The sequence below is a fragment of the Nelumbo nucifera genome, chromosome 5 (genome assembly GCF_055504915.1).
Source record: "Nelumbo nucifera cultivar China Antique chromosome 5, China Antique-T2T, whole genome shotgun sequence".
In the NCBI taxonomy this organism is placed as follows: Eukaryota; Viridiplantae; Streptophyta; class Magnoliopsida; order Proteales; family Nelumbonaceae; genus Nelumbo; species Nelumbo nucifera.
The window spans coordinates 71,676,681-71,733,626 of NC_142653.1; the positions used below are offsets into that span (position 1 = coordinate 71,676,681).

Sequence of the window (56,946 nt, forward strand, 5' to 3'; positions counted from 1 at the left end):
AGTAGAGGGAAATGGGGTTACATTATCGGGAGAAAGAAAAAACTAGCGGAGGATGACCCTACCTATGAAAAGTGGATGCAAGAAAACTACACAATAGTGGGTTGGTTAGTGAATTCTATGCAACCACACATTAGTCAACATTACTTGTGAATGGAAACTGCAAAAGAAGTGTGGGATAGTGTCACGAAGACTTGTTCCCAAAAACTTAATGTTGACAGGGCCTACAAATTGAAGAATGATGTGAATAATCTAAGACAGGGGGAGGGAAATTGAGTTTGTTGTTTGGGGTTGTACAAAAAATGAAGAAAGACATAGGAAATTTGTGGAGAGAAATTGAGTCTTTGAGTTCCTTACTGGACTCAAACCAGTGTATGATATTATGAGAGAGAATGTTTTGGCAGAGGATGAGGTGACCTTGTCTGAGGCTTATAATAAGGTGAGTAGTGAGGAGAGCAGAAGACAAGTTTAGTCTGTAGGGCCACAGGTTGATCATTATGCCAATGTTGGGATGAAGTTGAAGGTCAACATCGGGAAGAAAGATATTTGTGAATATTGCAATAAGCCTAAACACACTAAAGACATTTGTTAGAAACTGCATCCATAACTCATTCCTACCAGACTCAAGAAAGAAAATAGTGGAAAAGGTTTGAGAATGGAAAAGGTGGAAATGCAAATGTAGCCACCTCTTTACAAGGTGAATAGGGACAAAGTGGTGAGAAATCAATGGGAGAGTAGCTTGCATCTGTCAGGCCCAAGTATGAGAAGCATGACCGAATAATCAATCACTTGGAGTCCACTACTACAGCTTCATCAAAGACCATTCCTTTGCATATGCACACTCAAGTATTTGTGCCACTGCAAATCATGCTTTTGTCTCAGGTACTCATAAAATCCTTTAGATAAATGATTCTAATGCCTTTGACCATATGACTAGTGTTTCACATTTATTCATCTCTTACCAACTCCTTTTTGGCTGAAACAAGATATCCCTAGACGATGGCTCATTTTCCCCTATCATGGGAAAGGCAGACATTAAGACCTCACATGCCCAACCTTATCATCTGTTCTTTACCTAAGCTTAGTACTAATTTGCTTTCAATTAATAATTTAACTAAATCCCTGAATTGCAGTGTGACATTTTCTCCTTTATATTGTGTTTTTCAAGACATGAAATCTTAGAAGGTGATTGGAAGTGCCCATGAGGCGAATGGGATCTATTTGTTAGACATGCATGAGTTGAGCCAAGTACAATCTCAGAGAACTGCATTTTTTTTAGAGTCCACTAATCGTATTATGTTATGTCATAATCGTTTGGGTCATTTGTCTTTTTTGTCATTGAGTCAATTGTTTCCAAAGTTATTTAAAGGAATAAGTCTGTCAAGTCTACATTGTGAGTCTTGTGAGTTCTTAAAGCATTGTAAAAAAATGTATCTTTCAAGTAATAAAAGATCGATTATTCCTTTTAATATTGTTCACTCTGATGTGTGGGGGCCTTACCATTTACCTTGTATAGGTGGCTGTAGATATTTCATCCTATTTATTGATGACTTTTCACGATATACTTGGATTTACCTTATGTGCTCAAATGTGAAGTGACTAAGCTTGTGTAACAATTCCATGAATATATACTCACTTAATTTGATACCCGCATCAAAATATTCCAATAAGACAATGCCATGGAGTATATTGCGGACCTCATCTCCTATCTTGAAAAATTTGGGATTGTCTATCAAAGTTCTTATGCTCATACTCCACAACAAAATGGAGTAGCGAAGAGGAAAAATATAGACATTGTGGAAGTCACAAGGAGTACTCTTTTTGCTACCCATGTCCCTGTGAATTTTTAGGGTGATGTGATTTTAGTAGCTACCTATCTTATTAACTGTATGCCTTCTCGAGCCTTAGGGTTAAAGTCTCCTTTTGGAATCTTCTTCCCTTATGTTGGGATTTTCTCCATTCCTCTATGAGTCTTTGGTTGTAGTTGCTATGTCTACATTCCTGGTTCTAAGAGACATAAATTTGAACCAAAGGCTCAAAAATGTATCTTCTTTGGTTATGCCTCCACACAGCCTCCACACAAAAATGGTATTGTTGTTTTGATTTCATTAGTGGCACCTGGTTTGTTTCCATGGATGTCACCTTTGCAGAGTCTGTCCCTTTTTATAGTCGTCCTTCTGAAGGGGAGAGATCTCTTGAATTGTTTTCTTCATCCCTTCCTTTGCCAACTCCGATTGAGTCTTGTGTCAAGCCCTCCATAGATGCCCCCGTTCTTGTGGAGGGATTCTCTCATTTGTGGTCTTCCATTCTTGCTCCTCCCCCTCCTACTAGTCCTCTAGTTTTTACCACTCATCCTATTCTCTAGAGGTGGTACCAACAACAAAGGCTAAGATAAACATAGGTTGATTCCACACTTCCAATTGAGTCTCAGGTGCTTCCAATTACTGAAGAGGGGACATGTTTAACATCTCCACCACTAGCACTTTCGTCTCTCGACCTCGACCTACCCAAGTATATGGAATAGATTACATTGAGACTTTCTCTCAAGTTGCTAAAATGACTTCTGTGAGAGTTCTTTTATCCGTAGTAGTGAGTTGTGATTGGTCTCTTTATCATTTTGATGTTAAGAATGCATTCCTGAATGGTTATCTCACTGAAGAGGTATATATGTCCCTTCCTCCTGGTATATAAGTTAAGGAGATGCAAGGTAAGGTGTGCAGATTGAAGAAACCACTTTATGGCCTGAAACAATCCCCACATGCTTGGTTTGACAAATTCAGGGCTGCTCTTGTTCAGTTCGATTATACTTAAACTCAATCAGACCAGACCATCTTTGTTAAGAGGAGAAATACTCTGGTTACATTTTTTATTGTTTATGTGGATGATGTTGTGGTTACTGGTAGTGATATAGAAGAAATTGATGCTTTCAAGAAGTTCATCAATTCTAAATTTGAGATTGAAGACTTAAGAGAGTTGTGGTATTTTCTTGGCATTGAGGTTGCTAGGTCCAAAGAAGGTATCTTTATTTCTTAGTGGAAGCATGTGTTGGATCTTTTTATTGAGACTAGAAAACTTGGTGCTAAACCTGCCTCCACCCCTATTGATGTGAATCATAAATTTTCAGCTAATGATGGAGAGCTTTTAGCTAATAAGGGAGTATTTCAGAGACTATTGGGAAAACTTCTTTATCTATGTATGACTCATCCAAACATTTCATACGATGTGAATGTCATCAACCAGTTCATGCATGCTCCTAGAGGCACACATATGGTTACTACAGAAAGGGTGCTATGCTATCTTAAGGGAACCCCCGAAAAGGGTTATTATTTTTTAAACATGGCCACATGAAGGTAGAAGCATATATAGATTCTGATTGGACAAGTAATTTGGATGATAGAAGACCCACATTAGGTTATTGTGCTATGGTAAATAGAAATATTATTTCTTGGTGAAGTAAAAAGCAATCAATGGTTGCTAGATCTTTAGGTAGAGTATAAGAGTATGACCCATGAGGTTTTTGATTGTTATGGCTTAGAACTTTCCTTGATGAGATGGGTGTTTCATGTGACAAGCCACTAATGTTGTATTATGATAACCAAATTGCTACTAACATTGCTCACAACCCGATTCAGCATGATAGAACTAAACACATTGATGTAGACAGACACTTTATACAAGAGATAGTGGTTTCAGGAGAGGTGTGCCTTGTTTCATTGCCCCAAAAGAACAATTAGCAAATTTTATGACTAAGGGAGTTACAAAAGCAAAACTTCAGCATTATGTAAGCAAATTGGGCATGATTGGCATCTATGCTCAGCTTAAGGGGGAGTGTATTGAGAATATGATGAATGGGTCTTAATGATTTATTTCTTTTAAGTTATGTTTTAAAGTTATGCACTTTTAATTATGGGACTTAGTTATGAGCCTCTTTTTTCTTTTAATTATTTCTTTAGTGTTGGCCACCCCATTAAAGGCATCCGAGGGGTTGTACTTAATTTAGAATTAAGAGAATAAAAGACATCTTAGGGGGCTAGAGAGAAAGGATCAAACTCTTCTCTTCTTCTTCCACCATATATTACTTAAACCTCTCTTTCTTTATATTTTCTAAATTATTCTTTTCTTTGCTCATCTTTTGAAAGGCTACACAACTAGGGGTAGCCCATCTCCCAACCCATACCCCCCCCCCCCCCACTCCAATCCAAGTGCAGGTGGGATTCGATCCCAAGTTTCTGCTACGACCAGCAGGAGACTTTACCAACCAGCTGGTTGGCACCTTGCATATATATATATATATATATATTTGAATTACTGCATGTGTATTTCACAATTGTACCTTCTAATCAATCTTTCTAACGTGGAAAACCATAAATTTGTGTGTTACTAGTGAAGAGGCTGTATTAACAAATTGAAAAAAAATATATCAATTGCGTTTTATACATCTTACAAAAGATATTGGTGATCATATTGACATGAGGCCAATTGCAAATTTTGGCATTATATAGTGAAGATATCATATAAGCATGCATCTGCAAATTAGTAACCATGAGATGCCACTGTCATCTGCAATTGTAAGATAAGCTTGGCAGCTGCCTCTTTAGTAACTATAGAGAAGAAGAATTGTATAAGAAAAGATAATTTGTCTTCACAAGAAAGGGTATCTCACAACCTATAGTCATGATTTGCATTGAATGGAAACCTCAGCCTATCACTAAACCTGCATTAGTTGTACATGTATGGATACAACTTTAGAGATGTTGATCATTTGCTGTCATCAAACTGAGAGAGAAGCCCCATTATCTGCCATTGTAAGGTTGAGTATCATTGTAGCTGCCTTTGGAGCCCTGACCAGAGGATAGAAGCCAAATTTCTCAAAATTGTTAGATAAATAGTACTTAATGTGCTTAGGGGCAGAACCAATAACTGCAGAATTAGAAAATCTTGAAAGAAAATTGAGGTGAAACAAGGTCAAGCAATGGTACAAGCCCACCCAACAGTAGATCCCAAAAGTAGGTGGCTTAGTCTAAAAAAATCCAAATATACAGAGATGGTCTAATGCTAACCAAACAGATTATCATATGCATTATTTTCTAAACCTTCTGCATACTGTCTATGAAAATTTTTCTCGAATAAAATTTATCAAAAAAAAAATTCTTGAATAAATCATAAAACATAGTAAATACTTGGTTATCCACCCAAGCTACTTTTTTGGGGAAATTGGACAGAAGATTGATGATATTAGAAGCCTCAAGTTTTGGACAGTGCAATTGAGACACTGAATCTTTTGCCAATAATGTCTTTATGATCTTTTTTTTTAGTTTTTTTTTGAGAGAAGGTAAAGTATTGAATTAAAATAACGCAAAAAGATCAACTCCTACACAGCAAGAAACTGTGAATAGTCTATGTCTTTTCTGTACATTTCTATCTTGTATTCATGGTTACAAAAAGAGAGCTTGAATCAAAAGAAGAACTATACGGTTTGCCCCTATAACGTGTGATCCTACCCAAGAAAACAATATACCCCAAAAGACTTTCAACAGATTTTCAACTATACGGTCTGCTGATAAGCACTTTCCCAACGTTGCAATCCACATAAAAAAACCACTTTGAGAGGAGCAACAGTATTCCATACACTCTGGAAAATTTTCCACATCAGCCTTGTCTAATTTGTTGTAGAATGATCCAACTGTGAACATTTCTGACTTGTCCTGGCCTCCAAACTCTCTTGTCTCCTCTTGTCAGATCTGGAGTGATGGTACTAATTTGTTGCATCAGCTCCATCCACTGCCTTACCTCCCAGTCAATCAAATTCCTTCTAAAAACAGGGCACCACTCACTTGAGTTTCCTTCCTGAAAGAGTATTTCAGCTATCAGGGGAAGATCTCTTTAAGGGGTTGGTCTCCACACAAGTCATGTAAAACTTTATTCTTGTGTCATCCCCTCCAAACTGCACACCCACATGCCAAGTTTGTCTCAGCTGGTACCCAATTCAAGTTAGTAGCACCGTACTTTTCAATAGGGGTTAACCAAACCGTGGGCTCTTTTTTGAAACTGAACCAGTGCCACCGGTTTTTGAAAAACTATGAACTGAAATCAATCGGTTAACCAGTTGATTGGTTCAGTTCTTCGGTTTCTTGGTTTTTTATATTTACAATATATATTATATATAAATGTATCATATAAATACTATAGATATATGTAATATAATATATTATAAATAGATAATTATAAATATAATATATATTTATATTTATATATATAATGCTTATAAATTTACATATTGTATATAGATAATAAAACATATATATTGAAAATATATAAATATATACCGGTTGGTACGGTTAACTACTGGTTTTTCTTTTGGGTTAACCGAAACTGAACCGGTACCACCGGTTTTTGAAAATATCATTAACCAGATTTTCCAGTTTGGTTTCCTTGGTTTGGTTCAGTTTTTTGGTTTTTTTTGGGCAGGCCCTACTTATCAAAAATAGTTTTTCTCCACAGCATATTATGCTATTCATTCCGTTTCCATAACCATTTTCCTATGCATGGGAACTTAAATTTCCTTACATTCATCACCCCCAAACCACCAGCCTGCCTTGCTTTGCACACTTGACTTCACTCAACCAGATGCAGTTTGAACTCTTTCTTCCAACCTTTCCATATAAAATCTCTCATTTCTTTTCCATTATTTGGCTGTGTATTCTAGTATCGGGAACATGGAAAGTAGTATGTTGGAAGGGAGGACAGAATGCTCTTGATTAATGTCAAGTTTCCTTCCTTGGATAAATATCATACCTTCCATGAAGCTAGTCTCCTGTCTATCCTCTCCACCATTAGTTCCCAAATTTTCTTTGAGGTGCAGTTTTCTCCTAGAGGCATTCCCAAATGTCTTGTAGGCAGTTTACCTCTGGCAACCCACACAATCAGCCAGGTGGTCTAAGCCTGTGTCTCCCCCTACCACCGATAATTCACTCTTGTGCAAATTAATTTTCAGACTTCCAACTGCTTCAAACCAAGTCAGAATCATACGATTGGTTTCCATATTCATCTGTGTTGTCTCTGAAAATAGAGTATCATCTGCATATTGAAGAAGAGCAACACCATCCCCCTCTCCCGCCTTAAAACTGATAAAACCTGATCTGAACCAACAATCAATTAAAAACTGGAGATGCTTCGAGGGAGCCCAAACATATTGAAATGAAATTTACAGACAAACAGAGAGAGAGAACTTTTGACATCTCTTCTGTTATTCAGATCTCAAACTGGCTACTTATAGCCTTCTAATACATCAGGTGGAGTCATGCTCATTGCATGCTTCAGTTATAGTGTGAACTACGCCTGGCTGATGTGGCTTCCTCGCATAGACATACCTGATAGGCGGTTTTCTATACTGAACATGGTTTGATTTTTCCGAACCTTGAACTGGCTGAGCATGGGCATGGACTGGAGCTGGGGTTCTTCATGCTGGACTTTATCAAGTCTGGCCCCCTTGAGAAAACCTTGTCCTCAAGGTTAATGTGTTGCAACTGGCTATAATCCTCCCACGTGGCATCTTCCACAGATAAATTCTTCCAAGAAACCAAGGCTTGCTTAACAAATTTACCTCCAACCTTGACCCACCTCAAGTCTTGGATGTAATGTGGTTCAACTACCAGCTCCCCATCATTTGTAAACTGGGGAAGAAGTGGTGTACCTCTGCTGGGTTGGCTACACATGGTTTCAGTAGAGACATGAAATATGGGATGCAATTTAGAAGGGGGTAAAGCCAACCTGTAAGCTACCTGTCCCAACCTTTCTATAATCTAGAATAGGCCAAAAAATCATGGGGTGAGTTTCTTCCATACTCATTGAGCCAAGGATGTCTGATGGTAGGGCCTTAGCTTCAAATAGACAAACTGTCCCACACTAAACTCTAGCTCTCGGTGTTTCTTGTTGTAACCAGACTTCATTCATTGCTGTGCCCTGTGTAAGTGCATCTTCAGTGCATCAACTTTTGCCACTGATGATGATCCTTTCCATAAGGTACGAGTGCTGGGAGAGCCCTACCATAAACTGCTACAAATGGTGTAATACAAGTGGACTCAAAAAGGTGGTAGTGTACCAATACTCAGCCCATGATATCCAAGAAGTCCATTGATTCGACCTATTCCCAATGAAGCATCTTAAATATGTTTCCAAACACCAATTAATGACCACCAATTTCCCATCCATTTGAGGGTTGTAGCTCGTAGAATGCAAAAGTGTGACTTCCTGTGCCTTAAAGTATTCTGCCCAGAACTGACTCATAAACAATGGGTCATGGTTAGTTAGCATAGAAGTGGGTGTCATGGAGCTTAGAAACATTTTGCACATAAACTTGGACCACTAGTGCTACTGTATAAGGGTGAGGTAAGGTAATATATGGGCATATTTGCTCAGGCGGTTCACTACCACCAGTATAACAGACTTTTCCACTGATTTAGCTACTTAGTAATGAAATCCATGGTAACATCATCCCATATTTTCTCAAAAATGGAGAGGGGCTGAAGTAAACCCGCTGATGACTGAGTGCTATATTTTGTTGTTGATGTAGGTGTTCAAGACTGCTATCAGTCTTGATCACTAAGAAGTTTCAGATTCAATGAGAAGAGAAAGTGAAGAAGAAGTAGAAGAAAGAGTGATGAGAGAGCAGTAGAACACAGATTTTGAGGAGAAGAACAGAATGTCAATATTCTGCCGCCGCCACTTTAATTTAATATATATATATGTTATGCTAGTTACATGAAAGGACATATCTGCCCTTGGTGTTTACATCATAACTGCTAACACATAACAAACAATATAAAACTGAAAAATAAATAGCAACTAGGAATAACAGAATAACAAATTGACCACAGCTGTGACTAGATACATTCTACCCTACGAACAGAGTGGGACCACAGCTGTGGGGCCCACATCAATGTTCTCTACACTCCCCCTCAAGTTGGGAGTATATGTTCATCATTCCCAACTTGGATAGATCTGCTTCTATCTTCTTTCTTGATACGGCTTTAGTGAGAATGTCTGCTAGTTGCATACTGGATGTGATGTAAGGGAGGCATACTTCTTGAGATGAGACCCTCTCTCGTACAAAGTGGCGGTCAACTTCAATGTGTTTGGTTCTGTCATGCTGTACTGGATTATGTGCTATATTAATGGCGGCTTGATTATCACAATACAGCATCAGGGGCTTCTCATACTCAATACCCAACTCCTCAAGTAGAGATCTTAGCCATAGGATTTCAGCCACTCCGTTGGCCATGGACCTGTATTCTGCTTCAGCACTTGACCGGGAAACAACACTTTGTTTCTTACTTCTCCAAGAGACAAGATTTCCTCCCACAAGGGCACAATATCCTGAGGTAGATCTTCTGTCATCAATACTCCCAGCCCAATCAACATCCGTATAGACCTCCACCTTCATGTGATTGTTGTTCTTGAATAGTATACCCCTACCTGGGCATCTCTTCAAGTAGGCTAAGATTCTTTCTGCCGCAAGAAGATGTGTGGTTTTAGGAGAATGCATGTACTGACTGACAACACTAACAGCATAAGTAATATCTGGCCGAGTGAGGCAGAGATATAGGAGCTTTCCTACCAATTGCTGGAACATAACTTTGTCTTCAAGAAGCTCCCCACTCTCGGCACTAATCCTGTGGTTCTGTTCAATTGGTGTATCTGCAGGCTTGAGACCTAATTTTCTAGTTTTTGCCAACAGGTCTAGGACATATTTCCTCTGAGAAATAAAGATCCCCTGTTTGGATCTAGCAACCTCAATACCCAAAAAATACCGGAGTACACTAAGGTCCTTCACCTCAAATTCTTGATGAAGAAGCTGTTTAAGAGACTCAATCTTATGGCTATCATTCCCTGTGACCACAATATCATCAACATATACTGCCAGTAGTGTCAAAGAGGACTCCACCCTCTTGATGAATAGGATATGATCTGACTAGGCTTGTACATAACCAAATTTCACAAGAGCTAGTTTGAATCTATCGAACCAAGCCCTAGGTGACTGTTTCAAACCATACAAAGCCTTGTTGAGCCGGCAGACCTTCTTACCTATTTCTGCATCATAGAATCCAAGAGGCAAACGCATGTAAACTTCTTCCTGCAGATCTTCATTTAGAAAGGCATTTTTCATGTCCATTTGGTATAAAGGCCAAGTGTGACTTGCTGCAAGGGACAATAGGACTCGAATAGTAGTCATCTTGGCTACCGGTGCAAAGGTCTCCAAGTAATCTATGCCATAAGTCTGTGTAAACCCTTTTGCAACTAACCGAGCTTTATACCTCTCAATAGATCCATCTGGATTATGCTTCACCGTAAATACCCATCTGCATCCAACTGGTTTCTTTCCTTTGGGCAAATCAACTACCTCCCAGGTGTTGTTTTTCAACAAGGCATCCATCTCAACTTGCATTGCATCTTTCTATTCAGGGACGGATAGGGCTTCTTGCACTGTTCTTGGAATAGGGACATTGGAAATGGAGCTAAGGTAGGACCTGTAGGTAGGAGATAGGCGATCATAGGATAAAAAATGGGAAATACAGTGGGCTGTGGATGTGGTACAATGTCGTTTCCCTTTACGGACTACAATCGGAAGGTCAAGATCATCTGTAGGGGAAGTCTCTGTGGGCTCTGGGACTGTAGTATCTGGACCTGGAGCTGCAGATGAGATTGGAGCTGGCCTAGACTGCTGATGATCATGATCAACCTGCCTGCACCGCCTGTGATAAACCCGCAACTCCTGATCACTCTGACCACCCTCACCATTGCAGCTCTCCCTCAACTCCTGATCTCTCTGACTACCCTCACCATTGCAGCTCTCATCACCCAATGGAATAGGTAAAGGAACTGCCCCACTCTCACTGCTCTCCCCCTGAAGACAAGAACTCAAACCCCCACTCTCATTGCTCTCCCCCTGAGGGGAAACCCAAGGATAATAGGGTGTCCCCTCAAAGAAAGTGACATCCATGGAGACAAACTTCCTCCCGGAGACAGGATCATAGCAGCAATAACCCTTTTGAGTTTGTGCATAACCAAGGAAGATGCATTTGGAGGCTTTGGGTTCGAACTTGGAGTGATGGGATCCGAGAAGCTGAACAAAGCAAGTACAACCGAATGTCTTAAGAGGAATAGAAAACAAGTCCTCACGTGGGTGTAGGAGGGAAAAAGGAGATCGCATATCAAGGACCCTGGAAGGAACTTGATTAATAAGGTATACCGCCGTGAGGATAGCATCATCCCAGAAGCGAATAGGAACATAGGAAGTAAACATGAGGCTTCTAGCCACTTCCAAAATGTGCCTATTCTTCCTTTCGGCAACTCCATTATGCTAAAGTGTATAAGGGCAAGAGCTCTGGTGGATAACCCCATGATGAAGAAGATAAGATGTCAATGATTTAGCAAAGTATTCCTTTGCGTTATCAGATCTGAGAACTTTGATCTTGGCATCAAACTGGGTTATGATCATTTGGTGAAAATTTTGGGTCAGGGAAGGTACCTCATCTCGTGAACGCATGAGATAAACCCAAGAAAAACGGGTATGGTCATCAACAAATAACAAAAAATATCTGTACCCACCCATGGAAGGGATATGATAAGGCCCCCAAACGTCAGTATGCACAATATCAAAAGAATTATCACTCCTTTTATTACTCAATAAATAAGGCTTTCTACAATGCTTAGCAAACTCACAACTTTCACACTGTAACTGAGACAACTCAATAGACTCAAATAAAGCAGGAAACAGACTCTGTAAAGATCGAAAAGACAAATGACCTAATCGGTTATGCCAAAGCATAACCAGACTCGCACTCTGAGAAACAAAAGACATCTTCTCAACTGACTCTCCCTGACAAAACCGCTCCCCGAGCAGTTCATATGCTTGGTAATACTACTGACACCTTCTGCGTCTCCAAGTCCTGAAAAACACATCGGTCAGGGAAGAAGGTTACTGAGTAGTTCATATGCTTGGTAATACTACTGACTGAAAGAAGGTTAGTATCAAGCTTAGGAACATGCAAGACAGATGACAGGGAGATAGTATCTGAAAGCTTGATGTCACCCTTCCCAGAAATAGGAACCAGGGAACCATCAACAATAGATACCTTATCCCTACCAGAAGACAAATGGTAAGTAGTAAACAATGAAGGCAAGCTAGTCATGTGATCAGATGCACCTGAGTCTATTACCCAACAAGGTTTAGTAGTACCTGGAGTTGAGGCATGATAGGCTGAAGCTCGAGTACCTGAATGGGCGAAGGCAGATGTGGCAGGGGCTGATGGAGGCTGCGGTGGCTGAGCTGAATTTCCAACTTCCTTTTCTAGCTGTATTAGGGCAGCCCGAACTGCAGCTAAGGTCTCCAAAGATGTTCCTTTTGTGCCAGATGAGGATGTTGAATCAATGTTCACGAGCAGTGCCCTTCTTGTTTCTCAACTTCGCAGGAACCAAGTGAGGATGCAGTTTCCAACATGTCTCTTTTGTATGTTTGGGCTTCTTACAATGTTCACATACCACATCCTTCTTGTCTTCCTTCCTCCTGTCCTTCTCTGAATCACCCCCTGATTTGGGTGTAACCGCTACAAAGGCTGGTGTGGGTGGCTGAGGTTGCATCATAACCTTCATTCTGGTCCCTTCACTGTGTACAAATGAGTATGCCTGAGAGAGAGTCACACTGTCTCTAGTCAAAATCTGTTGCCGGACAATATCATAATCTGAATTTAAGCCTGCCAGAAACTCAAATACCCGGTTTGTCTCAATTTGCTTTCTATATATCTGTGCATCTCTGGGACTCTCCCACTCAAGAGTCTCTAAGTGATCAATCTCACGCCACAGGGACTGCAAGGTAGAGAAATATACTGAAACCGGTCTCTCTCCTTGTCTAAGATTTTTCACTTCACATTTCAATTCATATGCTCTAGCAACATTAAGGGGTTGGGAATAAGTTTCTTTCATAACATCCCATATCTCCTTAGCTGTCTTTGCCCACAAATAATTCCGGCTAATATGAGGCTGCATAGAATTACACAGCCATGTCATAACCAAGTAGTTTTCTTGCATCCACTTGGTATATGTTGGGTCTCCCTTGGGAGGTTCTTTCATGTCTCCCAAGAGGTACCCTAATTTACCTCTTCCACCAATAGCCATCATGGCTGATTGGGCCCATTCCAAATAGTTTGATCCATCAAACTTTACGGTCGTAATTTGACCACCCATCTCAGAAACACTACCATAACTGATGTTCCCAAGACTGCCTTCTGCTTGATTTTTAAACTCCATTTCTGTCAAGTCTCAAAACAGCACTTGAACTACCAATCTCAATCAAAACAGTATAGGCTTGATCTGTATTCTCAGTGTATGTGCACAAAACTGAGATAATTCTGATCTGAAACCAACTAGCCAACACAGCAGTAGCTGTCCGTAGAGCTCTAACCCCTAAAGACTCTGAGAACAGCTTAAAAAAATGTGATATGCTTGCAGTAGGGCTTAATCAGTCCTTAAGTAAGCAATTCAGTTGCACAACCCAAACAGAACTGTAAAGATAGGCTTGCAGTAGGGTTAATAAGAGACCCTAGAATCTGATCAGACCTACTAATAAACTTAAGGGTAGCTCTAGGTAGATCACAGAGTTCAGTCAAACACTAGGGCTTGCCACAAGATCACTTTCAAACCCTAGAGTAGAGAGAAACACAGTTGAGACAGTTCAGTCCAGGGTTTGCTGTAAAACCCTAGTGAATCGAAGAGAGAAAAAACCTAGAATGGTTCGGCCTTCCCCTCCAGATAGGTCCAACCTATCTTCTCTGATAGAACTTCTCTTAGAAAGTAAACAACTTACAAGAAAAAATTGTTCGATGCCTTCTAGGGTTACCCGAACCCTAGTCTTCTTTGATCCTTCCTGACCACCACCACTCTGCAACCCTAGCAAGTTTCCAATAGCTGCTAGCACCTCTGGCGATCTCTAAGAATCAGTCTGCGAACTCCTCCTTTTCAGCTTCCAGTCCTAGGAGATTCTCATGTGGTCGACTGGTATTAGGTTCACATAAGAAACCCTAACTTGGCTCTGATACCATGTAGGTGTTCAAGACTACTATCAGTCTTGATCACTAAGAAATTTCAGATTCGATGAGAAGAGAAAGTGAAGAAGAAGTAGAAGAAAGAGTGATGAGAGCAGTAGAACACAGATTTTGAGAAGAACAGAATGTCAATATTCTACCGCCGCCACTTTAATTTAATATATATATGTTATGCTAGTTACATGAAAGGACATATTTGCCCTTGGTGTTTACATCATAACTGCTAACACATAACAAACAATATAAAACTGAAAAATAAATAGCAACTAAGAATAACAGAATAACAAATTGACCACAACTGTGACTAGATACATTCTACCCTACGGACAGAGTGGGACCACAGCTGTGGGGCCCACATCAATGTTCTCTACAGTTGACATATCCCACATTGGTTCACATAGTCTTGTACCATGCGACACTAATAATAATGGGCTGTCAGCCTCTTATAGGTGTGAAGCACCCCTGAATGACCCCCCAGGAGCTGCGGCACCACTAAATGCCCCTTAAAGAAAGTTGCAGAAACTAGGGTTTCAAGAGACAGAAAGAAAGAAGAGAAGAGAAGAAGAAGAAGAAGAAGAAGAAGAAGAAGAAGAGGAAGAGGAAAAAGAAAGCAATGTGTCGAGAGTTGTGTTGTTCACTGTTCACACCCTCAAAACTTCACTTAATAATTGAAAAAAATAGTAATTTAAGGCCCCTATCTGGGTGCCCAAATACTGAAAGAGTATAAGAAAGGAGAAAAAGACCAAAAACACCCCTATCTAATCATTCTCAACACTCCCCCTCAAACTGAGCATATATGCCAATCATGCCAGTTTGGCAAGGTTCTTAGCAAACTTTGGATGGTGAACACATTTAGTGAGGCAATCAGCTAGTTGGTCTTCTGACCTTACAAAATGAAGGCAAATCTCTTTGCTAGCAATTCTTTCTCTAATAAAGTGTCTATCCACCTCAATAAACATTGTACGATCATGTTGGACAGAATTGTGATCAATATTTATAGCTGCTTGATTGTCACAATATAATTTCATTGGAACATCTGCTTGGATGCCCATCTCAATCAATAAGGTCTTCAACTAGAGTAGTTTAGACACTCTATGAGCCATTGCCCTGTACTCTGCCTCAGCACTAGAACGAGTAACCATAGATTGCTTCTTATTTTTCAAAGAAACCACATTGCCTCCAACTGAGGCACAATAACCGGATTTAGATCTTCTATCATCGATGGACCCTACCCGATCAACATCTGTGTAAGCCTCAATCTTTAGATGGCTGTGATTGGAATACAACATCCCTTTGCCAAGGCATCCTTTTAGGTAGGCTAAAATTTTGTTAACGGCCTGCATATGAGATGTCCTGGGTTCATGCATATATTGGCTAACCACTCCAATAGCATAAGAAATGTTAGGTCTAGTCAAACAAAGATACAGAAGGCGTCCCACCAATCTTTGATATATACCCCCCTGTCTAGAAGAACTTCTCCTTCAGTAGAGTTCAACTTGTGGTTGGGATCAATTGGAGTTTCTATAGGCTTACACCCTAATTTCCCAACCTCATGAAGCAAATCAAGTACATATTTCCTTTGTGACAGAAAAATCCCCTTCTTGGACCTTGCAACTTCAATGCCAAGAAAGTATAGGAGATCACCAAGGTCCTTAATCTCAAATTCAGAAGCAAGGAATGACTTTAACTGAGAGATACCTGTGATATTATCACTTGTCACAACAATGTCATCAACATATATTATCAAAATTGTTACTCTACCATCAACTCTTCTAATAAATAAGGTGTAGTCAACCTAAGATTGAAAAAAGCCAATCTTTAAGATGGCATTCCTAAAACTGCCAAACCATGCTCTTGGAAACTGTTTTAGCCCATACAAAAACTTCTTCAAGCGGCACACTTTTCCATCACTGTTAAGGAAACTTACCCCATGTGGTAAGTCCATATACACTTCCTCTTGTAAGTCCTCATTAAGGAAGGCATTCTTTACATCCATTTGATATAAAGGCCACGAGTAATGAGCGGCAAGAGACATGATCACACAAATAGAGTTCATTTTAGCAACTAGAGCAAAGGTTTTTAGATAATCAATGCCATAAGTCTGAGTGTATCCTTTGGCTATAAGCCAAGCATTGTATCTTTTAATTGAGCGATTTGCCTTGTGGTTAACAGTATAAACCCACTTACACCCAATAGGAATCATATCTTTAGGGCAAGGAACAACCTCCAAAGTCTGGTTCTTTATTAGGGCCTCCATTTCTTGGTTCATAGCTTCCTTCCAATGGGGGCAATGCATTGCCTCTGTAACACTACAGGGGGTGGAAACATAAGAGACAGCAGAAATATAGGCATAACAGGAAAGTGAGAGAGCACCATAAGACACAAAGTTAGTGATAGGATACTTGCTACATGTCCTCTTCCCTTTTCGAATGGCAATAAGAAGATCAATGTCAGAATCAATAATAGGATTTTAGGAGGTTCAAGATTACTTGAGTCTAGGGAATCAGATTGTGATGGGCATTCTGCTTCAGAAGCCAACCTCTTACTGTGCTTGATGAAAAACTACTACCAGGACCGAGGTCGATACACAGGAGGTGGAGAAGGAATAAAGGTAGGAAGAGAGGGAGGAATAAAGGTAGGAACAGGAAGGCAGAAGGGAGTCCAATTTTCACTTGCATTCTCCTCCTGAAGCAAAGGGCGGGATGACTGAAAAAAGAAAGAGGATTCCAAAAAGGTAACATCCTTAGAGACATATTCCTTTCCAAAGAGAGCATCAAAGCATCTATAGCCTTTTTGGACTAGAGAGAAACCAATGATTACACACTTAACTGATTTAGGATCAAACTTGCACCGGGAATGACTCATATCATGAACAAAACAAACACAACCAAAGAACTTAATGTTAGATAGTGTATGCCCTTAGCTCCAATCAGATTGATGTACATTATGACATTTACTGTAAATGAATAAAGTACATATTTGATTCATGTTATTATGGTGTGTTTCTGTGTAATACCCTTAAACTGGACACATATGAGACTCGTGTTAGTTTAGAATGTTCACAGCCGTTGGATAAGTCTGGGGAGATTTATCCTGCCAAGGCTGACACTGATGTGCCGCCAAGTGTTGGGGTAGCCTGTCTCAGTTGCTAGGGTGAGACCCGAGGTACATGCAGTGTAGGTTTACTTGAAACCCTGAACCGGACCAGATTTCCAGTATTGCCCTGGACCTTGGAGATTGATGGGCAAAACTGGAAAGTTACACCTGACCCCTAGACTAGATTATGATACTGCACTAGGTGTCGTATTGGGCTATCTTTGATATGCCAATCAGTGAGATCCTTAGACGGGGTCAAAACCTGGGTATGTTGGGACAATCTGAGAATTCATCTGAGTGGGTGATCATAGTGACAGGATCAACCCCTTTGTCGGACAAAGGTAATGATCGGGGATGCACTCTCTCTGATGGAAACCAAGACTACCGATAGCCAATTTCAATCGTTGAAATTTGTTTTGCAAAATATATTTATATACGAATATACATATATATATTATGGTTTCAAAATGTTTGCAAAATGTTTTAATTCTCGGGATCCATCTAAGTAGAGAGTGCAGCACTGTTCCTTGCAACCGAGGGAGAGGTCCTCTTTTGTCGGGCAGTGTTTGATCATTATGGGCTGAGAGGTTAAGTGTAAAACCATTGAGGGTAATACCTAATAGGCTAATCTTGCATCTGTCCACAGTCCCTAGGTTTTTATAAGGTGGCTTGGCCCAAGGACTACTTAGTGTAAGTGTTGGGCCCGTTAAGAGCCCATGGTGATGGGCTCAGGGGTTCACTGCCCATAACAATGAATTCGGCCAGGCCTTATAACAGAGGCTAGGCTAAATCCATGTGGCTGATGTGTAGATCAATGTTTGGGTCCCACACCATACAAAGAACCCCAACTGGGCAGCAGTTTGGAAGGCCACTGAGCACATAAGACTTATTGGGCCTAAAGCCCATTTCGAACTGGTTTAGTTAGACTAATTAAAGAGGGGCGGATATGGGATTGGATCAGTAGATAGGATAGGGAGTTATCCCTATCCACTCAGAGAGTCTAGATCTAAATACAGATTTGGATCTAGAAACCTCCTAATGAGATTAGGAGAGAACTGATCTAATCTACAGACAAGATAAGGATTTATCCTTATCACTTGAAGAGAGTCCAGATTCAAATAAGGATTTGAATCAGGAAAATCCTAATGGGATTAGGAGCTTATCTCTTTAAGTCTATAAAAAGGAGGGGGTGAACCATTAAGTTCATCCTAAAATCCCAGAGATCAAATCTCAGATCACACAGAGAGAAGACAGCAACAGTGTGACTGCGCCATCTTCTCCCTACGTTCTCCTCCAGTTGCCGCCTACTGCCAATTCGATCTCCAGTTTTGTAGGAGCGATCAAGAATAGTTCTTGATATTAGTCTTTGGAGAAAGGTTGATCTAAAGTCGTGCTCACAGCCTCCATCGAATTATTGTTGAAGGATTCGGTTCTTGGGAATAACACTGTTGATTCTACTCCACCCTGCACTGTGTCATCTTCAATGGGAGCAGTCTTTGGAGACTTCTTTGGGCGTGAACACCTTCATTGGAGGATACTGTTTCTTCGTATCAGGTATATCCCTCTCCTACATCTTGGTTTCAGATCTGGTTCGATTCTTGGTTCAAGATTGATCCTTGAAAATGCAGATTTTCTAAAACAGGGAATGTGATTCCCAGGTGGAAGAGAGAAATTTTTGAAATTTCGCCCTACCTTCCTGCAAGGTTCGGCCATCCATATGATGGATCTCTCATCCCTTCAGTGGTATTAGAGCCACGTCCAAATCTTGAACCGAAATAGACTAGATCTGAACCTGCACAAATGGGCAGAAGGTGTTCTACCCGATTTGCGCAGATTAGGGTTTTTTCTGGGAAATTGGTTCCCAGTTACAAAGCGAATGATCTGAAATTAATTTTTATAAATATGGAATATATTTAGAATTGTTCTTTATTATTTTCTTGATTTATGGGTTGTTCGTACAAAGGAGATCGAATTCTTTAATGGCGCAGGAAATCTGCGATTTCGCAGTTCTATTCATTTTGGTCTGAATTAATTTTTTTTAATTTTTAGACTGAATGTATAGGTATTCGATCTAATGTAATATTAATAGAAAATTAGGGCTTTTCTATTTTATTTTATTCAAGACCGAAGTTGCATGCGCTCGAGAAGAAGATTTCGTAGATGGGAAAATCGTTATCTGCGACTTGCAATTTATGAAACTGCAAACTGTGATCTAACATTTGTTTTGTAGGTTTGAGATGTGCGAACAACCCTGTTACTGGTTCTTGTTTATTCTTTAATCAGTAAATTTAATTTCAGATCGTTTCTTGAATTAATTCTTTAATTAAAAATCAAACCCTAGACCCATTCGAACCAGATTGGTCCAAACTGGTTGGACCGAATCTGTGGTTCGGTGAAGGCTGATGTCAGCCCTAATTTCCCACTTTTGGGTCAAGGGATTGATGGTTAATTATGAGATTTAATTCGGCCCACACCTGTAAGGCCCAGTTTTAAAGAGTTAAAACTGCAAAAGCCCACTAATTGCAGAAAAGCTGGGTCGAACTATTAACTGCTATTCAGCCCATATACCTAGATAATAATAATCAGTAATATTATGGTTTAAATTGGGCTTTAATAATGGGCTTTACAGATATTAATTGATTGGATCAATTCTATCCTTGCATGTGATGTATGTGTGATGTGCAACGTACATGGGCCATAAGTACTTAGCCCATGCAGATACGATAGTGGCTCTTGCGCACACCATGGCTGAATGCACATCATTGCCATGGTGTCCCTATGGGTCATTGGATGACATCCCTCAGTGGTGGGCCCCACACCCTGAACAAGATACGTGCGGAACCCTAGCCGTTTAGGGCCCACCAAAAATCTAACTTTATGAAAGTCAGTGGGAGCCACTTTGGTTTGACCTAAATTAAACTAGGGCGTAACTTTTGTTCCCTTCTGAAATATGGGTGCATGTGATAGGGAGATTCATATGATGAACTCTCTAAAGGCCTTCCATCATTAGTATGAAGATGGGTCCTTCAGTAATAAGGAAACACACCATAAAATTGGGCTATCCATTTGTTGTTGGATCTGTCGGAGTGTTTCATAAGATGATAGGGGCGTCGTAGACCGATGTGGGAGGGGCTTACCAGAAAATGGAACTCTCTCACGGTACTTTGGTGTTCACGAATATGATGGGTGAGCACTCACTGGACAGAAAAGTTTAACCTAAAATGGCAATGAACCTTGTCTGACAGAGACCAAAGGGAAAGCTCATACGATGAGTGGATATGATCATTCACAGAAAGGTGGTGGGGTTATGCAGCTGAAACAGTTGGCTCCATGCACCCTATGTGATTTCCCACATTTCCAGAAACATAATTCGTAGTCTCTGTTACTGAGATAGGAGGGAAATCTCAGAAATGAATAAATGGAAATGGAACATAGATTAAAAGCCATATCTATGTAGATAACATGAATCAAATTAGGTTGTGGACTAATGTTTGCTTTTTATCAGAAATGGCAAACGGATAATTTGCTAAACTGTTGAACGACAACAAACTAAAGGGCCCAAACTATGTTGACTGGTATCGTAATCTTATGTTGGTCCTAACGTCTGAAAAATTGGACAATGTAGCAAAGAATCCTACCCCGGAGCGTCCGGGAGATAGGGCTTCTGAGGCCCGTAGGAGGGAATACCTTGAGTGGGAAGAAAAAATTTCCCTGGCCCGGTGCTATATCATTGCCTCCCTGGACATCCAATACAGAGGCAGTTCGATCAAATCGATCTTGCCAATGACATATTGGACAGTCTAAAGACAATGTACGAAGAGCATAATCGTTCTACTCGGCAAAAGGTCTTGAAACGGTTCATGATCACAAAGATGTCCAAGGGCCAGCAGGTTCATGACCATTGTCTTCAGATGATGGGCTACATCAATGAACTTGGGGCTCTTGGATCCGGGCTGGACAATGTCACTAAGGTAGACGCCATCCTGAATTCTTTGCCTCCTTCCTTCAATCCGTTCATCATTAATTACAACATAAACAAGCTGAATGTCAGCATTTAGGAAGTCAGCAATATGTTGCAGAGGGCTGAAGAACTGATTAAGAAGGATGAGCCTCTTGGTATGCTTGTTGAAACTAGCAAGTCAGGCAAAAAAAAGATGAAAGCAAAGAAGAAGCCCCAGAAGAAAGCCACCAAGTCCAAGAAGCAAAAGAAGGACAGAGCATCGGATGCTTGTCACTTCTGCAAACAGACCGGCAACTGGAAGAGGAACTGTCCTTAGTACCTGGAATCCAAGAAAGGTAATTTCGAATCCTGTGTCATAGAAACCAATTTGTTGGTAAATTCTGCTTCCTGGTGTATTGACTCCGGGGCATCGACTCATGCGTGTAACTCACTGCAGGGGTTCAGGATAAGCAGAAGACTGAGTGACGGAGAAGTAAATCTTTACTTGGGGAGTTCTGCAAGTGTTGCAACTACGGCTATAGGAATCGTAGAGTTAATTTTCAGAGAATGATCAATTGTATTGAAAGATTGTCTTTATGTACAAAATTTGAGAAGAATTTTGATTTCTGTTTCAAAATTGTGTGTGGATGGATATTTTATTCTTTTTGGTAATGCAATTACTATTAAAAGAAATAACAAATTCATCGCATACGGAGAACTTGAGAATGGTCTCTATGTTCTCCATCCTTCTCTGGAAACTAACATAGCCGAAACTACGTCGGTTGATATCCCCAAAAAAAGAATCCATGATACAGTTAATCCCACGTACCTGTGGCATTACCGACTTGGCCATATTAATATAGATCGTATCACAAGATTGGTAAAGGATGGTCCTTTGGATTTTCTAACTGTAGAAGATCTTCCCACTTGTGAACCTTGCCTTCAGGGTAAGATGACGAAACGACCATTTAACGGTAAGCCAGAAAGATGTACAGGCACGGTTGACCTTATACATACTGATGTATGTGGTCCCCTGAGTGTTAGGACTCGTAACCAGTACGTGTATTTCATTACATTCACCGATGATTATTCTCGGTATTGTTACGTGTACCTAATGAGACACAAGTCCAAATCCTTTGAAAATTTCAAGGAGTTCAGACAAGAGGTCAAGAAACAGTTAGGGAGAGAAATTAAGACCCTTCGATCAAATCGAGGTGGCGAGTATCTCTCTGACGAATTCAGGGACTACTTGAAGGTCAACGGGATAGTATCACAGTTGACTCCTCCTGCTACACCACAGTTAAACGGTGTTTCAGAGAGGAGGAATAGGACCTTATTGGATATGGTCCGGTCACTTTTTGTACACTCGGAGTTGCCCACATCCTTTTGGGGTTTTGCATTAGAGACTGCGATATACATAGTGAATCGGGTTCCAACCAAATCGGTTCCGAATACTCCATACGAACTTTAGACCGGTAAGAAACCAAATGTCAGACACTTGAAGATTTGGGGTTGTCCAACACACGTTAAAAGAACGAATGCGGACAAATTGGAATCCAATACCAATCGTTGCCTTTTCGTAGGTTACCCCAAAGGCTCTGTGGGTTACCTATTCTATGACCCAAGAGAACAGAAGGTGTTCTGTAGTCGAAATTCCCATTTCTTGGAGAAAGATTATATCCTGAACAATCATCGTCAAGAAGTTGTTCTTGATGAGGAGAGCTCAGGGCCAGTGGGAGATGTCCCACAAGTTCCAAGTAATGACCAACCTAGAAGATCTACCCGGGTATCCAGGCCTCTAGTCCGTTTTGGCTATGACCAGGATAGTTACCTGGTGGAAGCTGACTTGTGAGGAGGATCCCGTGACTTATACAGAAGCTATGTTGGACATAGATTCCTTGAAGTGGGTAGATGCCATGAGAGTTGAGATGGACTCAATGGAGGCCAATGGAGTCTGGACTCTAGTACATCCGCCCCCCGGGGTAAAAGCAATTGGTTGCAAATGGATTTATAAGAGGAAGAAGGGTCCCGATGGCAAGGTTGAGACCTACAAAGCTTGTCTGGTGGCAAAAGGGTATACTCAGAAAGAGGGCATCGATTATTAGGAAACCTTTTCGCCTGTGGCCATGCTTAAATCCATTAGGATCCTGCTAACTATAGTAGCATACCATGACTACGAGATTTGGCAAATGGATGTCAAAACTACATTCCTGAATGGAGATCTTAGTGAAGATATCTATATGTAGCAACCGCAAGGTTTCATAGCTGCGGGTCAAGAACACATGGTATGTAAATTAAATAGATCCATATATGGACTTAAGCAATCTTCTAGAAGTTGGAACATCCGGTTTGACTCTACAAGGAAGTCCAGTGGTAATTATTGGCTCAAACACCTTGTATTCAAGTTGAGAGGATAAGCTAAAAATACCTAGAAATGATTCAGCAATTAGCTCTCTAAATCATTCGAATAGAATTTGATTCAGCCTTAGTTTGGTGAAACCCCAAGGCAATGAACAGCCTCTTTCAAGCGCATGTTCATCTTATGCATGAATGATGATTCTTATATCTCTATCAAGAATCTAATCATTCATGCATGCATTAGATCAAACATTTCAAGGGCATCAATTCAGATTGAATGATCACTAACTGAATTGTGCAAGTTATCTCTAATCTTGCATTCAATTCAGTTCTTGAGTAGTAGATCTGAAATTCTAGAGTCTTTCTCAAACACTCTAGAATTTTCAAGAGTCTAGAACAGATCGGCCAATACTGGATGATGAATGTCTGAATTCTCTCTCAATCAATTCAAACATTACAAATTATAGATCTGAAATTTCAGATCTGAATTTGTAAGATGGCAATTCGACTGATCAATTCTACAATTAATATTCTAATCAAGAAACTCAAAGTTGAATATGATCTATTCGAATGATTTAAGAAAACTAATTACAGAATTGAATTTACAACAATCAAACTTCCATTACAGCAAGAAAGAAAGATAGATGGAGAAATTACATAATCTTTAGCTGAATTCGTACACAAAGTATGCAAAAATTAAGTAAGAGTGTGACCTAGATCTCTCAAAAGCTTCTCCTCCATCGAATTCACCTTCTTCTCTTCTTGGAATGCTTGGATCTCCTCATCTCCTCTCTTGCGCCTAGCTATCTCTCTTCTCTTCTCCTTGAATTTCGAACCCAAGAGACCAAGAAGACTTGAACTTCGGCCATTGAACACCATTCCCCTCCAAGAGACCTCCTTAAATAGGCTTTCAAGGAGTCTAGAAGCTGCCACCTCTAGCCTCTCTTGAAACTTCTAGAATTTGCTGCCCCTTTCTCTTGAACTCTCTAGAAGTTGCTGCCCCTAACTCTTCTTGGGCTGCACTTTGGGTTGCACCTTGGTTAAAATTTGGGCTGCAATTTAGGCTGCTCTTGAGCTGAAACGGGCCTCCTCTTTGCTGGGCCGAATTGGCTTTCTTGCTAGGCTCTCTCTTTGGGTTCTCCCAAAGAGTGTAGCATGGGCTGCATGGGCCGAGTGAACCTCTCTTGTTCTCTCGGCTGGGCCATGGTTCTAGCTGGGCTAAATTACCTCAAATTTGGCTCTTTTCTTTTTGTTTTATGCCTTCTTTCTCCTGAGTTGGTTTCCCCTGAAATTAAACTGAAATGGGGTGAAACTCAAACAAAGCGTCATAAAAATCATGCATAAATCCTTATAAATTGTATGTAAATTATGTACTCATCAAATACCCCCACACTTAAGCTTTTGCTTGTCCTCAAGCAAAGACATTAGCCATAAACTGATCATCCCCCCTTTTATTCTCATCATTTACCGGATGAATTTTTAGGAGGGGAATGCATTGAGTGGGCTTGACCCCGATCAATTATTAAAATACCTGCCACAACCGGGGTGGGGCGGGATGGAGCCCCATGGGGATGGGTCAAATTGCCATCTCTAGTGGACATTAGTAGGTGCTGCCCCAGGCTGAAGTTCTATTCTGTGGACATGGGCTCTCTTGGGTGGGAGAGTTGCTGGTTCTAGGAAGACATCACTATACTGCTGTAACAACTAACAACTACTGGAGTTGGGCCAAATCTTCCTGTGTGATAGTACTGTTGGGCAGTGAGGACAGCATAGGCTTGAGTGTGAGCAAACCCAAATGCACCATGGTGTGGATACTCATGAATTGGCAGTACTTAAGGAAGGCCTTGGTAGACGCCCCCTAGGCCTGTTGGGGCTCAAGTCCTTGGCCCAATCACACAACACCAAGCCCATTTGAAGGAGCCACTGAACCCCCAAAATGATATCTTCCCCTGAAAAGTTAAATGGGTGCAAGTCTACACAAAAACACAAAAAGAGGTTCCCTGGATCTTCAGTCCAATAGTTTTACAAAGCCCACTACAGCTGAGTTGATTACAGTTGGCTGCATGGACTGAAAATGTGCTGATGGGATGCACTGCAAGGCCTAATTGTTTGGCTAGAGAATGGGTGGCAAAATTAAGTGAAATCCCATTGTCAATCAAAACAGAAACCTCTTGTCTTTTAAGTTCTTAGGTCTTTTGAAATATTTGTTGAGGATATAAGTGGAACAAGCCAAGGATGGGTTGTTTGCATCTAAACACAAGTATTTACTTGATTTGTGGAAACTGTGAAACTTGCCTCCAGACCTTCCAATACACCTAGATCCAACATAAAGTTGGATAATAGGAGTGGTGAAGTGATTTTAGACATGAGTAGATTCCAAAGGTTGGTTGGCAAGTTAATTTATTTCTCACTTACTAGGATATTGCAGAAGCAGTAGAAGAAAGCCAATTTGTATAATCCAGTATGATCTATTTAGTTAGATGCAGAAGTTGAATAACACAGAGGCTGAGAACTGATCAAAGAGAAGGACATAAGGTTACTTGCAAGGAGATCTGTGCACCATTTGTGAAGACAAAACATGCTAATATTCCCACAGAAATGTACGGAAATCTCAGTTAAATACTCTGAACAAATCATGTATCATGTCTATGCCCCAGCCTGAGGGTGAGTGTTGGAGATGACCAGATGTAATGACATTGTTATGAACATGTTGCTGTATGCTAATTGTACTGACCTTACAATGAATATAAGAAGGGACAGGTAGTAGGTTAATTCATTTCAATCACCCCAAAACCTTCTTCCTTCATCTCATACTACAAAATCTTTCACTGCTAGAACTTAGTTTTCTACTGGCCATTCCAATTCAAATAACACCGGTAGATTATGTACAAGTGAAGCACAGTCACGACCAAGGCAAGACTAACAGCATAAGTTGAAGCACTAGAAACAGCAATTCTAGTATAAGAAAATATCATTTAGTTAGAGAAGCTAAACAAACAATGAAAAGAACTTCCTCATATAGAAAGACCAAATAGTTACACCAACCAAGAAATATAAATGATTTTAAGGCCCTGCAAAGCAGGATTGCTATTCTTAGTAGAACATAACTAGAGATACATAAAAAAGACCTTGTGTGTATGCATCCTTTTGGAATACTATAGCAGATAAATCTGGGGTCTTGGGAGGGCTAGACTGGGCCTTTGGCATTTTTTTCCCATACAAAGTGGCTGCCCTCAGACTCGAACATGCTTTCTCATGGATGTCAGTCCGAGATTTTTTCATTACACAAAGTAATGGCCCCTAGATACACCTATGTACTTATCTCTCTTAAACTCACAAACAAGATGCAGAAAATGATATAAATTGTAAGAAGAAAGAAAAACAACTACCATGCTTCAGGTGTCTGGTACAAGGAAGCTGAACTGCCAAAGCAAGAAACAAGCATGTCAGTGTTCACCACACCAGGGCTAAGGGCAACAATTGCCATTCCATCAGGCAATTCTTTTGCAACAGATTTAGTCAAACCTTCAACTGCCCATTTTGAAGCACAATAAGGTGCAACCTGTTGAAATGTAATTAGGTTCCATTATCTAAATATTTTTCCTGCCAATAAAGTACATTTTGAAGACCAAGAAACCATTATCTGATAATAAACCCTCAGTACCTGTGCAGCTGCAGATCTTCCCCAACCTGATGACAAGTTGACTATAATTCCTTGTTTTCTTTCAAGCATAAGAGGCAGGAAGTGACGTAGCATGTTTGCTGTCCCCTTTATGTTAGTATCTACGACAGTATCGAACTCTTCTTCTGGAACTTCCCAGATCTTGTTGTTTTTATTAATGGTCCCTGCATTGTTTACTGACAACTAAATTTGCTTCAGTTCCACATACAAGTGGCACCTGGTTTTGAAATAAACAACAATTAATCTAAAGAGAACGAAATGGACTTATTAGCTCTGTATATAATTAAGTGATTATGGGATAAAATGCACACAAAGTTTTAATGTGACAACACAAGTTTTTTACTTGGGATTTAAGATATAAACATTCCGACTTTCTAACTTCCAGTGGGTTAATACTGGAAACAAAAAATATGGAAAACTTTATGTTTGGAGTAAGTTTCACACCAATTTGAGAGAAATTTACAACATGATCCACCAGTCATATCACTGGATTGTGTTTGTGTATGTATGTGATTAATGACAGACAACTTAGTTAGGATAAAGAAGAAAGATAGGTAGAATAACAAATCCCACTAAAACATTGGAAAGACAAGACCCCATACAAACAGGGACTTCCGGGATTTTGTGCTGATTAATTCAGTGGACTTTTCATCCATACAGTTTTTAAAGGGGCTGTAAATTCTATGAATTTGGGTGTGGTGGTCAAGGACAAGGTGGAAGTGGACCTTCAAGATGGGCTTATGTGGGGTTCACATGTCCATAGCATCCTGGAGGATAAGCAGATAGTGTTTTGTGGAGATAGAGAGGATGAGGGAGAAATGCTGTTCACTGTTTTTTTTTTTTTTTTTGGTGGTAGTGGGGCAGGGTAATTCACAAGTAGAAAGGGTTCTAGAAGGGGATTAAAACATACAGAGAGGGGAGAACTTCAGCAGCAATGAAGAATTTCCAAATATTATTCATCAAAAAACGAATTTACAAATATTTCTAATAGATATTGGACTTATTTGATTTGAAAGAATACATGATTTTATGAAGTTAAAGAATGCCTGCCACTAGGTCTGTTCTTAAACAAATGCAGGGCATACATTTGATGGGAGAAAACTTTACTGTTTGACAAAGATAAACCTAATAGATAAAGCTCAACCACAAAGATCCAAAATCATTTGTTTTCTGAACAAAAGTAGTAATAGATTAGCCTTTGTGACAATGATAAACATCAGATACAAGATAACCAAAAGAAAATTTGGACCTAAGCCAGCAACTAATGGTCGGGGTATCAAGACAAGAGGGAACCAAGGTCAAGAGGATGGCATGATTGAAAAAAGTAAATAGTGAATCCTGTCTGCTATGCATAAGAAACATAAAAGGAAAACTTTCATGTCCTTTCATGTCATTGGAGCCAGAGTATTTGATAAGTTTTTACTTTCATGTACACAGTGTACAACCAAACACCTTCCGTATTGAGCTTGTCTTACACTGATGAGAGGGTTGTCTCGGGTTGGCAGCCAACATTAAAATGTTTGTGAAATTCTCACAATCATAGATCCTGAGTTGACATTTCTGGCACTAGAAAATCAGTGGAACAGGATTCATTTAGCTCATTCCATATAGGGGTGGGGGGAAGAAGTTATTTACATCAAGAAACTACGGGGAAAGAAAGAGGATTATAATGGACGGACCAGGGTCAGGGGGACCAAACACGAGTTTCAGTCACAAAAGGATGTTACAAGACATCCTCTAGCAATTAATTCCGAGAGGCAGTTTCAGCATTCTTATGGTCTGGCAGCTTCCTTTGAAGACCAAGGTTCCAAGAAATGGCATGACACGAGAAACGGAAGAAGGATTTTGAAGTGAGAAGTGAGAAAAATCCAGACTAAAGCATATACCGAACCCAGCTACCCAAGGTTTCGGAATTGCATCAAAACAAAAGCAGAGACAAGCTTATGAAAATTAGAATACCTATGATGTCTGGTACTCCCTTCCTTTCCATCACAATCCGCGCCAACTCTTCCACGCTGTTATCTGATTTCTGCAGGATTTGACCATTACACCAGAACACACTCATTACAAAATTTCAGAGAGAGAGAGAGAGAGAGAGAGCTAAGCATGTCCATTGCATGAGTAAAAACAGAAAAAAGGAACTAAATAACTGAAAAGGGGTAAGGAAAATGCACAAACCACATCAACTTTCATAAGAAGGTGCTCGAAGGAGGAAGAAGATGAACTGTTATCTGACGATGAGAGCTCAGCTTGAAGTGAGTTGAGTTTGTCTTGTGTCCGTGCGCATCCTATTATTATGTGACCCCTCTTCGCCATCTCCAAGGCCAATGCTCTTCCCAAGCCTCTACTCACTCCCGTTATCAGTATCTTTCGAGGCCCCGCCTTTACCACTGAAACTGCCGCCATTCCTCTCTTTCGTTTCCGTTTTTTCCCCTTCCCTTATCAGTATCGTCGTGGTCGCTCTCGCCTTATATAGGGACACGCGTATGGCGAATGCTACGCGAGGCCGAGTAATCTGAGGCGGTGAGACTCCGAGCCTGAGCGGCTTCTTTCTGGGCTGACTCGGTTCACTTAACCGGGCTTATAGCAACCATCCTTGTGAGCTTTCTTTAAAGCCCCTCTTGGGCTTGTCCGCATTTCTCCGCTGAAAGGTCCCCGGATGTCAGCATTGACAAGATGGAGACGTCGATTGCGATTGACCCGGATCACCTCTCGCGGCCTCTGTATCTTCAAGTTGACCGTCGAGAACCCAGGCATGTCGGAAGCCGAAATGGCCCGGAAACTGCGTACCCTATGTACCCAGGGTCATTTTCGAGACGCTCTATCGCTATTCTACTCCCTGAACACACCGCATTCTCAAGTCTACGCTATCCTTTTCCATGCCTGCTCGCGACTCGGCTATCTTGACGAGGGCCGACGCCTCCATCAGCACATGCTTGATCATAACCATGAAGCCGGTCTTTACGTTTCCAATCATCTCATTAACATGTACGCGAAGTGTGGTTGTCTAGACTTGGCCCGTAAATTGTTTGACAAAATGCCTGAGAGAAATATTGTTTCTTGGACTGCTCTTATTACTGGGTATGACCAACATGGCCGACCTGACGATTGCTTCTGTCTCTTCTCGTCCCTGATCGCCCATCATCGCCCCACTGAATTCGCCTATGCAAGTGTCCTTAGCTCCTGCAATCGCATTCGAGGCCAACAGGTACATGCTCTCGCATTGAAAACATCTTTTGATGCTTATGTTTATGTAGCAAATGCTCTCATTACAATGTACTCCAGGAGCGGCTGCTGCGATCAGAATTATGATGGTAATGATGCTTGGTTCATCTTCCAAGCCATGTCCTTTCGTAATCTCATTAGTTGGAATTCGATGATCGCAGGGTTCCACCTCTGTGGTCGTGGGACTAAATCTCTCGAACTCTTCTCTCGGATGCACTTTGAGGGCATCGGATTTGATCGTGCAACGCTTGTCACTGTCCTGGCATCCATGTGTTCCTGTTATGATGCTGACTTTGATCTTCTTATGCATTGTTATCGACTCCATTGTCTTGCTACCAAGACGGGGTTTGCCTTGAAGGTTGAGGTTGCTACTGCACTAGTTAAGGCCTATTCCATGCTTGGAGGGGATGCCACTGATTGTCGCAAGCTTTTCTTGGAGATACGTGGCCATCGAGACGTCGTATCTTGGACTGGGATTATAACAACATGTGCAGAGAAGGACCCAGAAGAAGCATTCCTCCTTTTCTGCCAGATGCGCTGGGAAGGTGTGGATCCAGACCGTTATACCTTTTCAATTGTCATCAAAACATGTGCAAGCCTCGCAACTGGGCGCCATGGCTCATCTATCCACGCACAGATCATTAAAGCCGGGTTTCAGGATGACACAGTGCTTGCCAATGCCTTAATCCATGCCTATGCAAGGTGTGGCTCTATAAGCCATTCAGAGAAAGTTTTCAATTCCATCATGGATCGTGACACGGTGTCATGGAACTCAATGTTCAAGGCTTATGCCCTGCATGGACAAGCCAGTGAAGCATTAGATCTCTTTGCAAAAATGAACGTCCAACCGGATGCAACCACTTTTGTTGCCCTCCTATCAGCCTGTAGCCATGCTGGACTTGTAGACCAGGGAACTAAAATTTTTAAAACAATGTCTGAATGTTATGGAATAGCCCCTCAATGTGATCATTACGCCTGTATGGTTGACATTCTTGGGAGAGCTGGCCGCCTTATTGAGGCTGAAGATTTAATTAACAGAATGCCTATGGAGCCTGATTCTGTGGTGTGGAGTGCACTGCTTGGTGCATGTAGGAAACACAATGAACCAAAGTTGGCTGAGCTGGCAGCAGCGAAGTTGATGAATTTGGAACCTAAAAATTCATTAGGTTATGTATTGATGTCAAACATATATTCTTCAGAGGGTAGTTTTGATGATGCAGCACTTATTAGGAAACAAATGAGAGGATTTAGGGTGAGGAAAAATCCTGGCTTGAGCTGGATAGAGATTGGTAATCAAGTGCATGAATTTGCAGCTGGAGGTCAATTCCACCCACAAAGAGATGCCATATATGCTGAGCTTGAAGTACTGATTGGCCAGTTAAAGGAGATTGGTTATGTGCCTGAGATAAACCTAGCATTGCATGATACAGAAGAGGAGCACAAAGAGGAGCAGTTGTATTATCACAGTGAGAAGCTAGCTTTGGCATTTGCATTGATGAATGCAGGTAATCCTTGTTTTGGTGGGGGAATTATAAGGATTATGAAGAATATACGGATTTGTGTTGATTGCCATAACTTTATGAAATTGGCATCAAAATATGTTCAAAAAGAGATACTGGTGAGAGATGCAAACCGTTTCCACCATTTTAGAGATGGTTTGTGTTCTTGTATCGACTATTGGTGACCAATTGATATCAACAAAAAGACTCATAAAAAAACAATTGATATCAAGAGAAAATAGCAGGAACCAAGAGTACATTGGCCTAGTTCTTCACGGCATATCTAGAGGTTTTGCCAGATTTGTCAGGTTCACTAGAGGAGGTTATGTTTGTAAGGATATAACTTTCAAGTTTTATGAGACTCATGTTCCATGGCAGAAGTGAGGTGGAACAGACTACCAAGTGGTTGAAGATTTCATGATATGTTGTCTAGACATTCAACATGCAATACAATCTCCTTCAACAAGGTTGGATCACCGTGGGCTGTTATGATGATTCTGAGTGAAAATTTGAGGCATGTAATTGTGGTTAGTTCCTCCAGTCTTCAAATGGACTATTCTGTTGGGCACCAATACCCAATGTTCTGTTGCACTTAACACCATTACCCTGGTCAGTCTGTAATACCATAATGGTGCAAGCAACCTTATGTGGACAAAGGATAAGGAGCATTTAGAGCAGATCTCTATTTGTGGTTGGGATTTATTTGTGTTATAAACCATTTATGCATGCTCCTTTTCATAGTTGTCAAGGCAACAAGGCGCCCTTGGAGGCTCGCCTCATCCAATCGCCAAGCAGTTTTGTGTACTGTGTTATAAAATACTTTTATGCTTTTAATTTTTTGACATTATAATTATAAAATAGATATTATTAAACTAGAATATTCATTTTATGTGTTTATATTCTAATTTCTTTTTATTATTTTCTTATTTGATAGGGTTTAGTCAACACAAACATTGCTAACTGCTGTATTGAACCCATGGTTCAAAGTATCGATACACCTTCGTGTATTGGCAGAAGTGTATTAGTACTTATAATGATACTCCCCCTATTTTTTAATTTTTTGGTTTTCAATTTCATTTTTAAATATAATTATATATATATATATTATTTAAAAAAATGGGTTCCCAAAAACACCTATAAACAAGTATATTGGGACCCCAAAGATACAATACAATACGCCTGATATGGAGTATATCATATCGAAATTTTGATCCTTGATTGAACCCTCAAAAGATTTCAAAACCTGGACTAAGCAAGGGAATAACTTAAAATTTGGTCTAATCAACACATTTTCTTCTTTCACCTTTTCTTTTCTTTTTTTCCTATAACAAAAGTAGGGGTTCAGCCCATATATTTTTTGAATTTTCTTTCCTGTCTTCTTTTTCTTCTCATAAAATGTTGATTTTTCTAGACTTAAACATGAAAGTTATATTTCTCTTATGAAACCATGGATAATTATTAAGGAAAAATGGTTATGGAACCTAAGGAACTACCCTAGGATATATGACTTTACTTAAAAAAAATCCATCGCTTAGGTGACTAGGCGACAAGGCACCCCCCTATTGCCTAGCCTCACCTTAGGGTATATCATGTGTTTTGAGAAAGTAATATGGAAGGGCCCACCTTGGGAACATAGCTACAGGGGGATGAGGGTACAAAGTGTATGCTTTTTCTCCCACATCCACTTCTATTTCATGAAAGGTGGGTGACAGTTGATCATATGCATCTTCACGGCCTTGAGGAGTTGTCAATGTTTTATGTCCACCAAGACCAAGAAACCAATATCATGTATGACTTTGAAACTGTAACGCAAGGCTGGTCTTTTCATGGCACTGAGCAGTCTTAAAGGCTTAAAGCGAATTATAAAAGGGAAAAATTAGGGGCGTGGTCTATTGAGCAATGCTTGCAGAAGTATGGAGTGAGATTGCGGGCTATACAGGAAAATGCAGTTAAACAAAAATGCCAACTGAAGCACAATGGAGCTAGTGAATTTGGACCCACGATGTTGGTTATTATTTAAAAGTTAGCTTCGGTGCAAATGGATTCTACTAGGAAGGCAATGGAAGAGTTTAGGCAGAGGAGTCACTGGCCAAACGCTGGTTGAAAGTGGTGCCTGTGCTGGAAACATGTTTGGAATTTGCATGTTACAGCATGATGAGCATGTCAATGAAAAGCAGGGTGTCTCCTCACTTGCAATGATAAATGACAAGTGATCATTGTTTTTCAATTGTGTTTTCTCTTTTTTCATTTCTCATTTAGTAGTTAGTTGATATTCAGATGGTCTGCATCTGAGTAGCTTCCATTAAAACATCCTAACCCAGTGCAGCAGCATTATCTAGTTGCAGTTTACTGATCTGTTTAAATTCTGGTTTAATGAATCCAAAACCATTTTATAATTTTATGGTCAATCCAATTATTTCAGATAAGAGATTATTTCCTTTTCTACAGATTCCAAGGGCCTCATGGAAACTAATAAAAGATGATTTTTCACTTTTACAAGCAAAAAGGTTAAAGACAAAAATTTTTGAAGGCTATGTACTGAACATTGAGAATAGTTTTCAACTAGCACTTAATGTTGTGAGAAGGGCTAATTTCATGACTTTGGGAGTATCCTTCTATTTTTTATCCTATGTGCCATATCACTGTATAGTTCTTTTTTTCTTTCTTAAACTAGAGAAGGGCACAATGGTCCTTTCTCACCTATTGTATTTCATTAGTATATAACATATTTTGTTTAGGCGTGTGAGACATTAGACAGACCCGTCATCTCTACTCTCTTTTCTCCTTATGAACCCAGTTATCATGACATCAGAGCAGGTCACTTGCAAAGGTTTTTGATTAAAGTTTAAAAGGATTATGATGTAGGGTGGCCCAACCTAGCCCATTCTAGGCCCAGCCCACGAACGTCAGAACCAGGGATGCGACTAGCCATAGCAGGGGCTACCCTGCACCCCTCGTACGGAGTCAATCGCGGAGTGCCCACGTGTCCCCGTAGAGCTCGCTGACTACCCTCGTACTACTCCCATCTCTAGGTGGCTCAAGTATAAATAGGGGATACCCCCCTCTAGGTGAGGGATCCTGATCCTAAAATTTGATCCTACTACAGAACTTAAGCATCCTCACTTTGGGAATTCAGTATCTATGAGTAGCCTCCTTGGAGCCATCGTCTGTACTGAATTCCCCTCTTTGTACCTTCATACTGACTTGACCATCGGAGCCTCTACCTCGGGTTCTTATTCGAGGCCTCTAACATCCTCTTCCTTGCAGCACCTTAGCTATTAGCCATCGGCTTCTACGGAACTCGGTACACCATTAGCCTCGGCCTCTAGTCTCTGACCTCAGCACCTCGTCCCCGAATCCTTCCAAGCCCTCGTCCCACCTTCAGAGCTCAGGGGCGAAATTACTTTGTTGTCCTCGGCCAATCCGAGTATCAACAACTGGCGCCGTCTGTGGGAAGCATTGCTAGACGATCCCCTAAAAAACTGTAACAAACTAAAAAATCCCTAAGCTTTAATCACCATGGTGTGAAGAGCCAGGAACACCTAGAACCTTGTCACTAGTGAATAATTCCAAGCCGTGCTCGACCACCTAGAGTATTTAACCCAACGATTTGAGCAGAGCTACCCCCTAGCAGGAGGTCCTCCCGAGGAGGACCGCTCCATCGGGGAGTCAGCACAACTAGGACAACATGGGTCCACCAGCCAGCCAGCCCTTGGCCCTGGTCATGCACCATAGGTTGACCCCTCCGAGTCCGATAGTAGCCGCCCAGCCAACTTGCCCAGGGACTCCCGCCCTCCCAACCGAAGGGAGGACGAACCAACACGATCTGAGGATAGCCGCCAGCCCTCTAAGCAACATCATTGGCGTTAAACGGCAAACTCGAGGGACGAAGGCAAGCGTCACAGTAGCCCCATTGCCCATTCTAGGGTCGAGGGCCGACGTCGAGCCTCTTCCCCTCACATCTTGGATCTCCGGGATGTCCCGAATGACCGCCGCGCCAAGCGCGAAGCACGCTGTCTTGCCTCATAACACTTCGAAGTCCATGCCGACCCCCACCCGTCCGCGAAGACTGGGAGGCCGTACAGGCCATGCCCGACTCTCAGTTAGCCAAACTACGAGTAGAGCTCGGTGCCGTCAAAGCCGAGCTCCAACAAGTCAAGGAAGGTTGAACTGACACCTCGGCCAGACAAAGTAACTCTATGGGGAGAATGGATGCCTTCTCCCCCGACATCATCACCGAGCCATTACCCCCAAACTTCAAAGCTCCCACCTTGGAGATGTACAACGGGAACACAGACCCGGACGATCACCTGGAGAGCTTCAGGGCACTCATGATCCTATATTGATACTCCGACACCTTGACATACCGAACTTTCCTAGAAACCTTCAAGGTAGCCACTCGACGATGGTTCTCAAGCCTCCCACCTCGGTTCATTAACTCATGGGAGCAGTTCTCCAGCCTGTTCCTCGCTCGCTTCATTAGCAATCGATGACCCCATAATAGTGTTGTCTTGCTAATGACAGTCAAGCAGAAGCGAGGAGAAAGTTTATAGTCATACATTGACCACTTCAAGAAGGAAGAGCTCGAGGTTCGCGACCTCGACCCCATGGTCTCCATGCATGCCGCCATCAACGGACTCCTCCCTAGCTCAGCCTTCAAATGCTCAATCACCAAAAGCCAGCCGAAGACAAAACTAGAGTTCCTTGAGAGGGCCCAAAAGTGCATTGCAGTTGAAGAGGCTTCGGCTGGTGATGCTCAAGAAAGGGGCACCGAGCACTGGGACGGAGCCCCATGAAAGAAGAGAAAGAATGGGGACCATGGTCGCAACAACGACAACGACAACGACAACAACAGCAAGAAGCCACCGGCCTCAGCCCTGGCTTACGACCAGTACACGCCACTCAACTCTACCCGCATGCAAATCCTAATGCAGATCGAGGAGGAGAAACTCATGAAGTGGCCCGAGAAGTTGAAGAAGAATCCCTGAAGGGAGAACTCAAAAAAGTACTGGAAATTCCATCGAGGCACTGGCCACGACACTGAGGACAGATATGATCTCAAGAATGAAATAAAGTCCCTCATACATCGAAGCCACCTCAAGCAATACGTTGGAGGCGAGGCTGGCGCCTCGTCTTCCCAGCAATGGCAACATCAGCAAGTAGTCGACGTCATTGACATCATAACCGGAGGCACAGCCTCGGGCGGAGCCTCGGCCTTGGCTCGCAAGGCCTATGCTAGGCAGTTAAACATCCAGGGGCTGGCCTCCAAGAAGCAAAAGTAGGAAGAGTCTTTCTCCTTTATGGATGAGGATTTGAAGGGGGTAGCAGTCCCCCACGACGACGCTTTGGTGGTTTCGGCCATCATAGCAAACTTCGTAGTCAAGAGGATTCTCGTTGATAGCAGCTCCTTGGACAACATCCTTTTCTACGAAGCATTCGAGAAGATGAAGATAGCACTGGAGTGCCTTCAGCCAGTAGATGTCCCACTAGTTGGCTTCTCCGGCAACATTGTTAAACCAGAGGGCAAGATCACCCTACAGGTCACAGTAGGAACAAAGCCCGAGCAGGTGACGAGGATGACAAAGTTCCTAGTCGTAAGGGTTGGCTCACCCTACAACGCAATCATGGGAAGACCAACCGTTCATGCACTATGGGCAGCCATCTCCTCCTATCACCTCACTCTCAAGTTCCCCACCGAGCATGGCGTCGGAGTTGTTCGGGGAGACTAGCACGCCGCCTGCCAGTGTTATGTGGCAACGTTGAAGGGCAAGAACAAAGAAACCTTGCCACTAGAGGGCTTTGACCTTAGGGAGGAACCAGCGAGCCGAGGCCAGCCGACCGAGTACCTCATCTCGGTCCCCCTAGATGAGGACGAACTTGAGAAAGTAGTCCGCATCGGGTCCAACCTTCCCTCAGAGAGCCTATCTGAACTGGTAAGTTTCCTCAGACTTAATGTTGACGTCTTTGCTTAGTTTGCCGCTGACATACCCGGAATTAACCCTTCGGTCATTACACATAGGCTGAGCATGGACATGAGCTCTAGGCCAGACCGACAGAAGAAGAAGAACTTTGCACCTGAACGATGGAAGGCCATAGAAGAGGAAGTTGGGAAGCTACTCGACGTCGGCTTCATCCGAGAGGTACACTACCATAACTGGTTGTCAAATGTGGTTATGGTAAAGAAAGATAATGGGAAATGGCAGATCTGTATTGATTTCACAGACCTTAATCAAGCCTGCCCCAATGGCAGTTTTCCTTTGCCAAGGATAGACCACCTCGTTGACGCCACTGTAGGGTACGAACTACTCAGCTTCATGGATGCCTTCTCCGGATATAACCAAATAAAGATGCACCTGGGTGATGAGGAGAAGACTTCGTTCATCACTGAGCATGGCACATACTGCTACCAAGTGATGCCCTTCGGCCTCAAAAATGCTGGGGCCACCTACCAACGCCTTGTTAACAAGGTGTTCAAAGAGCATATGGGAAGGAACGTCGAAGCCTATGTAGATGACATGGTAGTAAAAAGCCTGAAAGATGAGACCCATATCTCGGACTTAGCCGAGACCTTTGACACTTTACGGAAGTACAACATGAAGCTCAATCCCGACAAGTGCACTTTTGGCATCACATCCGGAAAATTTATGGGCTTTGTCGTCACTCAGAGAGGCATTGAGGCTAACTCTAGGAAGGTACAAGCCATACTGAATATGGCACCTCCTCGGACAGTGAAGAAAACCTAGAGACTCACAGGACGAATAGCAGCCCTCAACCGCTTCATGTCAAAGTCAGTCGATGTTGCCTACCCTTCTTCCACGCCATCAAGAAGCTGAAAGATTTCTGGTGGATGGAGGAATGCCAGCACACCTTCAACGAGCTCAAGGCGTACCTTATCTCACCTCTCCTCCTCGCCCGATCGGCCAAAGGAGAAACCTTGTACCTATACCACTCGGCCGGGGACGAAGCAGTCAGCTCAGTCCTTATTAAAGAAGACGGCGTGCAGAAGCCAGTCTTTTATACCAGCAAGGTACTCTACGACACTGAAACCAGGTATCTCGAGATAGTGAAATTGGATTTCCCCCTTTGTTTTGAGCTAGAAAGCTCAGACTATACTTCCAAGCTCACTCAATAGTGGTCCTGACGAACCAGCCCCTCAAAGCTGTCCTTGCCAAGCCCGAGACCTCGGGACGCCAGATGAAGTGGGCCATTGAGCTTTTCGAGTTTGATGTTCGGTACCAGCCGAGCCCCGTAATCAAGGTACAAGCCCTGGCAGATGTGGACGATGAGGCTCACCCTTGATGGAAACTCTTTGTCGAAGGCTCCTCCAATACTAAAGGAAGTGGAGCGGGCCTCATCCTTCTCACCCCCGACGATGTTGCTATAGAATATGCGTTGATATTTGACTTTCCAACATCAAATAACGAAGCTAAGTACGAGGCCCTCCTCGCTGGCCTACAGCTTGCTAGGGACCTTAGCTCCTCACACATTGGTGTTAGACAGTGTATGCCCTTAGCTCCAATCAGATTGATATACATTATGTCATTTATTGTAAATGAATAAAGTGCATAATTGATTCATGCGATTTGGTGTGTTTCTGTGTAATACTCTTAAACTGGACACTTATGAGACTCGTACTAATTTAGAATCTTCACAGCCATTAGATAAATCTGGGGAGATTTATCCTGCCAAGGCTGACATTGATGTGCCGCCAAGTTGGTTGGGGTGGCTTATCTCAACTGCCAAGGTGAGACCTGAGGTACATGCAGTGTGGATTTTCTTGAAACCCTGAACCAGACCAATTCCAGTATTGCTCTGGACCTTGGAGATAGATGAACAAAACTGGAATGTTATACCTGACCCCTAGACTCGATTATAGTACTACACTAGGTGTCAAATTGGGCTGTCTTTGGTATGCCAATCAGTGAGGTCCTTAGAGGGGGTTAAAACCTAGGTATGTTGGGACAATCTGAGAATTCATCTAAGTGGGTGATCATAGTGATAGGATCAGCCCCTTTGTTGAACAAAGTGAATGATCGGGGAATGCACTCTCTCTGATGGAAACCTAAACTACCAACAGTTGATTTCAACCGTTGAAATTTGTTTTTGCAAAATATATTTATATAGAGATATACATACATATATATATGTATGTATGTATGTATATACATATAAATACATATATATATATATTATGGTTTCAAAATATTTGCAAAAGGTTTTAATTCCCGGGATCCATGTGAGTAGAGAGTGCAGCATTGTACCTTACAGTCGAGGGAGAGGTCCTCTCTTGTCGGGTAGTGTTTGATCATTATGGGCTGAGAGGTTAAGTGTAAGACCATTGAGGGTAATACCTGATGGGCTAATCTTGCATCTGCCACAGTCCTTGGGTTTTCATAAGGTGGATGTACCCAAGGACCATTTAGTGTAAATGTTGGGCCCATTAAGAGCCCATGGTGGTGGACTCAGGGGTTCACTGTCTCCTACAGTGAATTCGGCCAGGCTTTGTAACAAAGGCTGAGCTGAACCCATGTGACTGATGTGTAGATCAATGTTTGGGTTTCACACCATATAAGGATAACCAACTGGGTAGCAGGTTAAGAGGGCTAGTGAGCACATAGACTTAATGGGCCTAAGCCCATTCGAACTGGCTTAATAAGATTAGTTAAATATGGGGCGGTTTTGGGATTTGGATCAACTGATAGGATAAGGGATTATCCCCATCCACTCAAAGAGTCTAGATCCAAATAAATATTTGGATAAGGAAACTCCTAATTTGATTAGTAAGGTAGGTTTTTATCTGTAGATAAGATAAGGGATTATCCTTATCTCTTAAAGAGAGTCCAAATCCAAATATAAGATTTGGATTAGGAAACTCCTAATAGGATTAGGAGAACCTCTCTTTAAGGGTATAAATAGGAGAGCAGGGCGGACCTCCAAACACACTCACAGTCTGTTGAATTAAGAGAGAAGACAACACACAGTTTGACTGCTCCTGTCTTTTGCTCTTTTCTTCCTGTTCTTGCCGCTCCTACCCAGTTCGATCTCCACCAGTGGGAGTGATCAAGAACCGTTCTTTATATTGCTTCTTGCTAGAAGAGGCAATCTGAAGTTGCGCTCACCAGCCCTTTACTACATTCTTGTTGAAGAATTCGGTTTTTGCTGAAGAGTCGTCCTGCTGATTCTGCTTCACCTCACACTATGTCATCTTCAGTGGGAGCAAATTTTGGTTTTCTCCTTGGACGTGAACACCTGCATTGGGAGTTACTGTTACTTCGTATCAGGTATATCCCTCTCCTCCCTTTTGGTTTCAGATCTGGTCCAATTTATTTCAAGATTGATCCTTGAAAATGCAGTTTTCTAAAATAGGGAATGTGATTCCCAAATGGGAGAGAGAAATTTTTGAAATTTCGCCCAACCTTCCTGCAGGGTTCAGCCATCTATATGATGGATCTCTCATCCCTTCAACCTTTGCCTAAATTCCCGTAGGAGGAAGAGAGCCAATCAAGCTCCTGCTTCGCCTCGGCCTCCTCCCCCATCATAGGCCACCTCGACCTCGCCTAAGTGAACACTTAAAGAGAAGTTAAGCTAGGCGAGCCACAATTCGATTGTATGTCTCTGCCTCGGCTGCCCTCCGTCACACACCTAGGGCATGCATGTAACAAGCCGAAGTGAACTATTTTACGTTGTGATCTTTCCACTTATGGGGGGGGGGGGCAAGGGCCCCTCAGCGAAAAATAAGACAGCAAAGCAAGCAAAAGGAAACGAACACAATAGAAAGCAGAAATCAAGTACTCAAGAGGAGATTCAAAAAATGCCACCGATTTCCATTATATTCCCCAAAAAAATGGGCTTTACAAAAATTCATTCACGGCCTCCAAGGCCGGACACATGTATAGTATTAAGAAAGAAAAACAAAAACAAAAGAAAACATAAACCTAGCCTAGGCCTTGCTGCTTGTCGGAGGGGGAATAGCGGATTAGAAGCCTCCTTGGAAGAGTCGGGGATCACCTTCAAGGATTCGACGTCAAAGTCAGGTAGAGCCACCGTGAGCGCCTTCTTGATGTCCTCGATCCTGTTCAAGTAAGCCTCTGAAGCAAGATTGGCCAGCTCCTCAGCTTCCTGGGCCCTCTTCTCGGCGTTGGCAGCCTTCTGCTCGACCTCCGCAACACACTTCACTGCCTTCTCGGCCTTCTTCTCTGCCTCGGCAACTCGTTTCTTCGCCTCGGCAACGTCCCCCTCGGCCTGGTTGAGGTGCTGTTCAGCCTCGAAGAGAAGGCTTCCGATGTGGGCCCTCTCCATCTGCTCCTTGGAGAGGCTCTCCTGCGCCTCCTTCAGTTGCGCCTGAGCTTCCATCCAGAATTTCTACTTGTCGATGAGGCTCTGCCAGAACTTGTGGTACTTCTCTTTAGCAGCGGTAGCAGCTTGCTAGAGCTTCCCCTTCTCCTCCTCCAGCTTGTCCATTTGGGCCAAGGTCAGCTTCAACCGATCCCCAAGGCCAATGAACTGAAGGTAGACCTGTAGTGAAGGAACAATCATTATTCCCCAAAAAAGCAAGTAACCATGAAGGAAAAGGGACAAGTGTTACCTCGGCCAAGCTTCCCAAACCTTGGGTGTAGACCTTCTTGGGAGCGTTCCCAGCTTCTGAAAGCGATACCTCAAGAGAAGGGCTCCACTCACCAGGGCCTGACCTACCCCCTCCTCACGGATGGAGTCCTCCTCACGGACGTTCCACCTGGGACAAAAGATCTGGTTGGACTGCTCGGCGAGCTCCTCCAGGGGTGTCGGGGCAGAAAATGGCCCCATCCGTTCTTTATGGGACCCCCTCGGGGCATCCCCCGTTGAGTTCCTGACGCGGGCCATATTCTACAGTGGCTGATCCCCCATGGCCTCCTCGGTCGGCCTCTTCTCTCCGCCTTGGTCTCCTGGGTGGGCTTCTTCGACCTGTTCGTCGGCTTCGGAGGAACCTACAGCTCCCACCTCGGCTAGACCTCCTCGACGTGCCTCTTCCCCTTAGCAGGGACCTATGAAGTTGCTCCCTTTGTGGGAGCTGCTGGAGTGGTCCCTTTGGCAGGGACCTGTGGAACTGTCCCCTTAGTAGGGACCTGGCAAGAGGACCCCCCTTCACAGGGTAGGGACCTTCTTCTACGTCAACGCCCCATCAGAAGGTCTCTGAAGTGTTTTCGCCCGTTCCTTCTACATTACGCGAGCACGTTCTAGCATGGCCTTTCGGACATCCATCGGCACCTTTGCAAACAAAACAAAACCGTTAGTAATGCAGTGCAAAAAAGAGGACGAGCGAACGTGTTAAGGGACTGCAGGGCCTCTTCTACCAAGGGGAGAAGGGCTGAGCCCCGCAAAGACTAGCGGGATCTCCTCCTCCGCCGAAGGCTAGCCTCGGACTCTCCCCAGGTCGAGCAACCGCGCAAGATCATCGTTCTCCTCACTCATGAGTAGGGGGACACTCTTCTCCGCAGCCTGGCTAACCTCTCCCCATCCCGACCTGAAGGACCAGCCCTTGGGATAGGACAAAAAGAAAAATTTACCCTTTCGGTTATGCATGGAAGAGGGGTTGTCCACTGGCTTGGTCCTATGGGGTTGAAGTTAGTACATGTCGTATTCGGAAGAGTGCTTCCTCGGCACAAACAACGCTCGAAAGAGATTCAGCGTTAATTCCACCCCTGGAATTGAGCCACCACCAGCATTGCCACTATGGTTCTAAAGGCGTTGGGCACCAACTGGCTAAGGGTGATCCTATACGCCCTCAACAGTTCAGAGATCCGTGGATAAAGGGGGAACTGAAGACCGAATTGAAGAAAATGTTGGTAAACGCAAATCTCCCCCTCCTTAGGAGTCCATGGCCGATCACCCACCTCGGGTACCCTCATACCGTAGGACGAGGAGATGAAGTATTGCCTCACCAGAGCTTTGACCTGATCCCCATCGAGAATAGGGTCTGGGGTCTCCTCCCCCTCAACTTGGGAGGACCCCTTGGCCTCCCTCGGCATCATGGAGGTGACACTCTCACAGGGAGGGTCATCGCCTCGACGGCTGCCTTCGGAACCCTTGGAGGCTACCCTCTTCGGAAGCACCTCAACCTCTTGTTGAAGGGGAGCAAGGGCAGAAGGACTCAAAGGAGAAAGGGGAGAAGGGGTTCGGGTGGGGCTCCCCTTCGACTCATTTGGAAGATCATAGCACTCAGGTTCAAAACTTGAGAAAGACATTGTTTGAGATTACCTAAAGGGATGTGGAGGAAGAAGAAGTGAAAACGAAGTGCTGAAGGTTGGAGAATCTAGGAGTTGAGTTCACTTGAAAGCAAAGGCACTTAGAGGCAAATAACATGAATGCTGCCATCAAGGCCCCTATTTAAAGGAGAATGAACGACCTAGATATCTTGAGATCCAACGACTGAGAAGCCAATGCCTCCACAACCCAACCGATGCGCTAGCGACGACTCGAATCGTCTCAGATCTAACGAATGCAAAACACCTCCGCACCTGCGATCCAGCCACGCCGCACCCCTGAGTGCTCGTCCTAGGAAGGTGAAACGATGCTCGAGGCGAACCAGCGCATCCGCCCGCTGCGACCCACCGGTTTATGTGACTCGGTCGCGTGAACGCACACACTGGTTTGACCAGAAAGTCGTTCCGTACACGGGGTGTTCTCCCAACACATAGATTCGTGCAGAATATGTCCCCCGATCGCCTATTCAAAGTAGTAGTGCCGCAGATCGCTCGCAGCTTTGGCCCAACTTATGAAGACAATCTAGGCGGAGACGCAAAAGAGAATGCCATTGTAGGGTACACCTCGACTGCCGAACCCACTGGCACTCACCATTACTACTCCCATCAGCTGAAGCCAAATTCTTCACCTCGGCCTCAGGAGTGGGGGGCAAGTGATGTAGGGTGGCCCAACCCAACCCATTTTGGACTGGGAGGCCTAGCCCATGAACACCAGAACCAAGGACGCGACTAGCCATAGCAGGGGCTACCCTACACTCCTTGTACGGAGCCAATCGCGAAGTGCCCACATGTCCCCACAGAGTTCGCTGACTACCCTTGTACAGCTCCCATCTCAGGCGTTCATCTCCACCAACCTCCAGGCGGCTCAAGTATAAATAGGGGGTACCCCCTCCAGGTGAGGGATCCTGATCCTAAAATCTGGTCCTACTACAAAACTTAAGCATCCTCACTTTGGGAATTTAGTATCTACGAGTAGCCTCATCGGATCCCTCGTCTGTACTTAATTCCCCTCTTCGTACCTTCGTACTGACTTTGACCGTCGGAGCCTCTGCCTCGTGTTCTTACCCGAGGCCTCTGACATCCTCTGCTTTGCAGCACCTTAGCTATAAGCCCTCGGCTTCTACGGAACTCGGTACACCATTAGCCTTGGCCTCCAGTCTCCGGCCTCAGCACCTCATCCCCGAATCCTTCGAAGCCCTCGGCCCACCTTCAGAACTCAGGGGCAAAATTACTTTATTGTCCTTGGCCATTCCGAATACCAACAGATTACATTGAAGCTATCCACTCCAGTTATTGAAGACAAATTTGAAGATTGCTTGGAGGTTATTCTGATCGTTACAAACTAAGTATTGCTTTCTTGGAATCTTGCCATTCAGGTTGGACTTTTCTACTTTTCTCTCTATTTCTCGGTCCAATCACTTTGTGCTCCTGGTTTCTGGGTCACCCTAGGCTCTTTTATTTATCCATTCCTTTGGATAGAAAGAAGTACAAATTGTTTTTGGAGGATTATGACCCGTTTCTTCTCTACAGTAGTCCTGCAACTTACCTTATTGCTACATATTGCAACTGATGTTATGAAGGTTTTCTTGAAGGTTTGGATCCTTCTTTATTGCCCTAGCATCTATTTTCTCCATATATGTTTGGATTGGTGATTGAATCAATTGTTTTAGAGGGTATTGATCCCATATTTCTGGGTTTTTGAACCTGCTCTTCATTTCTGGACTGCTGAGTTCTTCAGGCATTTTCTTCTTAGTGAAGACAATTATCTTTGGTTTGGACCTCGCTTACTATTTGTTATTCATATTTTTTTATTTGTTTTGATTAGTTTCCGGTAAGTTTTCTTCCTATTACTTGGTGCAGTACTTACTTCCTTTCTTGGGAGTTTGGCCTACTTGGTGTTTTCTTTGCTGAAATGTGGCCTTGGGCAAGAGAGATATTTTTGCCATAAGATTTGATAGAAGTAACTATTCACAATGGAAGTTTCACTTTTAGTTTTAGAGTAGGGTCTTTGAGGTCATATTGATGGTTCGCTTTCCTTTTTTTTTGTTTTTGCACACAAAAAAAAAATAGCTTACATGATTTTGGATATTAGAATGATATGCTAGAGTGAATTTACCCTTACAAGCAAAGTAAGCAAAAAGATGGGCCATTGGATTTAACTGTCTATTTACATGAATAAGCGAGAAGGATTGGAAACTAAGCAATTGACGATGCCAAGATTGTTTCCTAGATCCTTGGATCCATTAAGACTGATATAGCTATTCCAATGAGGGGGTTGAAGACAACAAAAGGAGATGTTTGAATACATGGAGAAAGTTTATCAACGATCTAATCTCTCCAAACAGTATCAGATATAGATTAAAATCTTTCTTATAGACAAGGTGAGAAGAAAATTCAAGAGTAGTATGCAAGCTTTGTGAATCTATGGATAAAGTATGAACTAATTCATGTGTGAATCCTTGATGGCATGTTGTGTCAAGGTTATGAAAAAACATTTTGATAAAATAAAGATCATGCATTTTTTTATACACTCTTGCAACTTGAATATGAGGTGATCAAATCAAATATTTTGAGTCAAGATACCACTCCATGCCTAGATGTGATTTGGGAGAACTTTTAAAGAAGGAGACAAGACTTATAACTTAAGTGGTATTTGATAAATCTAAAATATGAAATATCAAAAGTTAAAAAGATATTATTTGTGTTTGAAATTTGAAAAGTAGTATAGATGCTTTTATACTTTTTGAGGTTTTGAATAGATAAGGTTGTTTGTGTTGGATCAACTCTTCAATATCTAAAATTGCTTGATTTTACTATTATACCTCTAGAATAGAACAAATTATTTGGTAATTTTGAGTTCATTTTGCACTATTTCATAAAATACTTAATAAGTAATACGGATAAAAAATAAAAAATAATAGAATATTTAATAATTAATATGAATAAAAATATAAAAAATTAAAATTAATTTATTAAAATCAAAATAGTATTGAAAACTATGAATAAATTTCATGAAGCCATGAAAAAGTAATAATTAATAAAATAATATCTTAAAAAGTAATAAAATAGTTAATAATTAATAAAAATAAAAATATGTAATAATTAATAACAACTAAAATATTTAATAATTAATACAAATAAAAATATAAAAATACAAAAATTAAAATGAATTATAAAAATTAAAATAATATTCAAAATTACAAATAAATTCCATAAAGTAATGCAAAATATTTAATAATTAGCAATGGAGTGGAGATGGAAAAGTTACTTTGATGCTGGCGGTGCTATGTTTTACATCAATTGCAGTGACAAAGAATGGGGCGAAGATGATGACGATGGTGGAGAGTGGAGAATAGTTAAAGAGATGGAGTGAGAGGGAAGAATGGGATTTGACAAAACTGTTGCTTCAACAATACTTCACTAGCAAATTCATCAACATGAATTGTCATCCATTATGAACGAAATTTGACCTGTTTTATAGGAACTCCAACATGAAACAGTAACAATCAAATTCCTTCAGAAACTTCACTTTTTGTAGAAATAGAAACAAAAGAAATGCACTCACAAGAATCCCTCCATTCAGAACCAAAAACATTTATAGAACATTTGACAACGAACCCAAACTTGCAGATTTAGCCGATAAGACTTGCTTCAGATGGAACCCGAAATGATCACAATCACCACCCAAGATCCCATTTCTGAAACCAAGCCGCAACCAACAGTACAAAAGTAGTCCATTCAAACATGGTTATAAGTTGTTCTCATGGGGCTCCCAACAACCAAAAGCAATCCCCGTTCAGCAGCTTCATGTTTGCTGAGGAAATGGTACTGACCATAGCTCCGCCATAGCTATACGGGGCACCCAAGTGTGGACGGATCTACGAGTTCCCTCCATGGGCACCGTGTGGTGTAGATTGGTTTCCTCTTTGCTTGGGATATGAACTCGATCGCAGAGGTTGAAGTTGAAGTTGTCGTTCAAGGGATAGTGTCGTAAGGCCCGTAACCAGTTTGTGGAGGAGGAGGAGGAGAAACTAGTTTGTCGTTGCGTCGAGTGGAGAAAATGAAAAGTCAAATGCCTTATTTTTGAATTGAATGAGGGGCATAACGAGTCATTTACAAAATTGTAAATGGGTATATTAGCCTTTCAATACGATTTGAAATGCACATTAAATTAGTGGCCTGATTCTTACAAGTTCAGATCTGAAAATGCATTTCAAATCATCTTTTTAGATTCAAATCTAAACGTAGATGACATATGAAAAGCAATAATTTTAGACTTCAGAGGTTTGAAAAGTGTTATCAAATACTACTTTAATTAGCAATTAGTTGAAAGCGGGATATGGAAGCAGAAGCTTTGTTTTTGGCAAATAGGTCCAAGCCTAAAAAGATCTACCTGAAATACAATGCTATGAGTGCAAGGAATATGGTTATGTAGCTTCTCATTGCAAAAAGAAATACATATGCCTATTACAAGCAAAAGGGACACATAATATTTGAGTGTTCTACATGTCCACCTAAAGGAAGTACTTTTAGCTACACAAAGGGACAACACAATGTTTTTCACGGATACAACCTGTTTCAGTTAAGTTCTCCTAGCTAAACAAGCTTGGAGACTGTGCATAGAGGAAAATAGTGTATGAAGCAAGGTAATCAAGGCAAAATACCTAAGGGGCAAAGATTTCTTAAATGACAACCTCTAAAAAGCGGTTCTTGGGATTGGCCTATTGGAATGTTAAATCAGTTGAGAAAGTTAAAATCTGGCCCCATGGCTAAAGGATCTTCCAAATTTTAGACTAATGGTCATGAACCCATGAACAGTGGTCCAGTCTGGGTTAAAGACCTGATTGATCAGGATAGTAGATGCTGGAGATTTAATATTCTTAGAAATCGTTTTACTAAGGAAATTGTGAATCAAATAAAAAGAATCAGCCTAGACAATGGGAACTGGGAGGACAGACTAATCTGGACAGGAAATTCCTCTGGAAAAATTACAGACTAAACTGATGCTTCTTTCTTGCCATCAGTTTGAGGACGAGGGTTGTCGTGAAAAGGGCTGATTTCATGTTTTTCTTATTTGGGAGTATCCTTTTATTGTGTATCGTCTGTACCATATCATTGTATAGTTCTTTTATTCTTTCTTAAACTAGAGAAGGGCACAATGGTCCGTAAGTGCATCATTAATTGCATTGGTTAATTATAATTTATAACAGCCATTAATTACATCATTTCCTTAAGTGCAAGGTAGGCCATTTTTGAAAAAAAAAAAGTAGGCCTTTTTTGTTTATTTAAGGGAAGCGGTTTGGCAGCTGTCCGAGCCTTCCATTGGTGTGAGTACGGCGCAATGCCAGTCATCGAATAAGCCTATCATCCTTGGCTTTAAGCCCAATCCTTCGATCGTTCTAAGCCTTCGATTCGTTCTTCAGTTCATGCTCGTGTAATAGACCCGGCCTTTAGGGGGGCCTCTCCTTCTGTGTCTGGGATTCGTCCTTGAGGTGATGGTGATGGTCCTGTCCCCTTTACTTTAGGGAATGCTTTCCAGTCGCTTTGGCAAGTCCAGTCCCTAAGATATGTTTCATTGATTTCTTTTACTATTGAGCAATGCTATTCATTTTTATCCTTTTTTCTCTCAAAAACATCCCTTAGGCTCACTTTGAAAATAATACAAATGCAAATTTATAGAGTACAAAACCTTGAAATTTGTATTATTTTGTATGTACTAGTAACAGTATACGTGCAACGTGGAAAATTATAATGATAAAGATTAAAGTATGAAAAAATAGAAGGAAGTAGCTTTGGAGGTTCAACGGTTGGAGTAAGAGAGAGATCTTTAATAATGTTTTGTGGCAAATAAAGATATTTTCAAATAAACAAAAATAGAGGTTAACTACTATATATATGATTGAATAAATGAACTGTTTTTTTACAAAATAAAATAATAGGCTGGTGATGGATGGAAGGTAATTCAAAAATTACAGACCCAGTTTCTAAAGGGTATTAAATAACAAGTGGGAAATGGTAGAAGGGTCTAATTTTGGAAGAATGACTGGTGTAAAAAGGCCCCCTAATGAAAAAGCAACAGTTACTGAATACTTGGAAAGAGAATGGACAAAGCACTTAAAACCCCCAGTTCAAGATAAATTTAAATGATTGGGAGGTATCATCCCTAATCAAATTATTCTAGCTAAAGTTGTGATTAGCAACTTGTGATGAAAACAGGGCCCACTTTTTAAAGAGTATTTCACTTCAATTAACAAACTGATCACTGGGTCACCGGTTCAGCCTTCTAGGTGGGTCCAACTCTTACGACTCTAAAAACTATTCATCAATTTCAATGTAGTCCACTGATCATTGTTAACCTGTCACCCGTCCGAAACTTGTCTCAAGCATTGGAATGGATCCCTCTGTATTTCAATCACCTTTCCCCAGTGTATAATTCACAAGTTGCTAAAAGGTTTTGTAATGTCTAGAAATTCATAAACATCTAGAGTCAGCCGCCCCTCCTTGGACAGGGACACAATTAATCAAGAGAACATTTAAGCTTAGGTTTTGACTACAATCTTCATCTTGTTAACGTGTTTCTTGAACAGAGTAAACAATATTGTTTTCTAAAACAATATTGTTGTTTCTAATATAGTAGATTAGATCCTGTATAAGAATTTCTAGAAAACAAAGTAAAAATTATCCAATTTATCTATCAAGATCCTTGTGCTACAATATTGTTTTGTAGTCATATCGAATTTGGGCAGTAGAAATTCGAATTAATTGAATACAGTTCTAGGTGGGCACAACCAACATTGAACATCCATGAAAATTAGCCAAATAAATCCTTTAATTTTTTGTCAAAATTTAGTCTCCATTAATGGTTTGCCGATTGAGATTTAGGCCCTATTTGATTTGCAGAAAGAGGGGTCTGGAATCGGAATCGGAATCGGAATGGGCTATTTGATTCCAACTGTTTGGTTGGGTAGAATTGGAATCCCATTTCCATTTCTATTGGAATGGCATTCCCCCATTTGAGGGAATGGTCATTCCCTACCCATTCTTTGGGAATGAAATCTTATTTCTGCTGATTTCAATTTTCATTCTCATTCATGTTTGAACCAAAACAGACTATGGGAATGAACCATTCCGGTTCCGATTCCGAAGGATTTCAATTCTGATTCTGACCACGAACCAATCGGACCCTAGAGAAATGTTGAAGGGTTCATTGTAGAGACCGAACAAGAGTCAAACCTGCGAGAGAGATATGAGAGACGTTGTACACTCTCAAAGTGGAGGAAGAGATGAACAGGAAAAAGGACTATGGAGTTGGGAATTCGAAGCTCGAAAATCATGGCAGAAAACAACAACACAGAGTGCAATTCTGTGCTGTGAGCCCAAAGGTGAATCTAACTCCAGGCCTTGTGATTAAACAGAGACTTACGTTCTCAGGTTCAGCCGTTCTATTTCTTCTACTTCCAGCGAAATTTCCCCACTTTGCTCCATCAATTCTGGTTGTGCACACCTAGAACTGTATTCAATTAATTCAAATAGACACAGATGTTGAACCCGACAACAAAATGAATCGAAATGCAATAAATAATGAGTTGCAGTTACTCAAACCAAACATTTGGCATATTTGAGAGACTTTCAAGGAAGAGGTGATCGACCCAAAAATGCCGAAGAGTATTTTAATTATGTTCATTCTTCATTGAGGAATGTCATAGAACATTGCTTCGGTGTCTTTAGGGCAAGATTCTCAATACTAAAGTTGATGCCTCCATACCCACTTCACAAGCAGATTAGAATTGTATTTGTTTGTTGTGTGCTACATAATTTCATTCGATTATTGAGAATACAAGATGTCTTTTCGAGTGGTTTTCTTCAAATTAGTGTTCCTGGTAAAGGAGAGGAAGGAATGTTTCATGGTACAATATTGACAATTATCGACGTAGGATCCCAGGCATCTAGACAGATGGAACAAGTTCGTGATGAAATTATGTTCAAAATGGCTGATCATTACAACTTACGTGTCAATTGCACCCGCCCAAGAAGTATAGGTAAGAGGCAATCAAATTAATTAGAGATTTCAATGAATTATTGAACAATTAATGGTTATGTGTTTTTTAACTATAAAATTATGGCATTGGTATGTTCTCGACTAGTGATCATGTGCTTGTTGAAAATTTCACAAATCAGATGTTAGGTCAAAAACAATTTTATTGTGATGTAATGTGATGTTCAATTGTTTTGTTATTTAGTGATGGCAACAAATCGAAGGGGGTCGATGTGTCCATGTGACCGTGGACGTATAAAATTGTGGATGGAAAAAACCGAGAAAAATTATGGAAGATGGTTTTATAAATGTCTAACCGGTGAGGTATAAATCCAATACCCAAAAACCCATATTGATCAATATTTGTGTTTGACGTGGATTGAAAATTATTAACATTTTTTTCTTCTACCTACATGAATATGACTTCATGTGGGCAGATAACTACACCCCAGAAGAACCCGAAGTCCGCATCATTGAACAACATAATCTTGCTCATGAACATGCAGATTACAAGAAAGAGCGGGTTGTTGCAATTGGGGCTTATGCTTGTTGTTGTGCCATGATGTGTTTGATCCTGTTTTTGCTAATTTTGATTATCATTTTGTTGGTTTGGAAGTAGAACATATACCACTAGAAGTGGGGTTAGTATACTCCTATCATGAACTGGTGTATGGATTTTTCATTTCGGATATGCTTTGTACTTGCACAATACTAAAGTTGTAATATTAAAATTAAGGTTATTATGCTACTCACATGTACAAAAAATTTGAATGTATAAGTGGGCCCACTAATGGTACATATAGGTGGGTCCCACATTACGTATTATATATATGTTGAAATGTATGTGGGGCCCACATTACATATTAAGCACATGTTGAAACGTAAGTAGGGCCTACATTGAAAAAAATAGTTTTGGACTCCGTAATGAAGGATATGTAGTTGGAATTGCATGTGAGGCCCACACTATTATGCGTATGTTGAAATATTTGTAGGGTCCACATTACATATTATGTATGTTGATATTTATGTGGGGCCCACATTGAAAAAATAGTTTTGGATTCTATAATGAAGAATATGCATATGTGGGGCCTACATTGGAAAAATACACGTGGGGCCCATTTATGGTGATTGCATGTGGGACCCACAACTATGGAATGCACATTTAGACCTATATGTGGGTCCCACATATGAGACATTCATATATACATAGCATATATTTTCATCACATTACCAAATGGTCTTCCAGATTTTATGGTTTTTCTAGAGATCTATTAAAAATGTTTCAACCAAACAGTCTTTGGTCTTCCAAGACCTATTTGCAAAAGCTTACCAAGTCTTTTAACCATCAGATCTTGCAACAGATCTTCTGAAAAAGACTTGCCAAATAGGCATTTAGTTTCTGCAATTCAGATATAGATAAGAGATAGCATGAATCAGATAAAGTAGAGTGATAGGATACAAACTAAATCTTATGATATTTATATGCGTTCCAAGCTTCCTTATTTTAACCAGTTAATGTGTGATCAAATCCACCTTCCCGGCCTTGGATTGGCTCATGAACGATAATCCATATTAATGGAACTTGTTTAGTTGTCCGTCTAAGTAGGTTTGAAGCATGAGAGATAAGTTAGTGGGAGATGGAACAGGAGCAGTTGTTGTTCAATTGTCCGTCTAAGTAGGTTGAAGCATGAGAGAAAAGTTAGTGGGAGACAAAAGGAGAGTTTGTGGGAGTGAGATTGAACGGTTGCTTGTTAGTTTCTACCATAATGGGAATAAATTACATATATACCCTCTATATGCCCTTTGTATGCATAGATAGGTAAGGGTAGAAACTGTCCACTGAAAAGTCCAGAAAATTGAGCTATTCGCTCTTTTATTAGTAGTATTTGCACAGTATATAATTGTATTTATACTCCTTTCAAACTGAGCCTTAAGGATTTTTTTGTGTGTGGAAAAAACATATTCATTAAGAAATTGAAAAGAACACAACAAATTAAAGACCCCACTAGAACAAGACTCAACCAATAGACTCGACTTTAATCCACTTCTAAAACAAACCACTCCCATCATCTTTTAATGACTTTAATAAACATTCAGGCCTTAGGTTAATTTATTCTATTATCAAATCATCCATCAATATAGATTAGAGGAAATCTGGTGCATAAGACCAAATTTTTGGTCTAGCAGACTTGGCCAATGAATGGGCCACCTTGTTCCTTATACTAGTGAAGGAGACAATAGGTTGATGAAACTCATGCAAAACATTCCTGCAATCATCTATCAATGTATTTAGACGCCAAGGGACTCTAGAACCCGACAGGAGATTGATTATCATTTCCGCATCTCTTTCAAGCAATGTTATTCATTGTTCTATTTCTATATCTATCCATATCTATACTACTACAAAAAAGTTGGAATAGTTCCCAAGGCTTTTTTTTCTTGACTAAAATACCCATCTTTTTTAATTTATTATCTCTCTATTGTGAGGGTAGAAATTATAATTTAGATGCCACAATTCATTCAATTACCTTTCTTAAATCTCATATTTAAGGCATTAACTCCCATCATCATTCATTGAATCTTATATTTAAGGTATGCTTGTTTTTAATTATTAGATTATGTTAATTAGATCCATGAACACTAATTTTTAATAGAATAAAACCTATATTTTTAAAACAAATCTAGAAATGAAATTGGTTTTTGACTTGGACCCATTTGAGTCCATTAGCTCCTTATAACTTACCTTTGATAGATCTAGAGGTGTTCTCTATATTTTCAGGTCTTCTGGGAAACTTGACATTACTACCATGGGCTTTTCTCTTTTTCTTATTGTTCTAGGTTTAGAAATTTCTAATGAACTTAGTAAAGATTCTATTCTATTGGTTTGTTTGCCTAGAACATTAAGGCATACATTGGTATAATTATTTTGTTCTATAATTTGAGAACAATGTTCTAAAATAATATTTTCGGATTCTTTTATTGTGGTGGAATTTTTTATTGGACTGGCTATTAGCTCGTCCTTTCCTATTTTTATTGCTTTTAATGGTGGGTAAATTGATTCCACAATTTTTCCCGTTGTCGCTGTCTTCCAAGCTTTAGATAGCTTTCCTGTAACATAGAGTTCTAATTCTTTCGTAGGAGGTTTTGTATTTTTGAATTGTTTTTGTTTTGAAAACCAATCCCAAAATGGGACGTTTTCCATTAGTTCTACCATCTCCTCGTACTATAATTCCCTGATACGATCTCTCTTGGTTTTAGAGAAGGTTTTAAAAAAACCATTTTTTCTTTATTGGTTGTGCATTAAAGTCTAACCCGATAAGGTCTTTATCAATTTTGAATTCTTCTTCTAATTCCATCATGTTGATTTCAAAATCTGCCTCTGTGGGCTCATAAGATTTTATTGATCAACCTTCATTCCGGGTTGTATGATAGTCTAAAATTGGAATCTCATAGGTGGCATAAATGATGCCTGGGGGAGGACGTGCAAATTTTGTTAAATCTATCGACCTCCTGGAATAAGAAGATCTTACATCCACTGGTTTGGAGTACGAAAGTCTCGAAGAGGTTGAGGCCCTCCTAAACCTTAATTCTATAGATTCATCTTGTTCACTGAATATAGATGCTAGCATTTATTGAATTCAATGGGTCTGGGAGTATCAACTTTAGAGATTGACCAATTATTCGACAACTTTACTTCTTTCCAAGTAATTTGCCTAGGAATTGTAACATTATTCCTAGCGTTGGTCTGGAACAAGGTAGTCATTCCCCTGGTTCCAATTATCCTGGTATTAGGACAAATAGTATTCATGATTTTAAAGTAGACCCTGTAGACTAACGCTATATTCTCCGATCCTAGTTTCATGTTAAAACCCTGCGTCTGAAGCCTAAGGATTAGGGCTTCATGTATTCCTTGATCCATTAGTGATACGGAAAAGTTTGGGAAAGCATTGAAGTAGATAGGTCCTTGGTGAAGACTTCTTTCTATGACTCCTAACAAGGAGTCATTGAATTTATTATGTCTAGAATTTGTCAAACAGGCTAAAGTAGTTGTTTGTAGTCCTAATCTGGTTAATGGTTTTATGGCTACTTGTATTAGGCCAAAATGTATAAAATTGTAGTTAGATCTCTTCTTGTAGACTTTTATTACTTTCTTGTCTATGAGAGAGAAGGTTTCTGATTCATTTCCTAGTGCTATAGTTCTCTCTATAGTCTTAACATTTAGGTTTATTCTTAGACTAAACATTCATTTCTTATAGATCTCAGATGGTGCAATTTTTGGAATAGTCCAATTGTGCAGAGATTTTTCTATATTATCATAATTTACTTCTTCTATGTTTTTTATCGACAATGATTTGGTCAAGGATGAACTACCACTACCTTCCTCAGAATCATTGCTTGAGCTAGAGGGAGTTCTAAATAACTTTTTCATCTTATCCTTTTACTTCACCAAATATGGTCAGTCAACTAAGATGGCCTTCAACACTTTGGCCTACAACGCGACTTCGACCTTGGCTCAAGGGTTCTAGCCTTGGTAAAATTGACAGATGTCTAGTCTGTCTAATCGGGGTTTTAGCCCAATGATATCTCTGAAGAAGCTACAGTCTTTGAGTTCTAGACAAAGGTTCTAAGATGCTTACTGGTAAACAAAGATCTGAATGGGTTAAAAATAGGTTCAAGCTTTAACAAATTCGGTTTGTCAAAGAAGGATGGAGGGATTTGGGATCAATGGCTCTGATATCAAAGTTAGATGAACAATATGAATAGTGAACAGTGAAC

The 56,946-nt window shown here is 41.1% G+C and overlaps 2 protein-coding genes across 3 annotated transcripts; one reads left to right on the forward strand and one right to left on the reverse strand.

The window, feature by feature from the left end:
* Positions 1-4,394: 4,394 nt before the first annotated feature.
* Positions 4,395-29,578, reverse strand: LOC104610175 (NAD(P)-binding Rossmann-fold superfamily protein). 2 transcript variants are annotated; one of them, XR_016076409.1, is made up of 6 exons: positions 29,351-29,578; positions 29,132-29,201; positions 27,155-27,348; positions 26,880-27,052; positions 24,204-24,786; positions 4,395-4,838 (listed from the first exon to the last, which is right to left on the reverse strand). XR_016076409.1 is itself a non-coding variant. In XM_010276675.3 (5 exons), exons 1-5 carry the CDS (start codon positions 29,576-29,578, stop codon positions 4,769-4,771), a joined length of 735 nt encoding a protein of 244 aa, XP_010274977.1. In that variant the 3' UTR covers positions 4,395-4,768. The 2 variants fall into 2 exon arrangements, 1 of the variants encoding a protein (XP_010274977.1); XM_010276675.3 differs by lacking the exon at positions 24,204-24,786.
* Positions 29,579-29,827: 249 nt separating this feature from the next.
* On the forward strand, positions 29,828-32,598 carry LOC104610176 (Tetratricopeptide repeat (TPR)-like superfamily protein). The gene has a single exon (XM_010276676.3). The coding sequence runs from the start codon at positions 29,832-29,834 to the stop codon at positions 32,079-32,081; it is 2,250 nt and encodes a 749-aa protein (XP_010274978.2). The 5' UTR covers positions 29,828-29,831; the 3' UTR covers positions 32,082-32,598.
* Positions 32,599-56,946: the final 24,348 nt, after the last annotated feature.

Excerpts from the sequence above, each read along its gene's own strand:
- LOC104610176 (XM_010276676.3), top strand. The coding sequence starts at position 29,832 with ATGTCAGCATTGACAAGATGGAGACGTCGATTGCGATTGACCCGGATC.
- LOC104610175 (XM_010276675.3), bottom strand. The coding sequence starts at position 29,578 with ATGGCGGCAGTTTCAGTGGTAAAGGCGGGGCCTCGAAAGATACTGATA. Across the intron at positions 27,053-27,154 it reads GAAGATCTGCAGCTGCACAG|GTTGCACCTTATTGTGCTTC; the intron begins GTACTGAGGGTT and ends ACATTTCAACAG. Across the intron at positions 4,839-26,879 it reads TACCAGACACCTGAAGCATG|GGCTCCAAAGGCAGCTACAA; the intron begins GTAGTTGTTTTT and ends TCCTCTGGTCAG.